The following is a 72,089-nucleotide window of genomic DNA, read 5'->3' on the forward strand; positions in this document are numbered from 1 at the left end:
AGAAACGTGAGAGAGAGGCTAAATTATTAAGTACTGTGTATGAGCTCACCACTTTGAGCAATGTGGTAAATGAATTACGTGCAGACTGTGAAAGTTGGAAAGATGAAGCCCAACGTTTCCAGCAGCAGCTAAAGGAGAAAGAAGCCTGTGTGGCAGAATTACAGTCTCATTCCCACAAACTAGCCAATGAGTAGTGATGTCGCGAACCTAAAATTCGCCGTTCGCGAACGGCGAACGCGAACATCGGCAAATGTTTGCGAACCGGCGAACCGGGCGAACCGCCATAGACTTCAATAGGCAGGCGAATTTTAAAACACACAGGGACTCTTTCTGGCCACAATAGTGATGGAAAAGTTGTTTCAAGGGGACTAACACCTGGACTGTGGCATGCCGGAGGGGGATCCATGGCAAAACTCCCATGGAAAATTACGTAGTTGACGCAGAGTCGGGTTTTGATCCATAAAGGGCATAAATCACCTAACATTCCTAAATTGTTTGGAATAACGTGCTTTAAAACATCCAGTGTGTGAATACGATCAGGTATGATGTTGTATCGGTCAAGTAGTGTAAGGGTTACGCCCGCTTCACAGTGACAGACCAAACTCTGACAGACCAAACTCCCCGTTTAACAGTCAGTCAGTCCATTTGCACAACCGCAAACTCCCCATTTGCACAAGGTTGGATACCAAGCTAGCCATGTCCCGTTCCTTGTCCTCACTGACATCATTGAAGGTCTCTCCTTCCACCCAGCCACGTACAACACCAAGGGTCCCCGAAAGGTGACAACAAGCCCCCTAGGACGCCTGCTGTGGCTGGTATTCCACCTCCTCAAAGCCACCTTCCTCCTCTGACTTCTCTTCTTCAGACTCCTCTCTCTGCGTTGCCACAGGTCCAGCAATTGACAACGACAAGGCTGCTTCTGGTGGTGATGGGGACCACAACTCTTCCTCTTCATGCTCATCTACAGCCTGATCCAGTACTCTTCGCAGGGCATGCTCCAGAAAAAACGCATATGGGATGAGGTCGATGATGTTGCCTTGGGTTCGACTGACCACCAGGTTTGTCACCTCCGCAAAAGGACGCATGAGCCTACAGCCATTGTTCATGAGCATTCAGTAACGCGGCCAAAAAATACCCAGCTCCGCAGAAAGAATGAAAAAAAATGAATGTTTTTTCTATGAAAAATTATCCCGCGGATCGCTTTTGGTCTGTTCACAATGAAGCAACGACCTTATCATCTGGGGTGTGCCAACACACTCCTAGAGGTGATCGCTTCATTGTGATACGCAAGCCCCTTCACCACGACAAGGTAACGATCACAAAGGGGAATTGACACATGTATGTGCCTTTTTTTTTTTGTTTTTTTGCAGCCACAGTGTAGCACCAGAGGCCAGAAAAATTAGGCATGTACACAAGCATGAAAAAGTAGGTATTGTTGAGGTTTTCAAGGCAGAAAGTGCACTAAAACATTGCGGCTTGAACCGTAGTTGGTGGCGGAGACGTCACGTAAGTCATCCGGCATGCAGAGAATGATTAAATACAGCAGCGTGTGGACCATTTTTAGCCCAAGGCATCTCAGTCATCACCAGGCCTTTTTTAGTCAAATGCATCCCCCACTGTCAGTCCCTTCGGGATCCATGCCTCATTCATCTTAATAAACGTGAGGTAATCAAGACTTTTTTGACCTAGGCGACTTCTCTTCTCAGTGACAATACCTCCTGCTGCGCTGAAGGTCCTTTCTGACAGCACACTTGAAGCGGGGCAGGCCAGAAGTTCAATGGCAAATTGGGATAGCTCAGGCCACAGGTCAAGCCTGCACACCCAGTAGTCAAGGGGTTCATCGCTCCTCAGAGTGTCGATATCTGCAGTTAAGGCAAGGTAGTCTGCTACCTGTCGGTCGAGTCGTTCTCTGAGGGTGGACCCCGAAGGGCTGTGGCGATGCGTAGGACTAAAAAAGCTCCGCATTTCCTCCATCAACAAGACGTCTGTAAAGCGTCCTGTCCTTGCCGGCGTGGTTGTGGTAGGAGGAGGATTACTTTCACCTCTTCCCCTGTTGGATTCCCGTTGTGCTGTGACTGTGACATCACCCTTATATGCTGTGTAAAGCATACTTTTCAACTTATTTTGTAGCTGCTGCATCCTTTGCGACTGCCGGTAATTGGGTAACATATCAGAGACTTTCTGCTTATACCGGGGGTCTAGTAGCGTGGCCACCCAGTACAGGTCGTTCTCCTTCAGCCTTTTTATATGAGGGTCCCTCAACAGGCATGACAGCATGAAAGACTACATTTGCACAAGGTTGGATGCCGAGCTACTCATGTCCAATTCCTCGTCCTCACTGATGTCATTGAAGGTGTGTTCTTCCCCCCAGCCACGTACAACACCACGGGTACCAGATAGGTGACAACGAGCACCCTGGGATGCCTGCTGTGGTTGGTGTTCCTCCTCCTCAAAGCCACATTCCTCCTCTGACTCCTCTTCCTCAGACTCCTCTTCCAGTGTTGCCGCAGGTCCAGCAAGCGATGGTAAGGCTGTTTCTGGTGGTGATGGTGACCACAACTCTTCCTCTTCCTCTTCACGCTCATCTACGGCCTGATCCGGCACTCTTCGCAGGGCACGCTCCAGGAAGAAAACATATGGGATGATGTCGCTGATGGTGCCTTCGGTGCGACTGACTAGGTTTGTCACCTCCTCAAAAGGACGCATGAGCCTACAGGCATTGCGCATGAGCGTCCAGTAACGTGGCAAAAAAATACCCAGCTCCCCAGAGGCTGTCCTAGCACCCCGTTCATACAAATACTCGTTGACCGCTTTTTCTTGTTGGAGCAGGCGGTCGAACATTAGCAGTGTTGAATTCCAACGTGTCGGGCTGTCGCAAATCAAGCGCCTCACTGGCATGTTGTTTCACCGCTGAATATCTGCAAAGTGCGCCATGGCCATGTAGGAACGCCTGAAATGGCCACACACCTTCCTGGCCTGCTTGAGGACGTCCTGTAAGCCTGGGTACTTCTGCACAAAGCGTTATACAATCAGATTCAACACATGTGCCATGCACGGCACATGTGTCAACTTGCCCAAATTCAATGCCGCCAACAAATTGCTTCCGTTGTCACACACCACTTTGCCGATCTCCAGTTGGTGCGGGGTCAGCCACTGATCCACCTGTGCGTTCAGGGCGGACAGTAGTGCTGGTCCGGTGTGACTCTCTGCTTTCAGGCAAGTCAACCCCAAGACAGCGTGACACTGTCGTATCCGGCATGTGGAATAGCCCCTGGGGAGCTGGGGGGGGTGCAGTTGGTGTGGAGCAAGACGCAACAGCAGAAGAGGAATCAGCCGAGGAGGTTAGCAAAGAGGATGGAGTAGGAGGAGTAGAGGAGGTGGCAGCAGGCCTGCCTGCAAGTCGTGGCTGTGTCACCAACTCCTCTGCAGCAGAGCCACGCATTCCATGCTTGGCATCCGCCAGCAGGTTTACCCAATGCGCAGTGTAAGTGATATACCTGCCCTGACCGTGCTTTGCAGACCAGCTATCAGTGGTCAGATGGACCCTTGCCCCAACACTGTGTGCCAGACGTGACATGATTTCCTTTTCCACAATAGAGTACAGGTTGGGGATTGCCTTTTGTGAAAAATAATTTCGGCCGGGTACCTTCCACTGCGGTGTCCCAATAGCGACAAATTTTTTGAAGGCCTCAGACTCTACCAGCTTGTATGGTAAAAGCTGGCGGGCTAAGAGTTCCGACAAGCCAGCTGTCAGACGCCGGGCAAGGGGGTGACTCTGTGAGATTGGCTTCTTACGCTCAAACATTTCCTTGACAGACACCTGACTGTGGGCAGATGAGCAGGAACTGCTGAAGGTGAGAGGCGGAGGGGCGGGTTGTTGATAGGGGGCATGGAGGACAGCAGTGGTTGACGTGGCTGAAGATGCTGGACCAGGAGGAGGATGGTGGCTTTCAGTTTGTGTGCTGCTTTTACTCATGTGTTGATCCCATAGGCGTTTGTGATGTGGGATCATGTGCCTTCGCAAAGCAGTTGTACCTAGGTGGGTGTTGGACTTCCCACGACTCAGTTTCTTTTGGCACAGGTTACAAATGGCATCGCTGATATCAGAGGCAGACACACAAATAAAATGCCACACTGCTGAGCTTTGCAAGGACGGCATTCTGGTGGTGGCAACAGCTTGCGTTGATTGGCGTGCTGTCTGGCTGACCCCGGGAGCGGAATCTACATGCTGACTGACTGCGCCACTAGCTCCTTGCGATGACCTCCTCCCCCTGCTTCCAACTCGTCTCCTCCTCCTCTCTGTCTCCCCATCTGAACTTTCCCCCTCTTCTTCTGCTCTTCGAGCAGGCACCCAGGTGACATCCACAGACACATCGTCATCATCAGCCGCTTCACTTGACAACTCAGCAAAGGCAGCAGCAGCAGGTACAACATCATCATCATCATCACAATGTACGTCCATGTATATAATGCTGCCTGACTGAGACATATCCCCGTTATCTACATCCTCTGGCACTAATAGTTGCGCATCACTTATTTCTTCCAACTGATGTGAAAATAACTCCTCTGACAGATCAAGTGAAGCGGCTGTGGTGCTAGTGTTGGTGGTGGTGCCGGCGGGCTGGCAAGTGGTAAATTGAGAGGTGCCCGAAGCTGAGCTGGAGGATGGTGCATTAAGATTCTGAGCGGAAGCTGTAGACGATTGGGTGTCCTGTGTAAGCCAGTCAACTATGTCCTCAGAATTTTTTGAGTTCAGGGTCTGTGGTGGCCTCTGAACACTGGGCATTATTCTAGGGCCTAAGGAAATCACAGCACCACGACCACGACGGCCCTTGCGGGGTGGCCTGCCTCTGCCTGTCATTTTTTTTTTTAATGTGTTGTACTATGAGTGCAAGGTGCTGTGCCACCCTATAGGAGTGTTGGGCAGTGGGTACAGCACACTCTGTGGACCTGACAGTCACTGGCAGCCCAGGCAACTGCAATTATAAAAAAAATATATATATTTTTAATTTGCAAGCTGCTGTGCCACCGTATATATCAGTGGTGGGTGGGCAGTGGCACAGTACACTCTCTGTGGACCTGACAGTCACTGGCAGCCCAGGCAACTGCAATTATAAAAAAATATATATATTTTTAATTTGCAAGCTGCTGTGCAACCGTATATATCAGTGGTGGGTGGGCACGCAGTGGCACTGCAGTGGGCACAGTACACTCTGTGGACCTGACAGTCACTGGCACCCAGGCAACTGCAATTATAAAACAAATATATATTTTTTTACTTTGCAAGCTGCTGTGCCACCGTATATATCAGTGGTGGGTGGGCAGTGGCACAGTACACTCTCTGTGGACCTGACAGTCACTGGCAGCCCAGGCAACTGCAATTATAAAAAAATATATATATTTTTAATTTGCAAGCTGCTGTGCCACCGTATATATCAGTGGTGGGTGGGCACGCAGTGGCACTGCAGTGGGCACAGTACACTCTGTGGACCTGACAGTCACTGGCACCCAGGCAACTGCAATTATAAAAAAATATATATTTTTTTACTTTGCAAGCTGCTGTGCCACCTTATATATATCAGTGGTGGGTGGGCACGCAGTGGCACTACAGTGGGCACAGTACACTCTGTGGACCTGACAGTCACTGGCAGCCCAGGCAACTGCAATAATAAAAAATATATATTTTTTTCAATTTGCAACAAGATGCTGTGCCACCGTATATATATCAGTGGTGGGCAGTGCACTGCAGTGGGTACAGTGCACCCTGTGGACCTGACACAGCACTCACTGCAATTATGACAGAGGAAAAAAAAAAATATTTTTTAAAATGCAAGGTACTGTGCCTGTGCCACCCGAAATGAGTGTGGTGTGCACACAGTACAGTCTGTGATGGGTCTGTGGCCTCTCACACACAGCGGGCAGGCAACTGCAGTGTACAATAGATATATAAAAATACTCAAAAAAATACTCAATTACCAGCCCTAAAAAGGGCTTTTGGGGACACTAGATATATATATATATATATATATATATATAAAAATTACACAAATACGAGCCCTTAGAAGGGCTTTTTGGGGTGCTGTCAGGATGCTGTCCTTACAGCAGTAGTGGACCAAGAACACTGACTAGCAAGACCAGGAACACTGACTAACAACTGTCCCTAGCTATTAACAGCAGCAGCAGCTCTCCCTGCTCTCACTAACACACTGCTTCAGAATGATCTAAATGGATGCTGCCCTTGCTTATTTATAGGAGGTGGGAGGGTGTGGGAGGGAGGTATGCTGATTGGCTGGAAATGTGCCTGCTGACTGTGAAGTTCAGGGTCAAAGTTTGCCTCAATGATGTATTATAGGGGGCGGACCGAACATCGCATATGTTCGCCCGCAGCGGCGAACGCGAACATGCTAAGTTCGCCGGGAACTGTCCGCCGGCGAACAGTCCGGTACACCTCTACCAATGAGGTGAAGGCTCTTATGCAGGGAAAAGGAGATTCGGAACACAAGAAAAAAAAGTAGAGGCACAGCTGCAGGAATCGCAAGTCAAGGTGTCAGAAGGTGACCGAGTGTGTGCTAAGCTGTCAGAGAAGGCAAACCGATTGCAGGTTGAGTTGGACAGTGTCACAAATCAGCTTTCTCAAGCAGATAGCAAATCTAGAGAAATTGCGGAAGATTTTTCTATCTTGGAATCGCAGCTGCAAGACACGCAGGAACTCTTACAGGAAGAGAGGTGTCAAAGGCTGAGTTTGAGCACAAAACTCAAACAAATGGAAGATGTGAAAAATGGCTTCCTGGAACAATTAAAAGAGGAGGAGGAAGCAAAGAAAAACCTATCAGAGCAACATTGCAAGCTCAGATAGCGGATATGAAAAAACGCATGGAAGAAAGCGTTGGTTCATTAGAGTGTGTTGAAGATGTGAAAAAGAGGTTTGATCAGATGCTTGGTGAGGAGAAGACTGTGTCTGCAAAATATGCAGAAGAACGCGACCGTGCAAAAACGGAGGCACGTGATAACGAGAGCAAAGCCCTGTTCTTGGCTCGCTCCTTGGAGGAAGCTCTAGAGTGTAAGGTTGAACTAGAAAGAGTTAACCAACAGCTGTGTACAGAAATGGAAGATTTGGTCAGCTCCAAGGATGATGTTGTGAAAAGCGTTCAGGAGCTAGAAAAGTCTAAGCGAGCCTTAGAACAGCAAGTAGAAGAGATGAAGATTCCGTTGCAGGAACTGGAAGAGGAATTACAGGCAACAGAGGATCTGTCCCAAAGAGGGGATAGTGTGCCTGATGCAGTTTTTAAAAGGATCAGAGTTTTGGGGTCTGTCCTGAGTGAGCCTCAGAAATGTGATGACATGTGGCTTGAATCACCCCTTTGGAATAAACCGTTCCTTCAAAAACTTCAAGCATTGGAAAAAGTATCATTAGAACTTCAGCAAACGGAGGAGCTGTGTAAGAAATGTGATGATTTCTCAGTTCAGGCTGAAAACCTAGTGGAGAAAACTAAAGCGGAGAAAACTAAAGCAAGTGATATAAATCTGGGAGAAAAAAAGCAAACGCCACCTAGTGGAGAAAACTAAGGCTGTTGGTGAAAACGTGAAGCAAATGAATTTCAAGTGCCTTTCAGGGAATATTTCCAAAATGGAACTGGTGAAAGACAGGTGGCAGAAGTTTGATCATGATCTTGAGATGCATTCCATGTGGAATTCAGATAGAGAAAAGGAATGGTGACCTTGAGCGGTCAAATAGTTCAGCAGAAAGTGCATTGAAGAAGCCTGTAAAAGAATGTGTTGCAGTTCCATGCTTCTTCACTGAGGCAGAGAGGAGGTCTATAATGGATACCACCCAGATCGCTGGGTTCAACTGTATTGTTGCCTTTGACCCATATGATGATGGAAGGAAAGTTGATAAAGTACAGACATTTCTTGGAACAAAGCTAAGTGAAGCAGAGGTTCTCAAAGTGTTGTGGAAATCATTTGTTGATTGCAGAGAGAGGCGTCTTAAGAATGTTGAAGACTTTAAGACTAGCAAAATTGAGTTGCCTATGGATCACGGTCCTCCATGGTGGATTGGACAGACGGTTATGAGGGACAAGCTGTCTGACATTTATGAGAAATCTGTCAATGAAGATGACAGAAACGAGAAGGAGCAAAATGATGCCAAAAATGCAGTTGAAGAATGTGTATATGAGATGAGAGACAAACTGTGTGGCATTTATGAGAAATCTGTCAATGAAGATGACAGAAACAGTTTCATCCGGAAGCTTGAGGATACTAGGAGGCTTATCAGTGAGAGTCAGCAGTGCTTGACACATGCGTGCCTGGAAATCTGTGTCCCAACCCTAGGGTTGAAACAAGAGGGGGGGGGGGGTATGTGACAGGAAGTCAGGTAAATCTGTGAATGTAGTCACAGACAGGAGCTACACTTCCAATCACCAATTACTATAGGGTGTCGGCTGCAGAGGTAGCCAGAACTGTCTAAGGAAGTTGAAAGGCCTTCAGCTGTTCAGAATGAGGAAATGAAGGCCTCTATAATTTGTCCAAAGGAAGTCTAATGGATTGCTGCCTCCTGTCGCCGTGTGGGCTGGGAGAAGGAGGACAGTCAGATGAGTGCCTACCGACAAGCTGGTGAGCATGGGAGAAGACCCCCTGAAGTGATGTGCGCTAAGGAGGGTAACCAGTTGTGAAGACTTCTCAAGGTAAATAAACAAACTATTTCTATGTGGAAGAAATAAAGGAATGTTTGCCAAGCAAAGAGAAAAATAAAGGGACAGCTTAAATGAACATGTGCTGTGGTGGAGAGATAAAACATGGACTATTGAGAGTCTGCTGTATGACCAGCCAAGTCTGCCCAACAGTAGATAGGTTCCAGTGTGTGAGAAGGTAGCTGCCCACAGTGGTAAGGATTTATTTTGTTTTATTTTATTTTGGCTGTTTTAAGGCTTGCAATTGTGTGAAGTAAATTGCATGAATAAATCAGTGTTGTTTGCAACCACTGCTCGGCTATCTCTCTGTGAAAACGCACCCCCAAAGGGGTCATCCACGCCTACCACCGAGCTAATCCCTTACACTCCCCAGACCATCACTAAACCGGTCATGCTGAATGATGTTACAGGCAGCAAAATATTCTCCACGGCTTCTCCAGACCGTTTCACGTCTGTCACATGTGCTCAGGGTGAACCTGCACTCATCAGTGAAAAGCACAGGGCGCCAGTGGCAGACCTGCCAATTCTGGTGTTCAATGACAAATGCCATTCGAGCTCTACAGGGCCAGGCAGTGAGCACAGGGCGCACTAGAGGACGTCGGGCCCTCAGGCCACCCTCATGAAGTCTGTTTCTGATTGTTTGGTTAGACATTTACACCAGTGGCCTGCTGGAGGTAATTTTGTAGGGCTCTGTTCCTCCTTGCACAAAGGAGCAAATACCGGTCCTGCTGATGGGTTAGGGACCTTCTATTGCCCTGTCCAGCTCTCCTAGAGTAACTGCCTGTCTCCTGGAATGTCCTCTGTGCTCTTGAGACTGTGCTGGGAGACACAGCAACCCTTCTGGCAATGGCACGTATTAATGTACAACCTCTATAGGGTCCCTATATCCCAGGAGTTAAATTGACTTGATTCTGTACTCTGATTAAAAAGTGTTTCTTTAAATTTTTTGAGCAGTGTATATAATTGATTCATGTATAAGATCTATAAGAAAGCATATTGCAGAAAATAGATAAAAAATGAATCAGGTCTAGGGAAAGCAAAATAACTTAAAACGGAGTAAAAATTTATATATATATAAAAAAAAAAAACCTTCAAAATTGCATCTATAACAAAAAGTTTGTGTGTAGGTGACAAATATCTAAGAAGGGAATACGTCTCACTTTGGTGAAACTGGACAGGAAAAGGGCAGGAATTTATAGGGAAATCTTGCAAAACATACATAGACATGAAAAAAAAAAAATATATATATATATATACTGACAGGGATTTCAGCCTTCTGTACTGTATCCAAAGCTAAAGGAAGTTTTGGCAATAGATATTGTTTAGGCTTAGCATAAGAAATGATACACCAATAGCATGTTAACATTATTTGCAATTGAGCTTTTACAGATTTTCACAAACTATCTAATTCATCTGAAAAGATGGTAAAATATAATATTAAAATTAAGGGTAACATTGCAGTTTCATTCAAAGCAGTCATACCACATATCATTATTAAAATCCATTTAATAGGCACCAATCAAGATGACATACTTTCCAGCATAGTAGATAAATGTGTATGCAATTTATTCCAAGGTATTAGAGAATATGGAATTTTCCATCCTCTGAGAGCTTCATTAGGAGAGAAGATGGAGTTCATCATCAAGGATCTTCATTAAGGACAATGATAGTTTTGAAAGCCATTATTGCTTAAAGTTCTACAAGGAGGGGGCATGAACTATTTAAGTAATAAAAATACATTTGTTTGAAAGAGCCAACATTTTTTCTGTTTGGTGGTAAGTGTTAATGTAGAAATAAAACTTATTAGTGCGAGTTCACACTGGAATGCAGTTTGATAAACCCACGTTCTGTGTGTGATTCCCGCTCTGTGCTCAAAGCGCGCTGTGTCTGAGATCTGCAGCGGGTGTCAGTGTAAAGTTAATGACACCCCAAATACAGATAGCAAAGGCAGTGCATTTGCCTGTATCGAATCCCATGGTACCAAAATACTATGCAATCTGGTTGCAGTGCATTTTTAAAAGTAGGGCATGCACTTCTTTTGGTGTGTTGCAATGCAATTTCAGCCCCTTTAAAATAAACGGGCTAAAAATGACTGCACTCAAATTGCACAGGAATGGCAACGGAAAGTGAGCTCATGCTTGTGCGATTCCTGGTGTGAACTGGCCCTTAAGTATGAAAATGCATATCTTTCAGATATATATTATATAAAAGCTTATTGCTGTGTACTGTTTATTGTTCTAATTCCTGACCCACAATTTGTCTTAGGATAACTTATTCAGAGTTGAACTTATGAAACAGAATAATGATGGGCCTGCCTAATACATTTAAGAAAGTGGGTTAAGCTTGACAGATTTAATTACTATAATGATTTTCTAGGCCAGGGGTATTGAATTAAAACTCACAGAGGTCTGGTAAGTAAAGTTTTTGTCCAGTAGAGGTCCGGATCTCATGTTTGTGCTATTGGTCAGACCCCTTTACATCACAGTCTACCCATTTACATCACAGCGCAATCTTATTACATCACAGCCCCCCCCCCTTTACATCACAGCCCCCTTTACGTCACATTACCCCCATTTGCATCACAGTCCACCCCTTTACATTGCTGTTCCCCATTTTTACATAACAGTCCTCCTCTATGCAACTCTGTTCCCCAATTTTACTTCGCAGTCCCCTATCTTTACATCACAGTCTCACCCCCCCTTTACATCTTAGTCCCCCATCTTTACTTTGCAGTCATCCCTTTACATTGCAGTCCCCATCTTTACATCGCAGCCCCCCTTTTACATTACAGCCCCCTTCACATAAAGGTATTGCCCTTTTACAATGCAGTCCCACTTTACATCAAAGCCCCCCCCCTTTACCTTGCAGTCCCAAATCTTTATGTTGCATGTACAATGCAGTCCCACATTTTCACATAACAGTCCTCCCCTTTGCAACCCTGTTCCCCACTTTTACTTTGTAGTCCCTTATCTTTTGCATCACAGTCTCACTTCCCTTACATTGCAGTCCCCCAACTTTACATTGCAGCCCCACTTTACTTTACAGCCCCATTCACATAAAAGTATCCCTCTTTTACAATGCAGTCCACCTTTACATCAGAGACCCCCTTTACAATGCAGCCCCCTTTCCAGCCCCCTTTTATATAACAGCCACCCCTCACAGTACAACCCACTTTTATGAGTCAGTGTCGTCATTTACATAGCAGTCCACTGTTTATTTGGCAGCCAGCATCCCCTTCCTTTACATCAGTGTGCTCATCTCCCCCTCCCCTTCCAGTCCTACCTTTCACAGCAAAGCGGGAGATACGATCGGCCTGAATGGAGAGCGGAATCTTACAAACTTCTTATGTTAAAACAAGTGGGTGATTGGTTCCTAGAACCACCACATGTAATGGCAACCAAATGGCAGCTTGTTAACTTGAAAGCAGGGCAGCTCCTGCCCTTCATCCAGACCGATCGCACCTCCCGCCCTCTGCCGTGCTATGAAGATGACAGCAGCATCAGCAGTGGGAAGAAGAAAAGACACACAGGCAGCTAAATGGCAAGGTCAGGGCGGTCCAGACAGAACTGACACTGAGTCTGGGTCAAGACCACGGTCCACCATTTAGTGATGCCTGCTCTAGGTAGAGATATGGACATTCTGGGGAGTTCTACAAATAGTTCTCCATAAACGGGGTCTGAATTGGTTTCCCTTCACAAAATAAATTATTCAACTTGGCCATTTGTAGGTAAACTAGGAAAAAGAATAGGGGATTTGAACAGGTCTGACTGCATCTTGCAATAATCCATGAGTTCTCCAACAGTAGAAACAAGCTAGTTATTGCCTGTATGGAAAGGTTTGCACACACCAAATTTTGTCCAGGACACTGTCCTAACTGAAGTATGATAAGAGAGTTTTCTTGTTGAGTGTATGAAATGTTGGTAGCACCAAAAAAAGATGATATTGTGTTTAGGTACAATAACAGATAAAATGCTGTGAATGCTTGGAAATGTGTATTTTTTATTTTTAGATTAAAAAAAGAAAATTTATTCTTTGGTCTCCTATAAAAAGTTTTAATGTGAATTTATTAAAAAAGACAAAAAGCCTGCTCATTTTGCAAGGGGATTTTCCCTTAGCTTAATGAATGAGGTAAAGCTCTGCTGACTTCCACCGTCCATTCATATGCAAGTAAAAATACAATTTTTCTTCCTTTTAAAAGATTTTGGAAATCCCACAAAGAAAAAATATTTTACATGGACTTTCTAGGCGCCCCTAAGAGTAACACACAGAAACACATGATTATAAAATTTAACAGGGAGGGTAACATCTAATTCTTTATTGATACAAGACTTAAAAATGAATGAAAGTTCAGCTAAAAAGTGTTCAGTACACATACATCAAGAGAGCATCACCCATTGTCAGGGCATTGGGGTGGTTGAGTCCTACCTGCGTGAGCAAAATCAAGCTACTTGGCCACACAGATCTTCTTCTTCATTAATTTTGACTCACAACTATTTTCACTTTTCTAAATACCCACTACCTTCAAATACAAGGGGTTGCAATGGGGACATGCTGCGCACCCTCATATGTCAACCTCTATCTGGGGGGGTGGGAGTGAGAAGTTTTCACATGCGACCGGTTAGCCCAATACATAACATCCACCCTGGGGTGATTTTGGTATATTGATAATAAACTGATAATTTGGAGTGCAATAACTGACACACTACAGGAATTAATGAAACTGATAGCTGATAATCAATATAACCTCAAATTTACCATGCAATTTGATCCTTAGCAAATCTCCTTTCTGGATATGGAAATCTACATCTAAAAGGATAGATTGCTAGCAAAAACATAGTTTCATAAGCCCTCTGCGGGCAATACAATTCTTCATGCCCATAGATTGCACCCAAGGGCTTTGGTCCGAAGTATTCCGTCTAGTCAAAACATCCGTAGGAATTGTTCCACCAATAAGGACTTTATAGCTCAGGCCGCCAATTTGAGAGATAGACTACTAGCCAGAGGCTATAGTAAAATCTGTCTCAAAAAGGCATATCAGACACAAAAAGGACAGACTAACATCACTTTTGTATACTTCCAATAAAACTGCAGCATGTGACACAACTAAGTTAACTACTTCAAGTGCTAGCTTTCAGTGCAGTCGCACTTTGAATGACAATTGCACAGACATGCAACACTGTACTCAAATTAATTTTATATAATTTTCTTCACACAAATAGAGCTTTCTTTTGGTGGTATTTAATCACCAATGGGTTTTTCATTTTTTTTGCTTAAATAAAAGCGAAAAAAGAACAAACATTTAGAAAAAAAACAAGTTTTCTTAATTTCTGTCAGCAAATTTTTAAATAAGTAATTTTTCTCCTACACTGACATTTACTGATGAAGCTGCACTGATGGGCACTGATGAGGTGGCACTGATGGTGTGGCACTGATGAGGCGGCACTGAAGGTCACTGATGGGCTAGGCACTGATGAGGAGGCACTAATATGCAGCACTGATGGGCGCTGAGAGGTGGCACTGATATGCAGCACTGATAGGCAATGATATGCAGCTCTGATAGCCACTGATAGGTGGCACTGATGGGCAGCACTGATGGGTGACACTGATGGGAGCTGATGGGTGGCACTGATAGAAACTGATGGGCGGCACTGATGGGCAGGCACTTAAAGGCAGCACTGATTGGCATAACTTATAAGCACAGATAGGTGGCACTGATGGGCATTGATAGGTGGCCCTTATGGGCAATAATAGGTGGTACTGATGGGCAATGATAGGTGGCACTGATGGGCAGAGAGTGGCATCCAAGATGGGCACTGTTGGGGCTGCATTGAAATTACCATTACACAGCTTGCCTGTGAGGAGATGCTGCTCATCAGTTCTCCTCACCTCACACTGTCAGTGTGAGAGAGGAAAAGCCAATAAATGGAACACCATTGTTTACATGAGATCGACTGTGTTTGGACACAGCCGCACACATGGGTAAAGAGTCATGGCCGCAGCTCTATGCTTTGATCAGGGTCGCTACGTGTCCCAGGAACACAGCACCCGCGATTGGCGATCACAGCTAAACTGGGCACCGCCATATAACATTGTCCCAGAATAAGAGCCACACCACACCCCCGACATTGGACGGCGGACGGGCGGGAAGTAGTTAATCTTATCAAATTCAATACAGCACCAAAACATCTATTAGGTGGTGCAAAAATATTGGTACCTCCTCACAGAAGATGAGGCTATGTCAAGCCACACCCGGCAGCTGTCTACAGGTGATCTAAGTTTATGAGGGATAGGCTAGCACAGTGTTTTTCAACCTTTTTTCAGTCAAGGCACCCTTTAAAATTATAAACAGTCTTGGGGCACCCCATTCTAAAATGTAAAATCTTTTCTGATAGTGTTACATAATGCAGCAACATCTACACATTAGAGGTGATTTATTCTACCAAATCCAATACACTTTTGGTACTGACTAGTATGCCAATGTTTCTCTTCTCCCTCATTTTCTCTCCATCAGTCAGCTTATGTGACCCCAGTGCTGAGGAAGAGAGGTGCAGGAGGATCAAACAAGGATGCTGGGGAGGCGACAGATCTCCTCCTTATCAGCTGATGACATCATTGGTTGTTAGGATGCCAGTGTCTAGAAAGTCATAATGGTGCATAAAGAAAACCTATGTCTTTGTGTATCTAAAAGGCAGGCTTCATCCACATGCTGGTTTGTATACAATTTTTGATACATTTTTAGGCATTTTGCCAAGGTACCCCATGAAGAAACCTCAAGGCTTGGCTAGCCACTAGAGATGGGCTGAATGACCCATTGCTCAGTGACCCGAACTGGAAAGAAATAAAAGTGCCCATTTTGAAGGCCTTTTTGCACATAACTGGGCTTACAATGGTTAAAGGGGGTCCAGATATTGCCCTGGGGGACATGTATCAATGAAAAAAAATGTCTGTAAAAAATCTGGCACATCTGTACTGTGTATAGAACCTGCTGCAGCAATAATGGCATCTATAATGCCAAAAAAATACATTTTTCCTGCAAGCTTTCTTTTTTTATAAACAACAGCTTGGGGAGCCAGTCTGTATGATGAAGCCACGATTTAGTGCACTCGGAACAAGATTAGAGTTTTTTGGATAAATTCTGGTGTCTCTTTCCCAGACTTTGGATAGAAGTAACATGTGTGGAAAAATTGGGTTTTGGGTGTTGGTGGTGCCTTCACACAGTAACCCTATAGAGGTACTCTTGGTTTAAGCAAGAAATGGACTTGCTGTTAAAAATTTAATCCAAAGAAACATTACTCCAATGGTCCCCCCAGCATATACCTCACGAAGAGTAGTGTTCCCTTAACCACTTTAAGACCAGAAGGATTTTCCCCCCTTCCTGACCAGGCCCTATTTTGCAATTCGGCACCGCGTTACTTTAACGGACACAATATTTTTCACATTCTGCTATATAACATTCCCCAAAAAAAATATGTAAAAATCAAAATTTTCGAACATTTTCGGCCAATTTGTTTTCTGCTACATACTTTTGGTAAAAAAAAAAAAAAAATCGCAATAAGCGTATTTTGATTGGTTTGTGCAAAAGTTATTGCGTCTACTAACTACGGGAAAGATTTGTGTAATTTTTATTGTTTTTTTTTTTTATTAGTAATGGCGGCGATCTGCGTTTTTTTTGTGGAACTGTGGCATTGCGGCAGACAGATTGAACTCCTAACTGACATTTGTTACACTTTTGGGGTACCAGTGACATTACTACAGTAATCAGTGCTAAAAATATGCACTGTTACTGTAATAATGCCATTGGCAGGGAAGGGGTTAACCCTGTGGGTGATCAAGGGGTTAAATGTGAGCCTAGGGGAATGATTCTAACTGTGGGGGGGGGGGGGGCGTTGCTTCTGAAATGACCATAGAGACATGTGATCCTATATAGCAAGATCACATGAACTCTATGATCATCCCAGGGAGAAGGACAATCGACTGTGCTTACAACAGCCGACCTTCCTCTCTCAGCGGGGAACGATCGCGGATGTCAGGTGGCATTTGGAGCCGCCTGCCTGCTGCATCGGCTTCCCCGCTGACAATCGCTCGCCCCCTAGCTGCCACCAGGTGACTGACGTATTTCTACGTCGGTTTGGCTGGGAGAGCCACACTGCCGCAGTATATATGCGGGAAGCAGTCAGCAAGTGGTTAAAAGCCAGGGCCCATAGTCAGTAGGCTAGAGGCTAGCCTGCAGTACCCTCCAAAAGCCTCTGTCCCGGGTGAGTCTATCACATTTCTCCCCCATCGAAAGTCGACTAATAAGGCCAAGACCCCTCCCTGGTCTGGACATGCGTTATTCAGGCAGAGTGAACTCACATAGTCAGTCCGCATGATTACCATTCTTGGCTGTAAGGAATAGTTGTCCTCTGGAGGTGTGGGACAGAGGTCATTGACTCTCTGTCCGGCTGCCAGTGCTTCAGCTGAGTGATTTTTACCATTCTGGGGCTTAGTGTGCTGCTGGGGAAAGGGGTTAATAGCCCCAGTTCCCTAAAGCTGTGGAGACACTGTAGATGCTAGGCAGAGGCTGGTGGTGCTCTGCCCCGTTGCCAGTGATTCAGCTGGTAGTAGACGCTTCTCAAAATCAATCTCAGCCTGTATCCATAATTAATAATGTATTTTAGGGTTTTATTATAATGCTTTTCTTTTTAAAACAAAAATGTTTGATTTTTTTTATATTATATATAATTTTTCATTTTTCTCATTCTTTTTTTTTTTATACTTCTATTTCTATCTTTATTTTAATTTCATTTTTTTTAAATATTTTTTTTACACTTTTTTATATATATTTTTTTTACACTTTTTTATATATATTTTTTGTTATTTTATTATATGTCTTTTACATATTTTTTTAAATCATACTGCTGCCCCTATTGGCTACATCGGATTGTGACCCCCACAGCATCTTGGGTAATGTAGTAATATGATTGTGACCCCACAGCATCTTAGGTAACGTAGTCTCTAGCTCCCATGTGAGCAGCATAAATACAACCCTACACCAGCATGGCATGCTCACTGCTTGAAGGAGGAGCATGCATGCTTCGAACACATGCTTGAAGGTCCTTCGTACCCCTGCCCACTGACGTCACAGCTGACAAGGATGCCACCAAAGCAGATGAGCCTGCACCAGCGCCCAAACCCGCCAGTTACCAGGATCAGGATCATACAGAGAGGCAAACCCATGTGACATGCCTTTATACATTTACACTTCTTGTGAGTTGCCATTTTTTAATTGCATTAAATGTTGAACTTTACAAATCATACTACACTCACCGCTTGAAAATTACTTCACCATTGGTTTTAATGAAGCACAGATTTTTTCCTTTATAAGCACTTTATGGACTGTGTTTGGACTTATTTGCTATTTATTTAACAATTTTGGTGACTTCACTGGACATTAACACAGCAGCACTCTGTCATTGTCACTTTATTGATTGCACATATCACTTTATATTCACCATTCATTATTTTATATATCAACGTGCAGATTAATTTTCTACCACGATTTTATATAGTTGTATTTATTGTTTTCAATACGCATTACTAGTATATACAAAATTTTCACTATCCCTTCCATATATCTTTATCCCTCCCATTTTTAATATTTTATATACCCTTCCATATTAGTGTATTTCCTACTTTGTAACAGGCAGCGCCATTTTACCTCGTTTCACTCTTACATTGTTTGATATAGCCATCTGGACTATATTTTGGGGTAGGCTGCAGCCTTATCTATATCCATCAGCGCGGAAACTTACCTCTTTTATCCTCCATGATGACGTCACGAAGCTGGTTGATGTTAGAGACCTTACGCTCCTCTAACTTCCATTTGCCCCACAGATGCTCAATAGGGTTTAGATCTGGAGACATGCTTGGCCAGTCCATCACCTTTACTCTTAGCTTCTTTAGCAAGGCAGTGGTCATCTTGGAGGTGTGTTTGGGGTCATTATTGTGACGGGAGTCACTTTTACCTTAGAGAGGTTGAGAAATCCCTCTCTCAGCTCCCTAGGCCCCTCTTATGTGTAAGTCACCCTGTATCTATTAGGGGCACAGGGTGACCACGGAAATTATAAGCTTAATGGACACTGACAATATGGTTTGAATTACTCAAATGGGAAAGTAATATTTATCAACAATATCTCTCAAGAAATATATGAAGACTTTGGGACTCTAGGCCTAGGACCATGTTAAAGGCCTAGCTGCCTATTGCCAATAAGAGACACAGTCAGACTCATAGCATATGCCGATATCATCAGCTCAACCACCTATCTTCCGCACATTGTTGATTATGATGATTTAGTCACCTATTGTCTACTGTGGGTTCTGTGTTTATACTTAGGATAATGTGTATTGCACTTTGTTTTAGCCTTGTTGCAGTGCTGAGTTAATTACCATGTATTTTTTATTTTTTTTATAATATAATAACAAAAAACATAACAACAACACATAACACATGCTGAGCATATCATATCAATAAGAAAACACACTGAGTTACATTAGTACAGAACCATACATATAGTCAAATACCAGCTACATCATACCGAATATATTTCAATTCAATGAAATCAAGACATCATCCACTCTTAGGTAGCATCCTCCAAAAAATAAAATTCCTATGAGTTTGGATGTGTGGGGGTGCTCCAGGCCGTGGAGGGCTCCGTCAACCATTTAGACCAAATCTTATTAAACTTAGGAGGGCATCCCCTATTGGCATAGGTATCCCTATATAATGCAAAAGAGAAACACATTACCAGTCCCTGCACAGATCCTGGAGATTAATTCTCAAGCTGGGGAACCTTGTATTATGGCCAGTGGTGAAACACATGAGAAAAAGCGTGGCAGCTCTCTTAACCCTCCATGGGATGTGAGGCAGAGAAACTAGGCAGAAAACAAAAGAAAGAGAGCGCACACCGCCCTAGTGTAATGTTACACTAGGGCGGTGTGCGCTCTCTTTCTTTTGTTTTCTGCCTAGTATCCCTATATAATGACAGACTATTATTTATCAATTGTTTCCAAAATGCAAGTGGCGGAAGAATAGTTTTTTTTCCAATAGAGATCAATGGTCTTTCTAGCTTAAAAATAACGCAACAGTCACAAACAAACGCTCCGCCCTTGTGGCCAAGATAGAATCCACAAACCCCAATATGCATTTAGACATTGAAACCTGCAAGGGGTGTACACAAAGGGGTTTAAAAGTATTCATTAACATGTTAATGATAACATTGTCTGGGTCTGCATTGCCATTCACATATTATTTCTGTCCAGATGGCTAGGTATTTAGTTCAGGTTAATAATATTTCTGTACCTAATTTCATCTGCATAGGATAATGTAATCAGGCACCTGACCTGGTGGGGTACTCTGATCAGGAGGGGGATGTCCTCCTGTGTGGTATATCCTCAGTGTGAATTTGTTCAATCAAGGTCTGCAGGATCTATACAAGCTAAGTTCTTGACTTGTTTTGTATGGGGGGAGGGGGGCTGCAATATCTGATATCTATGTTCAGACTGAAGGAAGCAGTATTCTGATGGAAACCCACAGGCACAGAGTGGGTCACAGTTCCGTTACAATTATCATGTTGGAATACTGCTCTGCAGCCCAGTCTCCAAAGGGAGGGGATCATGCTCTGCTTCAGTATGTCACAATACATGTTGGCATTCATGGTTCCCTCAATGAACTGTAGCTCCCCAGTGCCGGAAGCACTCATGCAGCCCAAGACCATGACACTCCCACCACCATGCTTGACTGTGGACAAGACACACTTGTCTTTGTACTCCTCACCTGGTTGCCAGCACATGCGCTTGACACCATCTGAACCAAAAAAGTTTATCTTGGTCTCATCAGACCACAGGACATAGTTCCAGTAATCCATGTCCTTAGTCTGCTTGTCTTTAGCAAACTGTTTGCGGACTTTCTTGTGCATCCTCTTTAGAAGAGGCTTCCTTCTGGGACAACAGCCATGCAGACCAATTTGATGCAGTGTGCGGCGTATGGTCTGAGCACTGAACGTTGACCTCCCACCCCTTCAACCTCTGCAGCAATGCTGGCAGCACTCATACATCTATTCTCCAAAGACAGCCTCTGGATATGACGCTGAGCAAGTGCACTCATGGCGAGGCCTGTTCTGAGTGGAACCTGTCCTATTTAACCACTGTATGGTCTTGGCCACCATGCTGCAGCTCAGTTTCAGGGTCTTGGCAATTTTCTTATAGCCTAGGCCATCTTTATGTAGAACAACAATTCTTTTTTTCAGATCTCACAGAGTTCTTTGTCATGAGGTGCCATGTTGAACTTCCAGTGACCAGTATGAAAGAGCGATAACACCAAATTTAACACACCTGCTCCCCATTCACACCTGAGACCTTGTACCACTAACGAGTCACATGACACCGGGGAAGGAAAATGGCTAATTGGGCCCAATTTGGACATTGTCACTTAGGGGTGTACTCACTTTGTTGCCAGGAGTTTAGACATTAATGGCTGTATGTTGAGTTATTGTGGGGGGGGGGGGGGCAGCAAATGTACACTGTTATACAAGCTGTACATTCACTACTTTACATTGTAGCAAAGTGTAATTTCTTCAGTGTCGTCACATGAAAAGATTTAATAATATATTTACAAAAATGTGAGGGGTGTACTCACTTTTGTGAGATACTGTAATGAATCAGTTTTTCGTTCATTTTGTCACATATGTCTAGTGCAAAGAAATCAGACGAGAAACACATTAACCTTTCAATTTATTGTTCGTTTGGCAGAATTTTCCAAACTGTTCCTTTGATTTTCCAGCTCTGAAAAGTTAAAACCGATTTTCTATTTGTGCCCATTAACTGGATGAAAAATAAACAAATGGACCAAATGACAGATTTTGAATGATTTTTCGGCTAGTGTATGGCCAGCATTAGACTCAGAATGAAGTTTGAAGTCATGTGACAGGCACTGGATACTGCAAAATAAAGGTAGATTTCATTTCATTTTGAGACATACGGCTGAACTTACATTAATGATTGCAGGGGAGAATGTAAGTACAGTTAAACCTTCGATTGCGAGCATAATTCGTTCCGGAAGCATGCTTGTAATCCAAAGCACTCTTATATCAAAGCGAATTTCCCCATAAGAAATAATGGAAACTCAGATGATTCGTTCCACAACCATTTATTCATAAGTCCTTCAATTTATAGTCCATATAAAAAGATTATAGCATTGCGATAGGTTATATAACCATAAAATGTCCATCCACAAATAGCCGCTTCCACAAGGGGATTAGAAGCAAAATCCAGCAGGAGCTACAGAGTATCAAATAGAAGAGTGGCACCTCTAAGTGTAGCAATATGGTTCCATTTAATGAAGGTGCAATATTTAGCAACTCACAAGGTTGACGAATAAAACAGGCACATCTAAGTACGCAGGCATCCGGGGTAAAGCTGTCCACATAGACTATCTTCTGCACCGCCGGCTGCCAGTCTGTAATCCTGACCGGGAAGACCACCCTGCAGTAAAGCGATCTGAAAGCGAGGGGCAGCATGGAAGGGATGACGTAGATGTCGGTGCGGAGGATGTCCTATGTGGACAGCTTTACCCCTGATGCCTGCATCCTTAGATGTGCCTGTTCCAATCATCAACCATGTGAGTTGCTAAATGTTGTACCTTCATTAAATGTAACCATATTGCTACACTTAGAGGCGCCTCTCTTCTCTTTTATACTCAGCTGTGACTTGAGGCTACTTGTATATCAAGACATCGCTTGTATATCAAGTCAAAATTTATTTGAAAATTTTGCTTGTCTTGCAAAGCACTCTTAAACCAAGTTACTCTCAAACCAAGGTTTTACTGTATTAGGCTTTTCTTCAACTTTAACAAAAACTGTGAAATGTATGTTACAGGTAAACCACAATGGGTGGCTTGCTATTTGGGACAGCAAAACAAAGTTTGCAACCTAGTTACTTTTATTTTCAAACATATGTTTCATGCATATTTATGACTGATAATTATGAAACCACTCCCATTAGACCCATTCAGGAACAAACAGGGATTTCTCCAGAATAAAAAAAGGTAAGAATCTGCAACAAAGGTTGTTATAATCCTTGTAATATATATAGATCACCCAGAGGGGAATGTTTTTTTTCTCAACAAAAGTGGAGTTATGCTTTAATCTGACATAGAATCTACTTTTAGCTACAACATACTGTAGGTCCATTAGGTTTGACCACATTGGCCAGAGGTCTTGTCTCCCCAACAAAGAATATTTTACATATATGTCATCTTTGGTATATTAAGAACTATTATTTTTTCCTACCAGTTAGATTGAATTTAACCACTTTAGGACCGCTCACGTTGCTGCTACTGCGGCAATGTGGCACGATCCCGTCCCCCTGTAGGCGGCGCTCGCGCGCCACCGGAGGCGCGCTCCCGCTGTTTTCAGTCACAGTGGGAGTCAGGCCAGGGGAGGAGCGGCGGCGATCGCCGCTGCTCTTCCCCGATCGTCGGGGGGAATCTGGTTTGGAGATCCGCCCGCTTGTGTAAACAGAGCGGGCGGATCTCCTCAGTGACAAGGAGTGACAGATTGCAGTGTTCAGTCCCCTCCCCCCCCCCCACACGTTAGTAAGCACGAGGCATTCATTAATTCCTCCCTCTCCAATAAAATTAACCCCTTCCCTGCCAGTGTAATTTTTACAGTAACCGTGCATATTTATAGCATTTATAGCACTGATTACTGTAGTAATGTCACTGGTAACCCCAAAAGTGTCAAAAATGTCAGTCAAGGGTCCGATCTGTCCGCCGCAATGTCGCAGTCCCTCAAAAAAAAAAAAAAATCGTAGATCGCCGCCATTACTCTTTAAAAAAAAAACACCAAAAATTACAGAAATCTTTCCCTTAGATAGTAAACGCAATAACTTTTGCGCAAACCAATCAAAATACGCTTATTGTGATTTTTTTTTACCAAACATATGTAGCAGAAAACAAATTGGCCAAAAATTTTAAAAAAATTTGATTTTTACATTTTTTGGGGGGGGGAATTTCATATAAAAAAAATGTTAAAAATATTGCTGTTTTTTCAAAATAAACGCTCTTTTTTTGTTTATAGCGCAAAAAGTAAAAATCGCACAGGTGATCAAATACCACCAAAAGAAAGCTCTGTTTGTGGGAAAAAAAGGACGTAAATTTCATTTGGGTATGGCGTCGTACAACCGCGCAATTGTCAGTTAAATTTGCACAGTGCCGAATCGCAAAAAGTGGCCTGGACGTAAGACAGCAAAATCCTCCGGTGGTTAAGTGGTTAAAGGATATGAGATGTAAATGTACTTTGTAAAACATATTGCGATTACTTCTGGTACTTGGACAGAAATTCATCTACTCCAAAAAGCTTTTGCTGTTTCCCAAACTGGAACAGATAATTGCCAGTGTTCTAAGCCGTGATTCAGAAAATTTGCACAATACAGTTGGAGAAATGTTGCTTTTCAACAAATAATGGACAATTCTGTTTTCTGCAGCAGGGCTACATTTCAAATCCAGTGGGTTGTCTATTTGTGAAAATTATATTTGAAACAGATACTGTCTATTAGAAGCATCCTTTTTTAATATTATTATATTATAAAATGTGTAGAATTTATTCACTGTATGTTTTATCAAAAATTTAGTTTTCTTTTAATGCTTAGCTAGTTTTTTCATACAGAAACTTATCTGCAATTTTAGACTTCCATCCCTCCTCCCCTGTGTAAAAAGTGGCAGAAAGGCACATGGCAATTTTTAGAAAAATGCCAGTTGGCTACAGAAATAAATTACTTTGAAAATGCCTTGTTTTCTTGTGTCCTTTAGAGTCTCTTGTTCAGCAAGCACTTGACAAATGTTGCTATGTAATATTTTGTTGAATCTGGCATTTGTCTTGCAGAGGTAAATGTTTAATATGTGCTGTCCTCCCTTTACCTGATGTTTTATGTGTTTTTCAAGATTATGCCTAATTCCTTTGATTACTTTTACACTTCCTTTTCAGTGTCATCATGCTCTGTTAGTTTTCCTCCCTGTAAATAGATAGCTTGACTTATTTATTATAACAGTATGTGAAACCACATAAAAAAAATGATATGTGTAAGTGAGTGAAATAATATGTTATTTTGCTCAAATCACTTTGAAGTCCAAATAGAATCTTTTATACTCAAAACTCTGCTGTATGTGCTTTAAAACTACCTCTAGACATTACATAAATGTATATACAATATATACATTGTGTGTGTATATGTGTGTATATATATATATATATATATATATATATATATATATACACACATACACTATATTGTCAAAAGAATTAGAACGCCTGCTTTTACTCGTTCATGCACTTTAATGGAATCCTGGTCTTAGTCCGTAGGGTTCAATATTGAGCTGCCCCACCCTTTGCAGCTATAACAGATTCAACTCTTCTGGGAAGGCTGTCCACAAGGTTTAGGAGTGTGTCTATGGGAATGTTTGACCATTCTTCCAGAAGCTCATTTGTGAGGTCAGGCACTGATTTGGACGAGAGGACCTGGCTCGCAGTCACTGCTCTAATTCATCCCAAATTTGTTCTATCAGGTTAAGGTCAGGACTCTGTGTAGGTCAGTCAAGTACCTCCACCCCAAACTCGCTCATCCATGTCAAATAGAGATTTATTTTGATGGTATTTAATCACCATGTGGGTTTTTATTTTTTGCTAAACAAACAAAAAAGACTGAACATTTTGAAAACAAAAACAGTATTCATAGAGGCTGCACTGATGGGCACTGGTAGGCTGCACTGATGGGAACTGATAGGCTGCACTGATAGGCTCCTCTGATGGGCAATGATAAGGCAGCATTGATGGGCACTGATGAGGCTGCACTGATAGGTGGCACTGATGGGCACTGATAGGCGGCACTGATAGGCGGCACTGATAGGCAGCACTGAAGGGCACTGGAATATGGCACTGATAGGCACTAAAAGGCACTGGTAGGTGACACTGATAGGCAGCACTGATTAGTGGCACTGATGATGAGGCACTGGTGGGCATTGATAGGTGACACTGCTGTGCACAACTTAGCAGTGCTGATTTTCACTGGTAGGTGGCACTGGTGGGTGTGGAGTGTGCGGGACCGATGTCCTGTTTACACAAGCTGGTAATGGCAATCGGTAATCGGAAAAAAAAGCAGATTACCAGCTTCTGTTTACATCACGTGATCAGCTGTCATTGGCTGACAGCTGATCATGTGCTAAGGGGCCAGGATCGGCCCTTTACTCCAATCTGTAATCAGCCAAGTCTCATGGACTCGGTGATCACAGCTCATGTGCCACCCGCACCCCGCAGGGGACGAACAAGCAGCACATGCATGGGAAAATGTACACAGATTCCCTCCCAGCAATTTTAGGCCCACGCTGTAGCCGTCTTTCTGAAGAGGTTATGCTAGTCAAAATAAAAAATTCAAAAGTCTAAACCAATTAATTTCATTGTGGCCTGAGACCAGTTGCCAAATCACCTAAAGTGTATCTACTTTCATGGGGGAAAAAATAACAAATAACAAAAAAAACAAATATAGTGTAGGCAATTGAGACAGAAGCCATTTTGTAATTGAATGTTATTAAAAATTACCTTTTCTTTTCAATATGAAGTGCAGTAATTGTACAATGCAATGCAACATGGTTCTGTACACAGATGGTGTACAGAATGTCCCCAGAAATGTAGAATGTCCTCTATACATACATTGTGGATTTATGACAGCTGCATGTTTTCTGGGTATCTTTACTTGTATTACTTGTTTGAAGGACCTGCTCTTTAACAACTATAGTAGAAAATACTTTTGTTTCTTATGTATTATTGACAGATGTCCTGCTACTTATGCAAAGTACAGTAAGCAGAAGTTATTTTATTTTCATTATTTCAAATGGAACAACAGACAACAGACCCACATAATTTTGTATGTGCAGCAGACAAAAGATGATATCAGTGAAATTAGTCTAGCATGAAGTGTGCAGCAACCATGGTGGTTCACATCTGAAATCTAAGATGATTTATAGGAGAGGAAATGAGCAGGGTTATATAGATCAAACACAAACCAAGGTCAGAATGTGAAAACAGCAGATAAAGGATCTCCTGTCCTCTTTAGAAAAACACATGCCTTAAATAGGATATCAGTCTCAAAGTTATCTGTCTGAAGGGTATTTGGGTGGTATGTACATGACTGGTTAGAGTTTCAAAAACTTGTTTTTTCAAAATATGGCCATAGAGCACATGGAAATTAAACAGCAAAACAGCAAACACTTGCTAGAATTCAAATAAAATACATTGGTAAATTCAAAATGAGCTGAGTATAGTCTATATGCATTTCAAGCAACTGAGTTTCAACATAAGTCCCTCACACAGAATGGGCTCCCCCAAGTTAGTACACTTTTAAAATTTTCATATAACAGAAACGTAGCAGAAAACATATTCACTGTTAGGCTGGCTTATGCAAAACTTGCTCATAGGTTATTACAAAGCCCAACATACTGTATGCTGAAAGATATACAATGCAAAATTGATGTTTTACTCAATAAGATATATCCAAAACCAAAACTTTTTTCCACTTTGGATAGAGTGGGGAATAATTGGATCATAATTTACAAGGAGATAGACAAATGACATGTGCTTCAGGGTAAAGGAGGCAAAACTGTGATGTTTCACTTGTGGTGTGAAAATATATTACAATGTATAGTCATGGTTAATGTTCCTATAACTCTGAACTGAGAATTTCCATTACATTTACAATAATTTACTATGCCATTGTTTGTTTGGCCTTCGTATAGTTTAGGGGTCTTCAAATTATGGCCCTCCAGTTGTTCAGGAACTACAATTCCCATCATGGCTAGTCATGTCTGTGAATGTCAGAGTTTTACAATGCCTCATGGAACGTGTAGTTCCGCAACAGCTGGAGGGCCGTAGTTTGAGGATCCCTGGTATAGTTGGTTAACATACTGTCATCTTGTGGTTATGTTGGTTATCACACCATCCTTTTTTTTGCTCCCCCCCACATTGTCTTTATTGGAAAGAAGATGGCCGCTTGTCTCTAGGCCACATGTAATCTGCTCACATTTTGGAACGCATTACCATGTTTTGACCTGCAAATACCATCTTTTTAATCATCTGCCACCTCCTGTTGTCTGCTGTAATCTGCGCATTCATTAAAGATCTTTGTGTATGATAGGTATTTGGTGAGTTCAACTATCTGATAAAGACTGTCCACGGTGATTGTATCTGCTTATACAAGCCAGGCTTAGAGGCCTAGAGTAAGTGATAAGTCACTATTACAACAGTTGGAGTCAGAATAAAAACCTTTGTAGACAACATTGTCTTGAACATATTACACTTCTGTGCATTTGAGATTGATCTCTACCGTTGTTGTATTCATATTTCCCCGGAATGTTCCATTCACATTAATACACTGTACTTTATATTGTTATGCTTTTGGTAATCTTCCATATCACACACTGTGCTAGGAAGTCTTTTTGTTACTAAGCAGTCAGATATTTCCAATATAGAAGCAAATTTCTCTGACCACTACACTATGTAAGATTTGAAAAGGTTTTAGTAATTTAAATATGCATGTTACATTTTGTTTACTGAAGCGCAAGTAGTTTGATTATTTCCAATGGTTTTATTTATAATATAATTATAAGGCTCTGTGTGTACCCCTATAGGAGAAAAGGGAAATGTGTGAGTGCATTAGCAACTAGAATCCCTTTTCCATTATGTCTTTTAGTTTGATATGAATACTGATTAGAACCCTCTGCCAGTTTTTCTGCCTTCTGTGTCCTACTGTAGACACAACAGAAAGTGAGAAAAGAAACAATCCAAAGAGAAGGAAAATGCCTGTTGTTTTTACTGGAACAAATGTCGCCAATGGAAGATTTCCTATTCTCATCACAATTTAAAATTTAGAATTTTCCCTCACCTTTTGTCTTGATGGCAGCAATTGCAAAGAGAAATAGAGAAAGCATATCTCTGTAACATGGACATAGGCAGTAATAAAAACCTGACAGGGATTCTAAATTCTCACCACTCTTCCTATGATTAAAAAAAATGTATGGCTTTAGATACACTTTTTTTACTCAGTAACCTTTATTATGAAGTGTCTGTTGTATGATCTTGATATGTTATAAGATCCAAATTAGTTTTCCAATATTTTATTGATGTAATGGTGCTAGATCAAATTCTCCCAGAGCTGCTTTGCAGTTCAGTAAACAAAGGGATTGATTAACATGATATCAAAACCAATTTTTTTTTTTTTTCAAATTTCAACTGGGATAATGAGATACTGGGACTTGGTGCATGTGGGTACCTGTACGCATAAGTAGGCCTCATTCACACGGGCTCATACTTAAGCGAACATCTGTGCAATGGGCTGTGTTTGCCCACATTGAATGCACAGGTGTTTTGCGCATCCCCATGCAGGCAATCACATTCATGTCTATAGGGACACAGTGACTGCTCCCAATTTATATCTGAGCAGGTGCATGTCACCCAGTATAGACAGTGTACATTTGGGGACATCAGGGCCGGAGTGGGACTCATTTTCAGCCCTGGAGTTTCATGCCTTAGACCGGCCCACTTTAGTTCACCTGACTGAAAAACTCCCACACATGGCATCATCCCATCCTACCTTGTCACTAGGACTTTTCTAAAACACTCCCAGCTGTTCACCTCCACCATCATAATGGTGAGCTCCGTCTCCATTCTTTTTCTCCCCTAGTGCAGTAGGTGTGAGCTAAAAAGTCACTCATGTGATGCTGGAAGTGAACAGTAACATCTAGGCGTGTCTTACCAACAAGGCGGGATGGGATACCATCTCTGGGAGTTTTTTTTGTCAGGTTTCAGGAGGTATATAAATGGCCTTTACCTATAACAAGGGCTTTATTCATCTTTAGTCAGAGCTTTACAATTTAATTTTATCTACTACCCCCCCCCCCCTCCTTTATTTGTATTGGCAGTTTTTGGAAAAGGTGAACTAATCCTTTCATGTTCACCAAAACATGCAGTTTGGCTCAGGGGCGGACTGACAACTCATGGGGTCCCCGGGCAATAGGGGATCATGGGGCCCCCTGTGTCCCCGTCCATGTGTCCTGGCCCACACTCAAGCAGCTTATCAGTACCCATCAAATGCAGCTTATCAGTGCCCATTAATGAAACCTCACCAGTGCTCATCAAATGTAGCTTATCAGTGCCCATAAAATGCAGCTTATCAGTGCCCATCAAATGCAGCCTAATCAGTACCCATCAAATGCAGCCCCATCAGTGCCCATCAAATGAAGCCTCACCAGTGCCCACTAAATGAAGCTTATTAGTGCCCATCAATGCAACTTCACCAGTGCCCATCAATGCAGCATCAATAGTGCCTATCAAATGCAGCCTCACCAGTGCCCATCAAATGCAGCTTATTAGTGCTCATCAATGCAACCTCACCAGTACCAACAAATGCAGCCTTATTAGTGCCCATCAGATGCAGTTTATCAGTGCCAATCAAATTAAGCTTATCAGTGCCCATCAAATGCAGCCTTACCAGTGCCATCAAATGCAGCTTATCAGTGCCCATCAAATGCAGCTTATGAGTGGATTCAAATGCAGCTTATCAGTGCCCATCAAATGCAGCTTATCAGTGCCCATCAAATGCAGTTTATTAGTGCCCATCAAATGCAGCTTATTAGTGCTCATCAATGCAACCTTACCAGTGCCATCAAATGCAGCCTTATTAGTGCCCATCAATGCAACCTCACCAGTGCCATCAAATGCAGTCTTATTAATGCCCATCAAATGCAGCCTTATCAGTGCCCATCAAATGCAGTTTATCAGTGCCTATCAAGTGCAGCTTATCAGTGCCCATCAAATGCAGTCTGTTAGTGCTCGTCAATGCAACCTCACCAGTGACAACAAATGCAGCCTTATTAATGCCCATCAAATGCAGCCTTATCAGTGACTGGATCACACAGAGCAGCAATCTCTCGCTGTGTCACGGAGCTTGAATTTAAATTGCCCGGCGGCCGCTGTCAACAAAGTCCCACCTCCTAGACTGGCTCCTATGATACACGTCACACTGATTCAATTTCCCAGCATTGGATCAGTGTGCCGTCTATCATAGGAGCTGGTCTAGGATGCGGGACTTTGTTACAGCGCTGCGGAACTATTTAGATCCAAGTTCCGTGACACAGCAGGAGATTGCCGCTCTGTGCGACATACACAAGGAGAGGAGGAGGAAGGGGAGCACTCTGACAGGGGCGCCCCAGAATGACGTCATTGATGCAATTGTGATTCAGTTGTTCCCTGCATTGATGGAGAATCGTTTAAGGCTGAATCGCAATGCATCGATTATACGATTATTTTCAACACCCCTACTTGACCACCAATGTTAGTCCCGGTTCACATTAGTGCAATGACAGACATTGCATGTGATTTGCAGCGCACTGCTATGAAAATCACATGATGTCTGTGCGATGCGAATTAAGCCATACAGATTGTATGGCTAAATTCACATCACATTTGGACACAACTTGCACAGAACCCTTTTTTGGGTCCGCAGCCGAATTTGATTGCATGGGTGTTCACATCTATGCGATCTGATTCATGTCTGAACTGTCAGTTCCCACTGCGATATGTGAACTGATCTGAGGATGTCGGTAGCTTTGTATTGACACCCCCAGTGATTTGCATATGGCAGTGTGAACTGCCTGAGATTTGAATGCGATTCGGGAACCCGCAGTGAATTCGTAGGTTTCTCGCATCGCATATGTGTGAACTGGGATTAGGAGACATTCTTCCAGCTGAAGTGTACAGATGTCAGTGTTAGGGAAAAACCCTTAGTGTACAGATATCTATAGGGAATAACTCATTAAGTCCTATTCCCAATAGATAACACTGATATCTGAACACTGAGTGGCACTCACTATACTGGGGAATAGCAGCTGCTAGAAGAGTACTGGGAAAGAAGGAATGAACACTCAGTCAGTCTGGCTGGTGAAGTGGTGATTATAGCACACACAACACATTAAACTTCTGTAATTATTACACACTGACCTGCTGCTACACACACGGCAGGTCAGGCTGCTTAGCTCTGAGGTGACTCTGCTCGGCTCTGCACTCTATAGCCTCCATCTCCTTCACCCGAGGCAGTGATGCGTAGCCCCGCCCCTCAGCTGAATTCCCCAGAGGGAGGGGTGGCCAGAGCTCCTGTCCCTGCCATCATCTCCACACGGCTGACGGCACGACTCTCTGATCCATCCTGTGATAGGGTGCCATCTATTCTTCCACGCCTCCCACAAGAATTGTATCACTTGCGAGCCAATTATCGGCAGCGCTGGGCGGCCCGGGGGCGTGTTTTTGGAGTGGGACCGAGGCATGGAACGCAGCATGTCCTGGAAGTGAGTTTAGTGAGCATCCTGGGACTGATTGACTCTGCTAGCGTTTCCTCTTCACCATGAAATGACAACGGCCCTTGACCAATCTGGCCCAGCGGGAATTCTCCCGGTGCTCCCGATTAGCCAATCCGGACCTGGGGGACATGCACCAGCATGGATGTCAAATTGGGAGCTGCAACTATGCCTACGCAGAGGCTGTGTCCAAAAAGACATGAATAGGGCTGCCTGCACTTGGATGCCTGGAACATCTCATCTTTACGGCCAATCATTGCCCTTCACATGGGTGTGCACTTAAGTACGCCTATGTGAACGAGGCCTAAGTAAAGTTAAAGCACAGCAGCTGTACTTCTATGTGAGATAACCTTGACTCCTTTTATATTTCTATTTTTGACTCTTTACTCTTTACTTTATTTCCTGTTAAACATATTCTTCTCACTTTTCAAACTGCATTTTTCTGCCTTGCCGTTTTCTAACTTAAGAGAATGGTTAAAGTTATATTAAAGCCTACATTTATTTTAAATATTTTCTGCTGAAAAAACTGGAACTAACAAAGTATGCCACTTTCTATTTTTTTCAAAACCTTTTTCTTTTCCTCCTGATACTGCTGATGTCCCGAGCATTGGCCCCACTTGCTATTTTTAGAGTGGCTGAGTTGGGTAAAGATGTGTGGATGGCAAACCCTGGGGTGAAAGCACTAGATGTCACTGCTAACCCTAACAGCTGAGAGAGCAGCCCATCTAGTAGGAGTGGTGAGGGTAATGCAGAAAGGTCTTGATAATTAGTGGTAGTAGTCAAAAAGACTGAAAGAATAATTGGTTGTGCAAATTGCCTTAACTGAATGACTGCTGTCTCCCTGGTGCCAGGATCGGTGCACTGGGTTGACAAATTACTGGGGTTGACTGAGCATAACCCAGCTGTCTTGGTCCATGTTGGGACCAATTACAGAATACACGGATGCAGGATCCTTAAGAATAATTTTAGAGAACTAAGCTGCAACGTAAAGAGCAGGACTTCCACGGATATATTCTCCATAATGTTTCCTGTGTCATGCACAACACAGGAAAAACAGTGGTAAAGATGAAGGTGTGTTCCCGCTGTGTTCCTCAGTGTGAGTGCCACATCCCAGGAAAATTTGAACCAATTGTATGATCCCCTAGGGGTGGGACTTTGTAGGCAACTCAAAATTCAAAAAACTTTTTACAAGTAAATATAAATTTTATTGATACATACAAAAAAAAAAAGGGAACATACCAAAAAAGTACAATAGATACACAGTAAAATGGCAAAACTATTGGATAAAAATATGCAAATGCACTCAACCAACTACTCCAGGTTGAATCCAACGTTTCAAGGTAATAAACCTCTTCCTCAGGGATTGTGCTGGAGATTTGTTAATTATGATTGATTTAGCATATGAACATATGTGATAGTTTTGCCGCTAGGTAAAAGCAGGGAAATTGTAGAACACCCACAGAGACCGATGGTTTTTGCAAATGAGGTCTATACGCATATAGAGCATTATAGTGCTGGAGAAGATGCAACAGGAGAGATTGCGCGCCCTGGAAACAGATGTCGCAACTGGAGTCCAAAATGTGCTTAGCCGGTCGGGTAGAGGCCAATCACATCCGACTTGAATGGTGCCTTTTGAGCAGCCTTCTCCCAGCAGTGGATGTCACTGTTCCATCTTCTCCAGCACTATACTGCTCTATATGCGTATAGACCTCATTTGCAAAAACTATCGGTCTCTGTGGGTGTTCTACAATTTCCCTGCTTTTACCTAGCGGCAAAACTATCACATATGTTCATATGCTAAATCAATCATAATTAACAAATCTCCAGCACAATCCCTGAGGAAGAGATTTATTACCTCGAAACGTTGGATTCAACCTGGAGTAGTTGGTTGAGTGCATTTGCATATTTTTATCCAATAGTTTTGCCATTTTACTGTGTATCTATTGTACTTCTTTCGTATGTTCCCTTTTTTTTTTTTTGTAAGTATCAATAAAATGTATATTTACTTGTAAAAAGTTTTTTGAATTTTGAGTTGCCTACAAAGTCCCACCCCTAGGGGATCATACAAGTGGTAAAGATGAATGCATGTCTAAAGATCTGAGGTAAGAGAGAAGCATTTGGGTTTCTACTGCACTGGGCTGACCTTTAATTGGGGTACAAGCTGTATGCTAAAAATGGTCCACTGTGCTAAAAGAGAGTTTTATGAGTTTGGAGGAGAATTTAAAGTTGGATTGAGGGAACAGGTGTTAGAATATAATGGGGCAGACAAGTCTAATGGGAGTCAGACACTACCAGAGGGTGGAATGGGGGAAATGGGGAAGGGCTGTTGTGGAAATTTTATTAATATTTGTGTGGACATTTTTCAGGATTCAGGAAGTGTTTTATTTAACTTGCCAGTATGTCTCCCAGTGTCAGTTTACCGGTAATCACAATGCACAGCGAATATGGCTTTAACTGGCATTCAGGAAAGACTGTTAGTTGTGGAAACCTTCCATTAAATTGAGACTGCATACCACTTGCCTGATCTCCCGAACGGCGGGCGCTCTGAGCAGCTACCCCTGGAGAGAACACCAATCCGGATCTATAGCAGTGCGATGCAAACTTCACCACACAAATGTATATCAGCCAGCCGGGGCCCCAGTATTCACTGGCAGAGATATGTTTGTGATGTGGAATTATTATCGTTTTGATAAATATCTGCCCTTTTGTTGGAATAATGGCTGGTGGCTTTCTATTATGTTTGATCTGCATGATTGAAATACTGCTGCTATTTTCCTTTGCAAATATAGTCTCATTTACTGGAATAGTAGCATAATCACTATCAAATATGTTTTTTATGAACTATATTATATAGAATTTACTCTAACAGGTTATGACGGGAGTTCATTCGTATGTACTGGCATGGCGGTGTTCATGAGAATCAATGCTAGTTCCATTGTATAAGTGTTTGGTAGCCATTTTAGCAATAGTGCATGGTCCCTTTTTCACAGAACAGCTGGAAACTCCTGCATACAGTTTGAATTGGTTCATTTACATGCACTCCCATTTCTATTGTACATTTGAATGTATACAAGTTCCTCTCCTATAAATCATCTTAGATTTCAGTTGTGAACCATTGGCTGATGTGGTGTAGCCATAACTTCCTGTCTCTGTTCTTTTGTTGCCCAATAAATAAATAAGGCCCATTGTTTATCACAGGACAACTTGGGAACATCCAAACTGAACCAGCCTGTGCGTCTGTGTCTCTGGGAATGGTGAGCATGCTCCAATGCCTTATACAAAAGAGCTGAAAACTGTGCTTTTTAGCACAATGGGATTAATTCTGCTTGGCGTATATTAATATTCAATTAAAGTACTACATGTACTATTCTAAACTGGACTGTAGCTGATATCTGCTGCAGAACGTCTTTCTTTGTTACTACTGTATTATCCTTCTGCAGTGTGGATAGGGTTTAACTGCAGAAGTTCAGCAGATATCTTTAAGAAGACAATATAGGCTATTTGGGACTTTAAGTGAGACACCAGCAGGTAATGCCCAGTGTCTCCATCCCTGTATCAGAAAAACTGAAAATTGAAAGGATTAAAAGAGGTGCATGGAAGCCAGCCAGCCCCCAGTCTGATGTAATCACCTTCCAGTCTGCCACCAACCAAGTAGACCTATCTCACGATATAAATAAAGAACAGGGGTTTACTTGACACGCATTCGCAAACGCATGTGTAAGCTGCAAGGCCTCTACACGCCACCCTGTGTTACTTGCAGTCCTAACACTATCTATTTTGAGTGTCTCCACAATGGAAGCACTTGGCTGCTAATGGATAGATGAGAGGCCGGTGAGGGGGAAACAGCCCAAGCCTCCCCCAACCCGCTACCATCTATGACTGGTCTAATATCTCAAAGCTCTAATAGAGATGTTGTAGTGATGGTACAAATCTAAAAAGGACTAGCTGAGAAGCATACACCTCCATCCCCTTGGTGGATACAGTATAAAACACAAATTGGGACTTTATATGAGGCATTTGCCTGTAAAGCACAGCGCTTCCATCCCTAATTTCATAAAATATTTGGGACTTTAAATGAGACACAAGCAGGTCATGTTATTGGTCTCCATCCCTGTATATGAAAAAACTGAGGTCAAATCAGACTGCATCCACCAAAAATGCATGAAAATCGCACGGTGGGACTTTAAATGAGGCACCAGCCTGTAGGCACAGCGTCCCCATCCCTGGTTACATGAACAATATAGGCTATTTGGGGACTTTAAATGAGACACCAGGAGGTAATGCCCAGCGTCTCCATCCCTGTTTAAAAAAAAAATTAAAATTGAAAGGATTAAAAGAGGTGCATGGAAGCCAGCCAGCCCCCAGTCTGATGTACTCACCTTCCAGTCTGCCACCAACCAAGTAGACCTATCTCACGATATAAATAAAGAACAGTGGTTTACTTGACACGCATTCGCAAACGCATGTGTAAGCTGCAAGGCCTCTACACGGCACCCTGTGTTACTTGCAGTCCTAACACTATCTATTTTGAGTGTCTCCACAATGGAAGCACTTGGCTGCTAATGGATAGATGAGAGACCGGTGAGGGGGAAACAGCCCAAGCCTCCCCCAACCCGCTACCATCTATGACCGGTCTAATATCTCACAGCTCTAATAGCTATGTTGACCTCAGTTTTTTCATATACAGGTATGGAGACCAATAGCATGACCTGCTTGTGTCTCATTTAAAGTCCCAAATATTTTATTAAATTAGGGATGGAAGCACTGTGCTTTACAGGCCAATGTAGAAGGAGGGTAGTAACCGCGCTGAAGGTGAAAATAAATGTAGAGCAGCGACTTCAAGTGTGACCACACCCTTAAACAATAATAATACAATAAGTCGCTCTGAGTGATAAAGAACAAATAAATGTCCAACATAAATAAATGTCCCAATAGTGAACGTGAATAAATAAATATGTGGAAAACGTTGAAAATCTTGAACAGTCTCCAAGGTCCCTTAGGAAATGTGCTTACCAGAAGGACAATTTGAATCTGCACGATACAAATGCTGAGGTAAGATTCACAAGCCAAGGACATTGCGTGAAGTTCATACGATGGATACTCGATGTGTAATGTATTGAACCATATAAAAAAGAAAACATTCCATAGCGTGATACCGTACAGAAAAAAATAAATAAATTATTTTCAAATCTTATTTCACCACATAGTGTGTGAGTATCCTTCACCGATTGTGAGGCAGCTTACCAGACATTAAACACAACGTGAATATCGTGAATAACTGTCCCAGTGATAAATTAGAAGGGGAAACCACCACCAACGTATAGCCTCTTACCAGATTGAAAAAGAAAACAGCAGAGTTCAGGTATTCAAACCACCTAAGCCAGCGAGACACCCAAAGACACTTAAGCCTCTTACCAGACCACAGATGAATAGTGCAGTATGGTCACTGGATGCACTCCCCCAGCGTATAAGTAGGCAGCCTCAGGGACCCGATGACACCAATAGGTAAACCACAATAGGTACTCAGTGGCCAGGATGTAACAGCAGACCAGCCCATATAAAAAGAAAGCCGCCAATAGTGTAAAATCCTTGACACACTTTATTATTAAAAGAAAGGCACTTACAGACAAGCAATAGATGTATCATTAAAAGGAATGTGAAGCCGCCGGCCGGCGGCTTCACATCCCTTTCGTGATACATCTATTGCTTGTCTGTAAGTGCCTTTCTTTTAATAATAAAGTGTGTCAAGGATTTTACACTATTGGCGGCTTTCTTTTTATATGGGCTGGTCTGCTGTTACATCCTGGCCACTGAGTACCTATTGTGGTTTACCTATTGGTGTCATCGGGTCCCTGAGGCTGCCTGCTTATACGCTGGGGGAGTGCATCCAGTGACCATACTGCACTATTCATCTGTGGTCTGGTAAGAGGCTTAAGTGTCTTTGGGTGTCTCGCTGGCTTAGGTGGTTTGAATACCTGAACTCTGCTGTTTTCTTTTTCAATCTGGTAAGAGGCTATACGTTGGTGGTGGTTTACAGGCCAATGCCTCATATAAAGTCCCAATCTGTGTATTATACTGTATCCACCAAGGGGATGGAGGTGCATGCTTCTCAGCTAGTCCTTTTTAGTTTTGTACCATCGCTACAACATAGTTATTAGAGCTGTGAGATATTAGACCAGTCATAATATGGAAACATTTTTATCATTCACCAGCCATTGTGGTAAAAAAGGGAATATTACAGCATACAGCAAGTTAGAACTGTCTTTATATACTGTTGCTAGGTACATGTAGATTAGTTCTGTTAATTACTGTTAGAATACTGCAGGTGTTTAACCATAACTCTCAGATCAATGTCCTATTGATTGTTTGCATAAATACATTTGTTAATTCTCTCTTCTTTTAGGCTACACTTGGCCTCTAAATTATTTTTAATATTTTAAGGTGTGTTGGCAAGTGATGGGTGAGTTAGTGGTGGGTGAGTTAGTGGTGGGTGTGTCTTTTCAGGTGTGTAGAGAAATCACCAGGGCTTTTTTTCCTCAGACAATAGGTACTCCCCTGTAGAGTAACCCCTTGTCTCCGCCCTCTACCTACCTCAGAGCATATTGTATGGAATATGATAAGAAAAAAGTAAAATAGATCCTCTGCAGCCAGCAGCAATAGACCCCGCAAACAATAGATCCCCCTGGCAACAACCCCCCCCCCTCCCACCCACACACACATACACATACGCACGCACACTCAGCAACAATATAGCCCTCCCAGCAACAATAGATCCCCTAGCAGACTGCATCAATAGACTTTCCAGCACCCCTTGCCATTACATTGATTTAGTGCTAGAGGTTCCAGAAATGCATTCCCCCACGTTCCTGCTGAGAAAAAGCCCTGGAAATCACAAGACAAGGGGTAGCACTACACTAGATAAAGTAAATACAAGTACAAAATGTGACAATAAATGAAAATGTTTGTTCACCAATATCAGAGGTTTGCCAAGAAAAATAGGAGAGTTGGAAGTTGCTGAATCTTAGCTTCATGCATTAAAATTATTGGGCTATTATTATTCCTTCCTATGTTCACTTTCAGAGAAATGCGATAAAATGAAAAGGTTGCTGTCTCTGAGAAGTGATGTAAAAGTGAGTGTGAAAGAGGACCATTTTGATGGAGTAGGTGATAGTGCTGAGGGATCATGGGTAGAATTACATATAGCTGTGTTCATTGCAGAGCTAATTATGGTAGTTTGTTACAGCCCCCGGTGTTATTGAGGAGCAGTGATGAGCCGAAGACCTCCTGGTTCAGTTCGCACCAGAACACTGCGAACAGAGGATAAGTTAGTTTGAACAAACTAACCCCATTGAAGTCTATGGGACTCGAACCTCGAAAATCAAACGGCCTCATTTTGCAGGCTTAAATGCAAGTTATTGCCCCAAAAGTGTATGGGGGTCCGGGTCCTGACCTGGGGAACATGTAGCAATGAGAAAAAAATTTTTAAAGGCTTAAAGTGAAACTATAAAAATTAAAAATTCCTTCAAATATCATGCCTGGGGGGCCCCCTGAATGTGCCTGTAAAGTAGTGCATCTCTACGATGTATGTAGCAATACTGACATTTCTAAAGCAAAAAATGTCATGTACAAATATACTGTACATACAAATTTAAAATTGCATGTTCTTCTCATACGGGTGCAGAAAAATTGAGCCTTGTTTGTTGGTGGTGCCTGAACACCGTAACCATTCGCAGTTACTCTTGCTTGGCGCAGGAACGATCCCTACTGTTAAAAAATCCATACAAATTTGAAATCGTATGTACTTGTCATACAGGTGCCAAAAATTGGGCCTTTGCGGTAGGTGGTGCCTGAACACCGTAACCAAGGCCTCCCAGTTACTCTTGCTGGGTGCAGGAACAGGACCTTCTGGTAAGAATTCCATGCAAATTTGAAATCGCACGTGCTATACAAGTGCCAAAAATTGGGCCTTTGCGGTAGGTGGTGCCTGAACACCGTAACGAAGGCCTCACAGTTACTCTTGCTGGGTGCAGGAACGGGATCTGCTGGGAACAATTCCATACAAATTTGAAATTGCATGTGCTATGCAAGTGCCAATAATTGGGCCTTTGCGGTAGGTGGAGTCTGAACACTGTAACCAAGGCCTCGCATTTACTCTTGCTGGGTGCAGGAACAGAACCTGCTGGTAAGAATTCCATGCAAATTTGAAATTGTATTTGCTATACAAGTGCAAAAAATTGGAACTTTGCGGTAGGTGGTGCCTGAACACCTGAACACCATGACCAAGGCCTCGCATTTACTCTTGCTGGGTGCAGGAACGGAACCTGCTGGTAAGTATTCCATGCAGATTTGAAATTGCATGTGCTATACAAGTGCCAAAAATTGGGCATTTGCGGTAGGTGGTGCCTGAACACCGTAACCAAGGGCTTGCAGTTACTCTTGCTGGGTGCAGGAACGGGACCTGCTGGTAAGAATTGGATACAGATTTGAAATTGCATGTGTTATACAAGTGCCAAAAATTGGGCCTTTGCGGTAGGTGGTGCCTGAACACTGTAACCAAGGCCTCGCTTTTACTCTTGCTGAGTGCAGGAACGGGACCTGCTGGTAAGAATTCCATGCACATTTGAAATTGCATGTGCTATACAAGTGCCAAAAATTGGGCCTTTGCGGTAGGTGGTGCCTGAACACCGTAACCAAGGCCTCGCAGTTACTCTTGCTGGGTGCAGAAACGGGACCTGCTGGTAAGAATTCCATGCAAATTTGAAATTGCATGAGCTATACAGGTGCCAAAAATTGGGCCTTTGGGGTAGGTGGTGCCTGAACACTGTAACCCCCTCACAGTTAGCAGGGGGCAGGGCCAGGGCCTGCTGTTAAAAATGACATACGACATTTCAATTGTATGCACCTGTCACACAAGTGCAGAAAAATTAGGCGTTGGGGGTTGGTAGTGACCTAAACCAAAAACATTGTTGGAAGCTAGCAGAATAAAGGTAGAGGAATAGGATAGGGAGCATATGCAGTCTTCAAGGTATGGCAGACCCCTAGCAAATTCAATCAGTTACATCAGCATCAGGGTCTAAAAAAGGAACGGACAGAGGGCGCACCAGCCTAGTGTATTATCTTTAAAAAAATTATTAAAATAAAATAGCATACACATTGTACTCACAAAAAAGTTGGAACACGGGCAAACATGTGCAATCAAGGACCACCAAGACTCTCCACTGGGCTTCCTCTGCTGATGCAGGCCGTGGTGGGATGTGGACCTCCAAAGAACCGCTTAAGCGTTTCGGGGTGAACCCCCTTCGTCAGATCTAATTGGAGGTATGAGTAGTAGGGCTTTTTATATATTCTATGTCGGTCACATGATTGACTGCATAAGCCCCACCTCTTGGTGGGCAGGTCAAACCAAATGGATGACAATATCACAAACAGATAGTAAAAACATCATGACCTCATGACAGAAAAATACATAGCAAAATTAGTAAAATCAATAAATAATATAACATTAATATTATAATAATATATAGTAATATATTGATTGATCAGACTGTATTAGATGGCAAAGCTGACCACACTTTTTTACCCATTCAGGGATGGCCCATCCGGAATGCAATAAAAAAGTTGATTAATTAATAAATAAATAAATGGAAAAAAAAAAAAAAATATATATATATATGTATAATTAATATGTAATCGAGCCACCACCTTTAGGTGTCAGAGAACATAAAACGACATGCATAAAATAACGTTAAAATTAACGCTAAAAAAGAAATAGTTCATTTGGAGAGGTCAAAAGTCCTATATGATCCAATATATAAAAATTGCTGACTATATGGACTGGCACTAAATACAATAAGAAAAATTGCACTGAAAAGGAGAGATCTGAGGAATGGTGCATGTGTGTGTATTCTAAATATATATATATGTTCATGCAATATATTCTTTTAGCTCCTGCATAATTAGCTGGTAATTTGGAATGTGAAAGCACTCATATTCTAAAAAAAAAAGGGGGGTGTATTATAATGTGCTAGTATGTAGATTATAAATCTTACATGGGACAACAATATTAACTACTTAAGCCCCGGAAGATTTTACCCCCTTCCTGACCAGGGCCTATTTTGGGATTCGGCACTGCGTGAATTTAACGGACAATTGCGCGGTCGTGCAACGCTGTTCCTAAACGAATTTGACGTCCTTTTTTTCCCACAAACAGAGCTTTCTTTTGGTGGTATTTGATCACCTGTGCGATTTTTTGATCATGCGCTATAAACAAAAAAAGTGCGTAATTTTTTTTCAAAAATAACAATATTTTTCAAATTTTTTTATATGAAATTCCCCAAAAAAATTTAAAAATCTAAATTTTTTAACATTTTAGCCCAATTTGTTTTATGCTACATATTTTTGGTAAAAAAAAAAAAAATCGCAAAAAGCGTATTTTGATTGGTTCGCGCAAAAGTTATTGCGTTTACTAAGGGAAAGATTTTTTTTGTTTTTTTTAACGCATAATGGCGGCGATCTGCGATTTTTTATGCGGGACTGCGACATTGTGGCGGACAGATCGGACCCTTGACTGACATTTTTGACACTTTTGGGGTTACCAGTGACATTACTACAGTAATCAGTGCTATACATATGCACTGTTACTGTAAAATGACACTGGCAGTGAAGGGGTTAACTTTTATTGAGAGGGAGGGGTTAAGTGTGTCCCTAGGGGCATGCTTCTAACTGTGATTGGCTGTCTCTTGAGGTGTAAGAACAGTGATCAACGGTCAAACATAGCAGAACCGTATGATCACTATTCTTACACAGGGGAGAATGACAGGCGGCTTGTTTACATTAGCCGCCTGCCTTTCTCCATCGGGCATCGGACATCGGGTACGCCGGGCACACGCGCAGGGGGTCCGTGACCAAGCGGGAGCGCGCATCCGGCGGCGCGCGCTCGCTCCCCAGAGCCTCACAGGCTAGTGACGTACCCCTACGTCACTTTGCCTGTGAGGGGCTGACTGCCGCCGTATATAGTCGGGCGGCAGTCGGCAAGTGGTTAAATGCAAAGAGACTAAAGAAGAGGGAGTTGTGCACACGTATGCACAAATATTCTGCATAAAAAAGGTGGGGGGGGAAGGGAGAGGAATGGGACAATGTGTTCAAACCTGGACTACTGAACAGAGTTATGAACCTCAATGTCCTCATTCAGCCCTTTGGGTGCCAGACTGCCCAGGGTGAAGATCCAGAAGTTTTCACGCTTGCAAAGCTTCTGGTATCTTCTACCCTTGTCCAGTTTGTCAGTAATGGCCTCAATGCCAAAAACTATCATGCCTGTGGGGTCCTGATTATGTCTGGCCTTGAAGTGTTGAGGAACTGAGTATTTATCTTTCCCATGGGTAATATTACATTTATGTTCCCCAATATAAACTCTCAAAGGGCATGTTGTTCGGCCAACATATAATAAACCGCAAGGATACAGGATCCCATAGATGAGAAAAGCTGTCCCACAATTGAAAAACTGCTTGATTTTGTGTTGTGCTGTCAGAACCTACAGTGTCCTGTTTGCGATGCCACATGAACTGGCATGTGCCACAATTTCTAACCCCACACTTGTAGTTGCCTTTTTGGTCAAAAGGCAATGGTTGCTTAAACCTAACAGCCCGGGGTGCTGCTGAGGAAAAAAGAACTGTTTAAATGCATCGGTCAGCCGGCCGACTTCTCCACTGCTCCTCCTTTGGCTGAACGATGCCTCAGAAACACATCTGGAGAATGTTGACCTCCCAGTGTCTGGAAAGGCGGTAAACACATTTTTTTTCAAGGCCTCCTCAATATGTTTCATCCGCTGCTCCCTTTGTGAAGGCAGGATGAGCTCTGCAACTTCACCCTTGTAACATGGATCATCAAGAAGGGTTGCCAACCAGTAATTATCCCTCTCCTTGATAGCACAAATTCTAGGGTCCTTTAGCAGGCTTTGCAGAATCAAGGAGCCCATGCAACATAAGTTGGAAGAGGCATGAGTTTTTCAGTCCTCTGGGTCACTAAGGATGACATTGTCAGCAGGAGCAACCTCTCCCCAACCACGTACAACTCCTGAGGTTTCTGGGGAATCAAAACCATCCCTTGAAGACTGCTGTATGCTACCCTCTTCCTCTACATCCATGCTGCTGAAATACTCATCCTCCTCCTCCTCTTCCTCCTGTGTGTTTTGTGGCCCTGCAGGAATGATATCTGCATAAAGGGAGCCTTGTGAGGAAAGGAAGTCCTCCTCTTCCTGCTGCTGTTCTGCCTCAAGTGCCCTGTCCATGATTCCAGCAGGTAGACTAGCGGGATAGTGTCACTGATGCATGCATCGTCCCGGCTCATCATCCTTATGGCCTCCTCAAATAGTGACAGAATGATGCATGCATCCTTAATCAAAAGCCACTGGCGTGGCGAAAAAAAGCCAAGCTCCCCTGACCCTGTCCTTGTGCCATACTCACACAGGTACTCATTGATGGCCCTCTGCTGCGTGTGCTGCAGCTTTGCCAATGTTGAGTTCCACCTGGTGGGCATGTCACAAATGAGGCGGTTCGTGGGCAGGTTGAATTCCTGTTGAATGTCAGATAAGCAAGCACTGGCATTGAACGAATGGCGGAAATGGCCACAGATTTTCCTGGCCTGCCTCAGGAGATCTTGTAAGCCTGGGTATCTGCTCAAGAAATGCTGCACCACCAGATTCAGAACATGTGCCAAGCTTGGAACATGGGCCAAGTGCCCCTGTCGGAGGGCGGAGAGAAGGTTGATGTCATTATCGTATACAACCATTCCTGGCTCAAGCTGTCGTGGCATCAACCATCTCTGAGCCTACCCTTGCAGAGCTGACAGAATCTCTGCACCGGTGTGACTCCTTTCCCCTAGACAGACCAACTGAAGCACAGCATGGCATCTTTTAGCCTGATTGCTTGCGTAGCCCCTTGAACACTTAGGGAGCACTGATGCTGCAGAGGAGAATTGCGCAGAAGAGTACATGGAGGAAGAGGAGGATGAAGAGGAGGAGGTGGTGGAGTAGCCAGATGTGGCAGAACCAGCACCAGCTTTTTGGAGGCGTGGTGGCAAAACAAGCTCCAGCACTGAACCCTGTCCTTCATCCTTCCCAGCTGCCAGCAGAGTTACCCAGTGCGCAGTGAAAGAAATATAATGTCCCTGTCCATGCCTGCTGGACCAAGAGTCAGCAGTAATGTGCACCTTCCTGCTGACCGCTTTGTCCAGCTAGGCCAAAACACTACCTTCCACATGACGGTAGAGAGCCAGAATGGCCTTATGTGAAAAGAAATGCCTTTTTTGGGACCTGCCACTGTGGTGCAGCACATTCCACAAATTTGCGAAAAGGGAGCTGAGTCTACCATCTGAAAAGGCAGCAACTGTAATACTAGCAATTTGGCCAAGCTAGCATTAAGACGCTGAGCATGTGGATGGCTGGGACAGTATTTCTTTCTATGGTTCAGCAACTGGGGTAGTGAAATTTGCCTGCTGGTGAAATCAAGCAGTGGTGTACTGTTAGCAGATTGGGTTTAAGTCTCTGTGCCACTCATTGCTATACCATCATCCCTCTCAATGCTGGTATTTTGAGAAGGCATGAGGTAAAGCAGGGTTAGAGATCGTAGATGAGGAACAAGGTGATGTATGCTTGTTTTGATCTGGTGCCTCTTTCAGGTGCTGTTGCCAAGGGACTGCATGGCAGGTTGTCAAATGCCTTGTCAAACATGTGGTGCCAAAGCGGCTGGTGTTCTGGCCACGCTTGATCAGCTTTAGACAGATGTTGCAAACAGCAACGCTGCGGTCTACTGCACAGGTGCTGAAAAAAGCCCACACTAATGAACTCTTCGTAGTCCCCAGGGATTTTGTAGCACCCTGCACCTGTGCAGCTCTGTGCTGTGACGCAATAGGTTGGCCCCTGGAGCACATCCTGCTTCATTGGAGTTGTGCATCCTCCTCTCCCTCCCCCTCCCCCTCCCACTTCCCCTCCTCTTCCTCCTCTGACCTGTGAGGCACCCAAGTACAGTCAGTGACCTCATCATCCCCTCCCTCCTTGTCACTGGAGCAAACTTGGAAATATGCTTCAGCTGTGGCAACATGACTACTGGTCTCTTGTCCGTCATTGTCACCCCCTCTCTCTAGGCTCACGTTATTCCCTTTATAAACCTGGGAAACAACATTACAGCTTTCAAATTGCTGTGCATCCTCCAGGAACATGTCACTGACACTATGATCAAATATTTCAGGTGACTCCTCCGTGCATGGTGCTGGGGTGACTGAGGGAGTAGATGTGGAGAAGGAGCCTGTGGAACGGGCCGCTTTGGCAACTGCGGTGGAAGGGAAACTACTGGGAGCGTGGGTGTCAGACAAAGAGGAGGATGAGGACAGCTTTTTGATCCACTCAACCAACTCTTCCACATGTTGCAACTGAATAACATGGGCAACACTGGACATAAAGGATGGGCGTGCCCCGCCTGGAGAAGATGCACTATATTGACTGTGACCGCCACTTTTCACAATGGACACAGAGGCTGCTTGCCCTCTTTTCGTGGCCTGTGAGCTTCGGCCTCTCCTTGTCGGCCTTTCGGACATGATGTGGATACAGATCAATATAGGGTACATGCAACTGACCAATAGATACTCAATGACCTGATATGATGTAATTGATAGCCCTATAGATGAGCTGTGGTGGTTATAGATGTACGCAAGTGACCGATTATCAATACTATAGAAAAAAATTACCGTGCAAAGAGGCCCCTACCCCTAATATTGCAAAAACACATGGAAAGAAAAGATGGGGCTTTTTAGGCTAATTGGGAGAAGGACGATCAAAACAACCATTAATTTATATAAAAAACCTTTATTATGACAAACATTAAAAAAATATATGATATTAGGGTAAATGACCCGACATATGTACAACACAAAATTAAAAAGGTACATTAGTGCAGAAATACTTTCCCAGAGAGATGTTATAGGGTCTCTGGTGGAATAACGGTCTAGGGGTCCCAGCAAGGCAACGCATTTCGCATAGGGCTTCCTCAGGGCCAGAGAGACCAGAGAAGACCGGTATTTCCCACTTTATTATCGACCATGGATGGGCAGGACCAACGGACCACCAATGATCAGAAAGACCCTCGGATCAAACAGCAATTGTCTCTTTTGTATAGTCTTTTTATGGAAGTTGTTCCCTATTGTGCTAGTGGGAGTATACAGTTGATTGGTCTGCAATATGTGCAGCATGCATTAACCGCAACAAGGGTTCCTGTCAATCAGGTAAGCAAGTCCCAAGGTCTAGGTACAAAAATATAGCAGGATATCCCAAATATAAGGGAAAGAGGAACCATCCCATAGGAGTCCAAAATTGGTCCTGAGGCAGGTATGTTTAGTGTATAATCTATATATCCTATCGTGGTATGTGGTAGCTCCCATACTCCATAATAGAGTGAGGCTGGTCAGAGGTGTCCTATTATTCCGCCTGCCTAGGAAGGCCTGCCTAGGTCTGTGATGCCTATAGAATGTTCCACGACGGAGCTATGATTACTCTGGCTGATATCTGAAGTTATCTCTATTCCTAGAGGTCTGTGATGCCTATAGAATGTTCCACAACTGAGCAATGATTACTCTGGCTGATATCTGAAGTGATCTCTATTCCTAGAGGTCTGTGATGCCTATAAAATGTTCCACAACTGAGCAATGATTACTCTGGCTGATATCTGAAGTGATCTCTATTCCTAGAGGTCTGTGATGCCTACAGAATGTTCCAGAACTGAGCAATGATTACTCTGGCTGATATCTGAAGTGATCTCTAATCCTATAGGTCTGTAATGCCTATAGAATGGAAATAAAAGGGGGTTCAATAACCCCCTTTTATCTATGGGATAGTGACAGGTATAGCTAAAAGTAAACTAGAGCTAATTTTGGCGGGCTTAGAGTGTGAGGAGACCTTGTTGCTGGGGTAGAAAGGGTCTGTAGCGCTCTGATAGGTGAGAATAAGCCCCAATCAGCTTAAGCTTTCCCCTGTAGCTAGGGAGATTAGTTAGCATACCTGTTTCTTCCTGTACTTCCCGCCTCAAGAGCTCGCCTCAGTGCTATTCAAAGGGAGCTCATCAGCGACTGGACCTCACATCACCTCACAGAAGTCAGCAAGTGCTGTTCCGCTGTTCTGTACCTCAGGAATCCTTTCAAGCTGAGTTTTCTCCAGCACCTCACTACGTGCAGAAGAAGGAAGAGAAGCATGGATGCTACATTGTCTGGCCTTACCGTCTTCTGCGAGTCAAGCGGAGCCGCCGTGAGCTGTGTCTCATGTGTCACCTGCGCTGGAGCCATCTGCCGGACGGAGCCGCGGACCGGATGAAGAGGCCGTCGGAAGAGGAGAGCGTCATGCAATGCCAGAGCCAGACGAGGATTCGTGGTCGTCGGCGGAAGCGCGCAGGAGCGGCGCCCCGGGGCCTTCTACAATCTGCCGGTGCGGTGTAGGAGAGACGCGCACCCCACCGCTGATTCCCCCACCCCGCAAGGGCCCGGTCAACATCCAGGCGGGTAGCAGAAGAGGGAGTGGCAGGTCAAACTCCTCCAGTACTGGACGGCTGGCCCAAGTCTCAGGCAGCCTCTGTTCAAACCCCAAGACACCGGAGCATCCCTCCCACCGCAGGACAGGTGAGGAAGCAAACCCCCTTCATGTCATTTGCAGGGTTTCTTTCCTTTAGCTCCTGCCAGCTGGTCTCCCCACAGAGGTTTTGCAGCAGCTGGGACTGACAGGAACGGTGAGTCTTCAGCTTTGTCCTCCCCGGTTGTAATTTCCAAGCTTTTGCAAGGTTTTCTGAATGAATTTAAGTCTTGTGATTGTTACACTGCCTAGTGCAGCATTTAAAAAAAAAAAAAAAAATATTTCTCCTATTGACACCTGGGCGCCATCTAGTGGCCCTTGGGCAATAGGTACATTGACGCATGATTTAATTTAAATATGTACATATAGAGCCTTGTAAAAAAAAAAAAAAAAAAAATTTTAATTAATTCTTTATTAGGTTTGTTAAATACGGAACAATTTTTGTTTAACACATTGAGAGCGAGGTACTTTACATAGATTTACACCGTAAAAAAAAAAAAAAAAATAATAATAAATATAAAAATAATAATAAATAATATATAAATAATAATAATAAAATAATAAATAATAATAAATAATAATAAAAATAAATAAATACAAATTATAATAAATACATTTAAATAAATAAATAATTCAACAAATATGCATGTCTATGGGCCCCTTCCCTGTTCATTACACATGGCAAGGGGTGTTTTCCTATAGCGGTTTATATTGCCTGTGCTTTATTGTTCCTCTCTCAATGGCAATAAATCAACTCAGCTAACCAAATAACAGATTCTGGAGTGACTCGAGGACAGACTTTAAAAAAAAAAAAAGTAGACTACTAAAAAAAAAAAAAAAATTGTTACTACAACACGTAAGTACTCTAGTTTGTGTCATGAGTATATTAGTATTGTGGTCAGTATCCCCGCCTGTCATGCGGGAGACCAGGTTTCGGTTCCCCGATGGGGAGGCATACATTAGGCCAAAAAAAAAAAAAACGACGATGATAACACAATGATGACACCCTGTGTGCTCTCTGTTGTGTGTCATTATTTTAGGCTGATTTCCCATTTTAATAAAATACATAAATTAAATGAACCTTTTATTGTGGGAACGCCAGTGAGTCTCGACAGGGGAAGGCCACCTTAATAACCGTGGCTTTGGTGTAGGGTTCACTTTGCCAATGAAATAATTTTCAGGTTATGGTTGTAAACTTCTTAGAAACCTAACATCTGTTTAAGATCATAGCTGTTGATAAAATCATTAATGAATCTCCTGTCGGGAGCATTTTTGCCGGTCCTTTTGTTCATCCCACAGAAAAGGAACCATATACATACAGGCTTGTTTCACCATTGTTATCCCCCTTTGGGGAATCTTTCAATGATGTAATAAGCAAGGATTTAGCATCTAGCCAATACTCCACTTTTATGCTTTGGTTGATAGCAGAAACGGTCGTCAAGTCTGCTCTCTTTTTCCGCCAGCTCATCTTGATTTATTTTACTCCTTTGGTTTTTCTTTATGACCGTTATTAATCATCATTTACTATAAGTCCAGATTTATGACTTTGTACATTATTTCGTTGATTTTCTTTCAGGTCAAGGGGGTTATTCGAACTGTTTGCATCTATTTTTCGATCTGCGCGAGCAGTTCGGCATTCCTATGGCACATGAGAAGACGGTATGGTTTTCTACATGCATCCAGTTTTTGGATATTAACACCGATTTCTTGCTGATTGAGTTCAGACTTCCTCAGGCTGATGATGATCCATAGGCGCTAGGTATTGTTTGAGGAAGTACAATCGTTGTTAGGTTTGTTAGCTTTTGTATGCAGGACAATCCCTTCGGAGTACATCGTATTCTGCCGTCTCTGGTTTTAAATCTTCCACAGCTCATGTCAGATGTCTCTGTTGGTATGGTTTCGGTTTCTGATTTATTTAAGGAAGGTCTATTTGGCAGGAGGAATTTATCCTTTTACAAGAATTTGCTTTGTGGTTTCGCTACTATCTGGCGCACCTACTGGTGTGCTGAATCTTGGAACAGATGGGTGTATTTGGGTTGCGCTCGCAACAGTGTTCTCCTAGAGTTTTTTCCCATAGTGGTTGCCCTGGAAATTTGGGGAAAACATTACTTTACGAATAGACGCGTTATGGTTCGGACCGTTAATAGGGGATTTATTTTAGCATTAATTATTTGCCCTCCAAATCGCCCCCGTAATCAAATTTTTCAAGTGTCTTGTATCCGGATGTCTGTTTTTAAATATCTGGAGTAAGGCTACTTTTGCCGCGTCAGACCCCTTGTCTAGTCCACAGATGAAAATATCTTTCAGCTGTTTCCCCATGCAAATCGGACGAGTTTTCGGTACCCTACCCATTATGCGGAACTTAGTTCGAGTCGTTTACAGCAATATATCTAAATTTCTAACCCCGGCTAATATGGCCGGATATCAATTGGCATGGTCAGTTTGATTGTCTCATCTACATTTCATGGGGAGCCGCAGGAACGTTTCTTTCTGCACTTTTGGTCTTGCCAATTTGAATTTTATTTTGAAACAATACTCTTGGTCTCACATCGATAAGACAATAGCTGGTGTTTCCTTTTTTGGCCAATTGACGTAATTACCCACCCCCCCTGTTCATCATTCTTCTCGGTCCGGCAGGTTTTAAAAGGCTACCGTAGTTTTTATTGGCGTCAGGATTCTAAGACACCCGGTACACCTGAATTTTTTAGAAATGCTGTGTACAGCTTTGGTGACTGTCTGTTATTCATTCTATAAGTCGACTCTGTTTAAGGCGGCCTTTTTTCCGCTAACATTTTTTTGCTGCCTGGGGATTTTGGAGCTTGTGCCTGATGGGAGGTATAAGGATTCGGTTTTATTACTATCGGCTGTTTTGCTTTCTTTGACTCAATCAGTAGACTATTAAGTGATTTTTAAACCGACCGATTGGTTGTGGGTAAGTGGATACATCTACATTATTTCAATGATTCTATAATTTGCCCTGTATTGCAAAAAAAAAAAAAAAAAAAAGAAAAAAAAAAAGAAAAATAAAATAGAAAATAAATAAATGAATAAATTTCTGTTGATTAGGTTCCCCAGCTCTGGATGTTTTCATTTATCACCTAGTTTAACATTTCTCCAAGTTTCAATTTTATGCTGTGCAAAAAAAAAAAAAAAAAAGGGTTTTAATAATTTTTTAAGTTTGACCATCTAAAGCTGCCATACATTCATTGGATTGGCGCAGCTAATGCAGCTGCCAGGTTGGACGTGATGATGAAGTTTTCATAAAAATTAGTAGATGAGAGTCGAGTGCTTACCTTTTCTTACATTCGCACTAATTCTCTTTATTGATATTTTAGGACACAGGTTTTCAGTTTGGCTCGTTGGCCATTCATTCGTGCATTGGACCCGGTCGAGAGCTAAAAGGAAGATTTATACTGAAAATGTTGGTCTGGATTCTCCAGATTTCAAGGTTCAATGGTTGCAATAAGCGGGCGTGCACTAGTCTGAATTCATTTTAAAGTTTGTATGTTGTTGCTATTCATTACCCTCCGGACGTTCTTATGGTTCATCCGGGGGGGGGGGGGGGTATTACCGTTACAAGCTAAGTTAAATCCTTAGACTTAATTTTCTGAATTAGTGATGTTTCAAATTTCTTGAGTTGTCCAGTCCTCGGATGGTTTTATTTTCTCTGAAAGAGTACCTAGGTTAGCATGGTTCAAGGACTCCCATTTGAAACCATTGGAAAAGATCAGGAAGCAATTAACAAGGGCTTAGAAAATTGTTAGGTAGCGCTGGGATTTTTTCTTTTAGCCATATTGAGCTAGAGGAAGGAATTAGCAGACTGTTCAGAAGTGATGACACTCACTTATAATAGCTATAGGTCCACATACTGTATCTTTAATGCTCATCGTGGCACTTGTGCCGAACGGGCCGCGCTGTGGGGTGGTGACAGGCGGGCGTGTGCCGCCTGTCTGGTGGATAATTTATTTATGGATTATTTATTTGTTTTAACCTGGGCCGTAGTGGCCGGGTTATATTGAATGCTTTGAATTGATGTTTCAAGTTACAAGTGTTTTTAAAATCAAATAATAAACGGCCGCGGCCTTTTTTATCCAACAGTAAATGTGCAGTGTCATCATTTTTAGTATAAGCTTTAGAGTATAAGAAATCCTGTCTACTATCCCATGGAAATAAAAGGGGGTTCAATAACCCCCTTTTATCTATGGGATAGTGACAGGTATAGCTAAAAGTAAACTAGAGCTAATTTTGGCGGGCTTAGAGTGTGAGGAGACCTTGTTGCTGGGGTAGAAAGGGTCTGTAGCGCTCTGATAGGTGAGAATAAGCCCCAATCAGCTTAAGCTTTCCCCTGTAGCTAGGGAGATTAGTTAGCATACCTGTTTCTTCCTGTACTTCCCGCCTCAAGAGCTCGCCTCAGTGCTATTCAAAGGGAGCTCATCAGCGACTGGACCTCACATCACCTCACAGAAGTCAGCAAGTGCTGTTCCCCTCCCCCCCTCCCCTTTTGTTTTGTCGCGGCCAGTTTTATTATTTGTGGGTCACCTTTGCATGCTGCAGAGGGGGACGATATTCTATTGGTTTTGTTCAATGATATGTTTTGATTTAAGTTTGGATAATTTATTTATGGATTATTTATTTGTTTTAACCTGGGCCGTAGTGGCCGGGTTATATTGAATGCTTTGAATTGATGTTTCAAGTTACAAGTGTTTTTAAAATCAAATAATAAACGGCCGCTGCCTTTTTTATCCAACAGTAAATGTGCAGTGTCATCATTTTTAGTATAAGCTTTAGAGTATAAAAAATCCTGTCTACTATCCCATTTTCTACAACTAAGCAATGATTACTCTGGCTGATATCTGAAGTGATCTCTATTCTTATAGGTCTGTGATGCCTATATAATGTTCTACAACTGAGCAATGAATACTCTGGCTGATATCTGAAGTGATCTCTATTCCTAGAGGTCTGTGATGCCTATAGAATGTTCCAGAACTGAGAAATGATTACTTTGGCTGATATCTGAAGTGATATCTATTCCTAGAGGTGTGTGATGCCTACAGAATGTTCTACAACTGAGCAATGATTACTCTGGCTGATATCTAAAGTGATCTCTATTCCTAGAGGTCTGTGATACCTATAGAATGTTCCAGAACTGAGCGATGATTACTCTGGCTGATATCTGAAGTGATCTCTATTCCTTTAGGTCTGTGATTCCTATAGAATGTTCCACAACTGAGCAATGATTCCTCTGGCTTATATCTGAATTTATCTATATTCCTAGAGGTCTGTGATGCCTATAGAATGTTCTATAACTAAGCAATGATTATTCTGGCTGATGTCTGAAGTGATCTCTATTCATATAGGTCTGTGATGCCTACAGAATGTTCCAGAGCTGAGCAATGATTACTTTAGCTGATACCTGAAGTGATCTCTATTCCTAGAGGTCTGTGATGCCTATAGAATGTTCCACAACTGAGCAATGATTACTCTGGCTGAAATCTGAAGTAATCTCTATTCCTAGAGGTCTGTGATGCCTATATAATGTTCTACAACTGAGCAATGATTACTCTGGCTGATATCTGAAGTGATCTCTATTCCTAGAGGTTTGTGATGCCTATAGAATGTTCCAGAACTAAGCAATGATTACTCTGGCTTATATCTGAAGTGATCTCTATTCCTATAGGTCTGTGATGCCTATAGAATGTTCCACAACGGAGCTATGATTACTCTGGCTGATATCTGAAGTGATCTCTTATTCCTAGAGGTCTGTAATGCCTGTAGAATGTTCCACAACTGAGCAACGATTACTCTGGCTGATACCTGAAGTGATCTCTATTCCTAGAGGTCTGTGATGCCTATAGAATGTTCCACAACTGAGCTATGATTACTCTGGCTGATATCTGAAGTGATCTCTATTCCTAGAGGTCTGTGATGTCTATAGAATGTTCCACAACTGAGCAATGATTACTCTGGCTGATATCTGAAGTGATCTCTATTCCTAGAGGTCTGTGATTCCTATAGAATGTTCCACAACTGAGCAATGATTACTCTGGCTGATATCTGAAGTGATCTCTATTCCTAGAGGTCTGTGATGCCTATAGAATGTTCCACAACTGAGCAATGAATACTTTAGCTGATATCTGAAGTGATCTCTATTCCTAGAGGTCTGTGATGCCTATAGAATGTTCCACAACTGAGCAATGAATACTTTAGCTGATATCTGAAGTGATCTCTATTCCTATAGGTCTGTGATGCCTATAGAATGTTCTACAACTGAGCAATGATTACTCTGGCTGATATCTGAAGTGATCTCTATTCCTAGAGGTTTGTGATGCCTATAGAATGTTCCACAAATGAGCAATGAATACTCTCTGTCTGCCTGAATCGCGTGCCTGTCCCTGTCTCATCCCTCGCACAATGACACTACACGCTGCATCTGCGTGAGCAGCCTTTATGTAGTGTGGGGCATGTACTTTGCCCCCGAGCCATGATTGGCTAAGGGAAGCCTGCCTTTAGTTAAAATAATGGCAGAGATCATTTAAATGGCCAAAGCATGAGGTCAGGGTGCATGCTTTGGCCAATCACATAACGCGCTGCACACGAGGCATGCGTGCAGTGCATTATGGGAAATTCGAATTTCCCATGAAGAAGCACATTTGTTCGTCATTCGATGAATGATCAAATGACCGATGTTCGAGTCAAATGTAGCCTCGACTCGAACTCGAAGCTCATCCCTATTAAGGAGATAGAGAGTCTGCTCTTTACAGAGCTGCAAGGGCTGGCTAATTTTAACTACCCCGAAGTTGACTAGTGTAATGACACTGCTGGAACAGTAAAATACATAAATTTATAGGGAGGCAATTCTACAGTTTACAGAAACCAAACCTAGAAATGATGCTCTGCTGGACCGGTTAAGCTGAAACAACTATGAAAAGAAAATCAAAAAGAAAGTAAGGCAATATTCTTGTGTACAAAAAAATTTGTGTAAACTATGCCATGTGATCTATATTTGTATTAAACCCCCATTCAATCCATGCTCAAAATCTCAGTATTAAGCATACGTATTGTGCATAGATTGAATGGGGGTTTAATACAATGATAGAACACATGGCATAGTTTACACAAATTTTGTTGTACACGAGAATAGTGCCTTACTTTACTTTTTGATTTATATTTTAGTGTTATTTTTCAGTTAAAGGGACATCTGTCACATATATACAGAGGCACACATGGTTGGCGCCCTCTACAATAGGATTTCAATATTGAAATAAAACCCCCCAAAAAAGCAGCGCTTAATAAAGGAAATACAACACCCATGCAGAGTAAGAATGTCCAAATGAATACATAATTAAACAAATGAGTGGATAATAACAAGTAATTAATAGTGGTCTGAAAGTTCATTAATATGGTGATCCGAGGGATAGAGATGTCGCGAACATAAAATTTTCCGTTCGCGAACGGCGAACGCGAATTTCCGCAAATATTCGCAAACGGGCGAACCGCCATAGACTTCAATAGGCAGGCAAATTTTAAAACCCACAGGGACTCTTTCTGGCCACAATAGTGATGGAAAAGTTGTTTCAAGGGGACTAACACCTGGACTGTGGCATGCCGGAGTGGGATCCATGGCAAAACTCCCATGGAAAATTATGTAGTTGTAGCAGAGTCGGGTTTTAATCCATAAAGGGCATAAATCACCTAACATTCCTAAATTGTTTGGAATAACGTGCTTTAAAACATCCAGTGTGTGTATACGATCAGGTATGATGTTGGATCGATCAGGTTGTGTAAGGGTTACGCCCGCTTCAAAGTGACAGACCAAACTCTGACAGACCAAACTCCCAGTTTAATGCACCGCAAACAACCGCAAACAGTCCATTTGCACAACCGCAAATTCCCCATTTGCAAAAGGTTGGATACCAAGCTAGCCATGTCCCGTTCCTTGTCCTCACTGACGTCATTGAAGGTCTCTTCCTCCAACCAGCCACGTACAACACCAAGGGTCCCCGAAAGGTGACAACAAGCCCCCTGGGATGCCTGCCGTGGTTGGTCTTCCACCTCCTCAAAGCCACCTTCCTCCTTTGACTCCTCTTCTTCAGGCTCCTCTCTCTGCGTTACCGCAGTTCCAGCAATCAACGACGACAAGGCTGCTTATGGTGGTGATGGTGACCACAACTCTTCCTCTTCATGCTCATCTACGGCCTGATCCAGCACTCTTCGCAGGGCACGCTCCAGAAAAAACGCATATGGGATGAGGTCGATGATGTTGCCTTGGGTTTGACTGACCAGGTATGTCTCTGCAAAAGGACGCATGAGCCTACAGCCACTGTGCATGAGCGTTTAGTAACACAGCCAAAAAATACCCAGCTCCGCAGAGGCTGTCCTCTTTTTTTTTCCAATTAAAAAAATTTGTTCTTACCAGTTTAATCTCTGTTTTGTCCCCTATCAGGGGCCAGTGTATGGAATAGATTTTAATAGAGTCCTCTTCCAATTTCGGGCACTGTGCGTGCGCCGTGTGATGTGCTGTGCCACCCTATATGAGTGGTGTGTTAAGTAGTACTATTCTTATCAGTTTAATCCCTGTTACGTCCCCTATCAGGGGCCAGTGTATGGAATAGATTTTAGGAACCGGGAGATGGAAAAAGATGGTTGGTCGGTCCTCTTACTTCCAATTTGGGGCGCTGCGTGTGCGCTGTGCAATGTACTGTGCCACCCTATATGAGTGGTGTGTTAAGTAGTACTATTCTTATCAGTTTAATCCCTGTTACGTCCCCTATCAGGGGATGGTTTATGGAATAGATTTTAGGAACCGGGAGATGGAAAAAGATGGTTGGTCGGTCCTCTTCCAATTTCGGGCACTGCGCATGCGCCGTGCGATGTGCTGTGCCACCCTATATGAGTGATGTGCACACAGTACATTCTGTGGGCCTGTGGCCTCTCACACATGGGCAGGTAACTGCAATATATATATATATATATATATATATATATATATATATATATATATATATATATATATATAAAAAGCAGACTGATGTACCAGCCCTAAAAAGGGCTTTTTGGGGTGCTGTCAGGACGCTGTCCTTACAGCAGATGAGTCTTTGAGGACTGGAGTGGACACAGAACACTGGCCTAGCTATTAATTCAGCGGCGGCAGCACACTTCCTGCTCTAACTAACACTGCAGCTTCAGAATTTTAGTGATACTATGCGTGCAAGGTACTGTGCCATCCTATATGAGTGGTGTGCAAACAGTACAGTCTGTGGGCCTGTGGCCTCTCTCACACACAGGCAGGCAACTGTAATATATATATTTATAGAAAAAAAAAAAGCAGACTGATGTACCGGCCCTAAAAAGGGCTTTTTGGGGTGCTGTCAGGACGCTGTCCTAACAGCAGATGAGTCTTTGAGGACTCGAGTGGACACACAACACTGGCCTAGCTATTAATTCAGCAGCAGCAGCAGCACTCTCCCTGCTCTAACTAACACTGCAGCTTCAGAATGAATCTAAGATGGATGCTGTCCTTGCTTTTTTATAGGAGGTGGGAGGGTCTGGGAGGGAGGGTATGCTGATTGGCTGGAATGTGTCTGCTGACTGTAAGGTACAGGGTCAAAGTTTGCTCAATGATGACGTATAGGGGGCGGGGCCTCTGGGAGGAATCCTCGGCGTCGGCGGAGCTCCAGTGGGCGGGGCCATTCTCGTACAGGGCCTCCGGCCCCGCCCGCTTGTCCGGATGCAGGAAGTGCAGCGGCTGCCCGTGGCGGTGATGACCGGCCACCCGGGTCGGCTCGGCGGGGGAGAGGAACCAGCAGTCGCCCTGGCCAGTCGGGTGGAGCGGCCGGCACTGCTACACCGCGCATGTCCGGTGCGTCGGTGGCCCCGGAAGTGGATGCGGATGCTGGTCCCGGCAGAAAACGTCAGCGGAAGTCGGTGGGAGATGTCAGTTCCGGTCATCGGCGGGGGGGGAGGCGGAGCGGAGTGCCCCCCCTGCGCTTGCTGTTTCCAGGTCGGTCCTGGTGGAGGAAGATCCGGAGGTCCGGTCGGAGGGCGAGCTGTCCAGTTCCGAGGAGGGAAGTGCTCCTGGTCCGTCATCTGCTGTGGCTGCGGGACCCGCGGCCGCGGGGTCCCAGTCAGGTGAGCCTTTATCTTTGCACCCTTTGTCTGTCCGGTCTGCTTTGTCTGCGTTGGTGGGGGCGTTGGGGGTGGAGCAGAACCGGGGGGGCCCGCGGTGGTGGGGGGGGGCTCCAGGGGGGATGGGCTCTCCGCAGGTCGCGGAGGGGAGGGTCCCGGGGCCTGCTGCGCCGGTTGCGGCGGGGGGCCTGGGGGACTTGCTGGCGGGCCTGCGGTCCTTGGTCCAGCGTTTTGATGGGAGTGTGGGGAGTTCGGCGCCGGTGGCGGCGTGGGGCTCGGTGGGGGCTCCGGTCACGGCGGCGTCTGGCACGGGACCTGCAGGGGCTGGGTCGGCCCCGGCGGCTTCGGGGGACAGGGTGGTGGCGCCGGTGGAATCGCCTCCTGCGGTGCCGGCGGTGGACAAGGTTGCGGAGCCCAAGGCGTCAGGTAAGGATGATGCGATTCGCTTGGCGGATTCCGCAAAGTGTGAGGTGTACGTCTGTTTTGAGGGCCCCTTGGGGGCGCACCTCAAGGCGGAGGTACGGGAGAAGATCTGGAAGGATGAGTACCTCGAGATATTCACGTTGCTTCCGTTGGAGAAGTTTAACCTGGATAGGGTGAAGCCGGAGGAGTCGAAGAAGGAAGATGAGGAACGGCGGCGTTTTCGTTTAATTCCGCGCACGTTTAGCAATTGGCTGCAGGCGTTTGCTATTTTTGCGAGTGTGGTGGGCGAGAAGCATCCGGAGCATTGCTCCGCTTTGTTTTGCTATCTGGATGCGATCGGGGAGGCCCACAGGGTGTATGGGGGGGTGGCGTGGCTCCGGTATGACGAGCAGTTCCGTCAACGGAAGGCGGTCCGCCCGTCGTTGAGGTGGGATCATAAGGACATTAGTTTGTGGATGCGCCTCATGACTTCTGCACGGGCGGTGCCGTCTTCCTTTCCGAGCGGGGTCGGCGGTCCCTCTTCCCCAGGACAGCCGGCCGCGAAACGCCGGGGTTTCTGTTGGCAGTATAACGAAGGGACGTGCCGCTTTGGAACTGCCTGCAAGTTCAAGCATGAGTGCTCCGGTTGTGGGGGCGCTCACCCCTTCTCCCGTTGTTTTAAGCAGGGTAAGCCCCGTACCGGGGACGCTCAGCACAAGAGGGACGACGCCGGTGATGGTGGAAAGGATGCGGCCTTTCCTAAGTAGGTATCCGGACCGGGCGGCGGCCCGCTTGCTGGAGGAGGGTTTTTCGGTCGGTTTCCGCATCCCTTGTTCTCTTGATGGTGTTCCCCCTTTGGCGGATAATTTGCGTTCGACTCGGCTGAACCCCGGGGTGGTGTCCGATAAGTTGGCGAAGGAGGTGGCCTTGGGCCGCATGGCGGGTCCTTTTGATGCGCCGCCCTTGGCTGATTTGGTGGTTTCCCCGTTGGGTTAGGTGCCGAAGAAGGAGCCGAACAAGTTTCGGATGATCCACCATCTGTCCTTTCCGAAAGGGGGTTCGGTCAATGATGGGATTGATCCGGGTGCTTGTGCGGTGTCGTACACGTCTTTTGACGCTGCCATTTGTTGGGTTCGCCGTTATGGGCGGGGTGCGTTGCTGGCCAAAACGGATGTTGAGGCTGCGTTTCGTTTGTTGCCGGTGCATCCGAGCAGCTTTCGGTTGTTGGGTTGCAGGTGGTTGGATGCTTTTTATGTCGATCGCTGCTTGCCCATGGGCTGCTCTATCTCTTGTGCGTTTTTTGAGACCTTCAGTTCATTCGTGGAGTGGGTGGTACGGGAAGTGTCGGGGGTCAATTCGGTTATCCATTACCTGGATGATTTTCTGTTTATTGGCCCCCCGTCTTCTCCCTTGTGTGGTGTCTTGTTGGCTTCCATGCAACATGTGGCGGAGCGTTTCGGTATTCCTTTGGCGGCTGATAAAACGGAAGGTCCAAAGACCACGATCAGTTTTTTGGGCATTGTCATTGACTCGTTGGCAATGGAATGTCGCTTGCCAGATGACAAGTTGCGGGACATAAAAGCGGAGATCTGCCTGTTGGTAGGGAAACGGAAAGTGCAACTTCGGCGGTTGCAGTCGCTTCTCGTTGGCGTTTGCATGTCGGATCATGCCTATGGGTCGGGTCTTCAGTCGTCGTTTGTCGGCCGCTACGGCGGGGATCCGCTCTCCGCATCATTTTGTTACGCTATCGGCGGACCTGGTTGACGACTTACGGGTCTGGCACGTTTTTCTGTCAGCCTACAACGGTCGTTCGCTTTGGCTGCGGGGTCCGGTCAGCAATTGGGACATTGATTTGTTCACGGATGCTGCGGGATCCGCTGGGTATGGTGCCTACTTGGGGGGCCGTTGGAGCGCCGAGCGCTGGCCGGCGACTTGGCGGGAGGAAGGTTTCTTGCGGAACTTGGTTCTGTTGGAACTGTTCCCCGTGGTGGTCGCGGTGGAGTTGTGGGGGGAGGTCTTCTGTGACAAAAAGGTGCGTTTGCACTGCGATAACTTGGGGGTGGTGCAGGTCATTAACAGCTTTCGGGTGCTTCCCCGCCGGTGATTCGGCTGTTGCGCCATCTTGTCTTGCGTTGCTTGCAGTTAAATGTTTACTTGTACGCCGTGCATGTCCCAGGTGTTACCAACTTGGTGGCGGATTCTTTGTCTCGTTTTCAGATGGACAGGTTTCGGGAGTTGGCGCCGGCTGCGGAGCAACGGGGGGAGCCTTGTCCATCGGAGCTCTGGATGATTGCTTTGGGATCGCCACCGACTTGATCAGACGGTCCTTGAGCGCCGGCACTTGGGCGGCGTATTCAAAGGTATGGGGGGAGTGGCGGGCCTTGTTGACTCGGACAGGAGTGGAGGGGGTGAGTATGGGCTCTCGTTCTCTTTTATTGTATTTCGTTTGCTTGAATTTTGAACAAGGGGTGTCAGCGGCGGCCATCACTCGGAAGTTGGCTGGCTTGGCGTTCTTGTTCAAAATGTCTGGGTTGGAAGATTTTACAAAGGATTTTGCGGTACGGCAGGCGTTGAAGGGGTACAGGAGGGGTGTGAGGCGCCCGGATGGGCGTAGGCCGGTCTCCTTTCACCTGCTGGGGGAGTTGGTGGGCAGGTTGGGGAGCACCTGCTCCTCGGTATATGAGTCGCTTTTGTTTACAGCGGCTTTTGTTTTGGCTTTTTACGGGGCGTTTCGCATTGGGGAATTGGTTAGCCCTTCTAGGAATGTGCATGGCGGACTGCAGGATGGGGAGGTGAGTTGTTCTGCCTCGGCTGTGGTGATTTTTCTGAGACGTTCCAAGACGGACCAGGATGGCAGAGGTGTGTATGTGCGCCTGTATCGGGTGGGGGGTTCCTCTCTTTGCCCGGTTGCGGTGGTGGAGGAGTTCAGGCGGGTGCGTCCGTCGGTGGCGGGTTCCTTTTTGATGCACAGGGATGGTTCGGCTCTGTCGAGGTTCCAATTTGTGGCTGTGTTTCGGAGGTGCTTGTCCGAGCTGGGTCGTGATGCCGGTAGTTACGCTTCTCACTCCTTCCGCATCGGGGCGGCTACGGAGGCGGCCAGGTGGGGTGTGGATGAAGCGACGTTGAGGCGGATAGGCAGGTGGGAATCTTCTCGTTTTCGTTTGTATGTTCGTCCTCATTTGGTTTAGGTACTTGTGTGGTTTGGGGGGTGGCTGGTTGTTTTGCTGTTTCATTGCCGTGGTGCTGTTTTTTTTCTTTACAGGGGGAGCTGCATGCCTCGTGTGGATCTTAGGACACTCGTATGTGTATTGGGGGGCCAGGAGGGCTGAGGTGAGGCATGACGGGAGGCAGTTGGGTTTTACAAAAGAGGAGGCCACCGTCCGGTGGATTGGCGTCCCGGGGTTGCTTTGGTGCAGGGTCCTGCCGGAGATCAATCGTTTTGTACAGTTGGACAGAGCCCCTGGGATTTTGGTGTTGCATGGGGGGGGCAATGATTTGGGGGTCAGGTCCATGCGCCACCTCATCCGGGACATAAAATACGATTTTCTTCGTTTGCGATTGGCATTTCCTGACACGGTGGTGATCTGGTCGGAGATTGTCGGCCGCACGGTTTGGCGTTTTGCCAGGTCGGTCGCCAAATTGAACAAGGCCCGCATCAAGGTTAATGCGGCGGTTAGCCGTTTGGTCATTAGGAACGGGGGGTTGGTGGTCAGGCATCGGGAGTTGGAGGTGGATACCTGGCGGTATCTGCGGGGGGATGGGGTTCACCTGAATGCTGTGGGCACGGATTTGTGGTTACTCGGCATTCAGGTGGGTGTCCAGCGTGCCTTGCGTTTGTGGAGGGGCTCGCAGTTGTAAGGTGTCACGCCTGCGAGCGGTGGCGGTTGGGGGTCTTTGGAGGCGGTATAAAACAGTGTTGGTATAAAAGTGTTTAGGGTGACCCATCTAGGTATGGAGCCCTCTGGTATCCCGGTTAAGAGTGGATATTAACCGGAAGTGTAGGAGGTATCAGTGGTCAAGTGGGTTGTCCCTGAGCTGGTGTTGCGCGGCTGGGGACCGTTTAACGGATTACGCTGATACCAGGTTAATTGGAATCTTGTGCCTCCCAAGACCAACAACTTATTTATGGTACTGGAATATTTATGGTTATGTTAAAATGTGTTTTTGGTTATTTTGGTTATTTGTTAATAAATTGCCCACCGGGCCAATTTTTCTCCAAAACTGGCGTCACTGGTATTTTGTTTAGTTTAAGTATATGGTTGGGGCTAACAGGGAGTAAGCCTTAGGAATACCCTAATCAAGTAGTATGAAAACTCTCCCACAATAGAAATTTTTGAAAACTGTTTTTAAAAACTTTAAAAACCTAAGCCACTGGTGTCAATTACATATGGTGCTGCCAGTCTAGATTAGAGTGGCTGCAGGACCTTAGGCATTGTACGAATAAACTTGACTGCTTGTTACGCTCAGCGCTCCGGGCCCCCTGCTGGCCTCGAAGCGCTCACAGCGCACCGGGACTCTTAGATCTAAAGGACCAGTGCACAGGTGATTGGTACCTGGCCCAGACTGGTTATTAAGGGTTAAGGTTTGTGAAAGGCAGTGCTGACTTAATTAGGCTTCACCTGTGCACTGCTCATTAATACCTTCTCCTCACACAGCTTCCTGCCGGATCTTTGTGCCTTGTGCCTCTGTGAAAGCGTTCCCTTCTGTGTTTGTTTGCTTTGCCTGTTGCCGAATCCTTGCTTCCGACATCTCGCCTTTGAACCTCTGCCGCCTGCCCTGACCTCTGCTACGTCCGACTACGCTCTTGCCTACTCCCTGTGTACCACGCCATATCAGCTGCCAGAGAGATCGAGTTGTTACTAGGGGACACGACCTGGTAGTTACCGCCGCAGCAAATCCATCCCGCCTTGCGGCGGGCTCTGGTGAAGACCAGTAACTGCTTAGAACCGGTCCTCTAGTACAACCCGCGCCATCGTCTCTCTGGTCCAGAGGATCCACTACCAGTCCTGCCGGTTCGTGACAGTAAGATCCGGCCATGGATCCCGCTGATGTTCCGTTGCCAAGCCTAGCGGACCTCACCACCGTTGTGGCCCAGCAAGGTCAACAGTTGGCTCAGCTGACCGCTATGTTTCAGCAGTTCCTGCCAACTCAGCAACAGCCAGCTCCTCCGTCAGTATCTGCTGCACCTCCCACACAAGCAGTTGCCACCAGGTCCAGAATCCGCTTGTCTCTGCCGGACAAGTACGACGGAGATCCTAAATTATGCCGAGGGTTCCTGTCTCAGTGCTCTCTTCACCTCGAGCTACTGTCTGACCAGTTTCCGTCTGAGCGAGCCAAGGTAGCCTTCATCCTCAGTCTGCTTTCCGGGAGGGCCCTGGCCTGGGCTACACCATTTTGGGACCGCGCTGATCCAGTCACCGCATCTGTCCAGAATTTTTGTCAGGAGTTTCGTAACGTATTCGAGGAACCTGCCCGAGTTACCTCGGCAGAGACTGCCTTGCTAAACTTGTCCCAAGGAACTTCTACCGTGGGTGATTATGCCATCCAGTTCCGTACCCTTGCCTCCGAGCTGAACTGGAACAATGAAGCTCTTTGTGCCACTTTTAAGAAGGGACTCAATAGTGACATTAAGGACGTCCTTGCTGCACGTGACCTGCCTACTACACTGAGTAACCTCATCTTGCTGGCCACCAGGATCGATAAACGTTTCTCCGAGAGACAAGAGGAACTCCATCTTGAAAAGGAAAGAGCTCGTCCTAAACGCTACCCTCGTCTGGCCCCTGTGTTCCAGCGTCCACCTCAACCTGTCTCTGGGTCTTCCATTGTGGAGGCCATGCAGGTGGACCGGTCTCGCCTGACCCCGCAAGAACGAAGCCGTCGTAGAGACGAGAACCTGTGTTTATACTGCGCTAGTACCGAGCACTTCCTTAAGGACTGTCCTCTTCGTCCCCAACGTTCGGGAAACGCTCGCACCTAGTGAATGTGGGAGAGGCATTACTAGGTGTGGATTCTTCCTCTCCACATCTCATCATACCCGTGCAGTTGTTCCTGTCGTCCAAGTCCTTTTTTTCTGCTGCAGCCTTCTTGGACTCCGGCTCAGCCGGCAACTTCATTCACGCCTCCTTGGTCGACAAGTACCGAATTCCTATAATTCGTCTTCCCAAGCCGATCCTCATTTCTACGGTCAACGGGGAGAGACTCTCTGCTACGGTACAATACTGCACCCAGCCTCTGCGGATGGACATTGGGGTGTTTCACACAGAGACTCTGGAATTTTTTGTTCTTCCCTTTTGCTCTTCCGAACTCCTGCTGGGTCTACCGTGGTTGCAACGCCATTGTCCTGTCCTGAATTGGTCCACCGGTGAGATTTTGCGTTGGGGTTCATCCTGCTCTGACCGGTGTCTCAAGCCTGTTCCTATCAAACGGGACCCACTAATTCCTCCGCCACCAGGTCTCCCCAAGACTTACCACCGTTTTGCGGATGTCTTCTGTAAAAAGCAAGCTGAGACTCTTCCTCCTCACAGGCCTTATGATTGTCCTATTGACCTATTACCTGGCTCTACTCCACCTCAAGGCAGAATTTATCCTCTCTCACCTCCAGAGACTCAGGCCATGTCAGACTATGTACGTGAGAACTTACAGAGAGGGTTTATTAGGAAGTCTTCTTCCCCTGCTGGAGCCGGTTTTTTCTTTGTGTCTAAAAAGGATGGTTCGCTCCGCCCCTGCATTGACTATAGAGGATTCAATAAAATTACCATTAAAAAACGTTACCCACTGCCTCTAATCTCTGAGTTGTTTAACCGTCTCCGAGGAGCCAAGATTTTCACCAAGCTGGATCTCCGCGGGGCCTACAACCTGATCCGCATTCGAAAGGGAGACGAGTGGAAGACTGCTTTTAACACCAGGGACGGTCATTTTGAATACTTAGTGATGCCCTTTGGGCTCTGTAACGCCCCTGCAGTCTTCCAGGAGTTCGTGAACGACATCTTCCGGGACCTTCTTTACACTTGTGTAGTAGTTTACCTGGATGACATCCTTATTTTTTCCTCTAATTTGGAGCAACACCGAGTCCATGTCCAACAAGTTCTCACCCGTCTCAGGAGTAATCGCCTCTATGCCAAGATTGAGAAGTGTCTGTTTGAGCGTTCCTCCTTGCCCTTCCTGGGATATATCATCTCTGCCCAAGGACTTCAAATGGATCCTGCCAAGCTCTCAGCGATTCTGGACTGGCCACGCCCCTCTGGCCTCCGAGCCATACAGAGGTTCCTGGGTTTCGCCAACTACTACAGACAATTTATTCCTCATTATTCCACCCTGGTGGCCCCCATCGTGGCCTTGACTAGAAAAGGTGCAAATCCCAAAACCTGGCCTCCTCACGCTGAAGAGGCCTTCCAGTCCCTGAAAGCCGCCTTTGCTTCTGCACCTGTTCTGTCCCGGCCAGATTCTTCCAAGCCATTCTATCTGGAAGTGGATGCATCCTCAGTGGGAGCCGGAGCTGTGCTAACTCAGAAGTCATCCAGAGGCAAGACCATAACTTGTGGCTTCTTCTCTAAAACCTTTTCCTCCGCCGAGAAGAATTACTCTATTGGGGACAGAGAACTACTGGCAATTAAATTAGCCTTGGAGGAATGGAGACATCTTCTCGAGGGTGCTCCTCACCCTGTGATCATCTTTACGGACCACAAGAACCTAGCCTACCTCCAGTCAGCTCAAAGACGAAATCCCCGCCAAGCCCGTTGGTCCATCTTCTTCGCCCGCTTCAATTTCCAGATTCATTTCTGCCCAGCTGCTAAGAACATCAGGGCGGATGCCCTTTCTCGCTCTTCAGATGTGGTGGGTGACATACCCACTCCTCAACACATTATCCCTCCAGAATGTCTCATCTCGGTTGCTCCTGTGGACCTGCGTCTTCTTCCCCCCGGCAAGACCTACGTTCCTCCTCGTCAGCGGTTACAGATTCTCAAGTGGGGCCACGCTTCCCTTTTTGCCGGTCATCCTGGAATTAAAAAATCTCTTCAATTAATTTCCCAAAGATATTGGTGGTCCACTCTGGAGAGAGACGTCACAGAATTCGTCCAATCCTGTGTGATCTGCGTTTGTGACAAAACTCCTCGTCAGAAACCTGCGGGTCTTCTTCTGCCTCTTCCTGTTCCTGAGACCCCTTGGTCGCACATCGCCATGGACTTTATCACTGATCTTCCCTCCTCCCATGGTAAGACGGTCATCTGGGTCGTGGTGGACCGATTTTCAAAGATGGCTCACTTTGTGTCCCTGCCTGGTCTCCCGTCCGCGCCTCAGTTGGCCAAACAGTTTTTTCTACACATCTTCCGCCTCCACGGCCTTCCCAGACACATCGTCTCGGACCGTGGGGTGCAGTTTGTTTCCAGATTTTGGAGGGCTCTCTGTGGTCAGCTCGGAGTCAAGTTGGACTTTTCTTCCTCGTATCACCCTCAGTCCAATGGCCAAGTGGAACGGGTGAACCAGATTCTGGGAGATTATCTACGCCATTTTGTGTCCTCCCGTCAAGATGATTGGTCGGATTTACTCCCTTGGGCAGAGTTTTCTTAAAATTTCAAGCAATCTTCTGCCTCCAATAAATCCCCATTTTTTGTGGTCTATGGTCGTCATCCTCTGCCACCTCTGCCTCGGACCTCTGCTCCCTCTTCTGTACCAGCTGTAGAGGACCTCCTTCAGGACTTCTCTTCTATTTGGCGAGAGACCCACTCGGCCCTCCTCAAGGCCTCGGCCCGTATGAAGTTCCAGGCCGATAAAAGTCGCAGAGCTCCTCCGGAATTCAGTCCCGGTGACAAAGTGTGGCTCTCCTCGAAATTCATCAGATTTAAGGTCCCAAGTTACAAGTTGGGCCCTCGTTACTTGGGTCCCTTTAAAATCAAGAGCCGCATTAACCAGGTGTCCTACCAGCTCCATCTTCCACCCTCTCTCCGAATCCATAACTCTTTCCATGTCTCCCTTCTCAAACCTGCTATCTTTAACCGCTTCTCTCCTAAACTTCTTTCTCCCACCCCTGTCGCTGGTACCTCTGATATTTTTTCGGTCAAAGAAGTCCTAGCGACCAAAGTCATCCGGGGGAAAAGATTTTTTTTGGTTGATTGGGAGGGCTGCGGCCCTGAGGAGAGATCTTGGGAGCCGGAGGAGAACATCCTGGACCGCAGCCTCATTCGCAAGTTCTTGGGTTCCAAAAAGAGGGGGAGACCAAAGGGGGGGGGGTACTGTTACGTTCAGCGCTCCGGGCCCCCTGCTGGCCTCGAAGCGCTCACAGCGCACCGGGACTCTTAGATCTAAAGGACCAGTGCACAGGTGATTGGTACCTGGCCCAGACTGGTTATTAAGGGTTAAGGTTTGTGAAAGGCAGTGCTGACTTAATTAGGCTTCACCTGTGCACTGCTCATTAATACCTTCTCCTCACACAGCTTCCTGCCGGATCTTTGTGCCTTGTGCCTCTGTGAAAGCGTTCCCTTCTGTGTTTGTTTGCTTTGCCTGTTGCCGAATCCTTGCTTCCGACATCTCGCCTTTGAACCTCTGCTGCCTGCCCTGACCTCTGCTACGTCCGACTACGCTCTTGCCTACTCCCTGTGTACCACGCCATATCAGCTGCCAGAGAGATCGAGTTGTTACTAGGGGACACGACCTGGTAGTTACCGCCGCAGCAAATCCATCCCGCCTTGCGGCGGGCTCTGGTGAAGACCAGTAACTGCTTAGAACCGGTCCTCTAGTACAACCCGCGCCATCGTCTCTCTGGTCCAGAGGATCCACTACCAGTCCTGCCGGTTCGTGACACTGCCGTTTTGTGTTGATGGGGATATGGTCCTCTTCCCGACAACCCTGGGCTGTGGTGGTGGGGGGCTGATCAGAATCTGGAAGCCCCTTTTACCAAGGGGGCCCCCAGAACCCAGCCCTCCATGTGAATGGGTATCGGGTACATCATACCCCTACCCATTCAGCCAGTGTAAAAAAAAAATAAACACATAGTTACATAGTTAGTGAGGTTGAAAAAAGACATCAGTCCATCCAGTTCAACCTATGATGTGTGTGTGTTTGCTTTTAACCGTACATTGTATACCCCTGTATGTTGTGGTCTTTAAGGTGTCCATCTAATAGTTTTTTGAAACTATCAATGCTCCCTGCTGATACGACTGCTTGTGGAAGAGAATTCCACATCCTTACCTCTCTTACAGTGAAGAACCCCTTACGCACTTTAAGGTTAAACCGCCTTTCCTCTAGTTTTAGTGAGTGGCCACGTGTCTTATTGTATCTCCTTTCTCTGAATAGTTTGTTCCTTATGCTCGGGTCACCAGTACAGTATTTGTACATTGATATCATATCCCCCCTCAATCGTCTTTTCTCCAGAGAGAAAAGGTTCAGTGCTTGTAGTCTTTCCTCATAGCTGATGTCCTCCATTCCCCTAATTATTTTTGTTGCCCTTCTCTGGACTTTCTCCAGTTCCAGCACATCCTTCCTGAGGACCGGTGCCCAGAACTGGACAGCATACTCCAGATGTTGCCGTACCAGAGTCTTGTAGAGTGGGAGAATAATCTCTTTATTTCTGGAGTGAATCCCCTTTTTTATACATCCCAGTATTCTGTTGGCTTTGATTGCGGCGGCTTGGCATTGCATGCCACTGCCAAGCTTGTTGTCTACCAGTACCCCCGAGTCCTTTTCCATCCTAGACTCACCCAGAGGTTCCCCCCTAGTGAGTAGCTTGCTTTCTGGTTTCTGGCCCCAAGTGCATTACTTTACATTTTTCAACATTAAACCTCATCTGCCATGTAGTTGCCCACCCCGTTATTTTGTTCAGGTCTGCTTGCAAGGTTTCCACATCCTGCATAGAAGATATTGGCATGCCTAGTTTAGTATCATCAGCAAATACTGAGATTGTACTAGATATCCCCTCCTCTAGATCATTTATGAATAAATTAAACAGGATTGGTCCCAGGACAGAACCCTGGGGGACCCCACTTTCCACACCCGCCCAATCTGAGTACTCCCCATTAATCACCACCCTCTGTACTCTCCCCTGGAGCCAGTTCTCTATCCAGATACTCACCTTATGGTCCATACCTACCTTCCTTAGTTTGTACAGTAATCGTTTGTGGGGAACGGTGTCAAAGGCCTTTGCAAAGTCCAGATACACCACATCCACAGGCTTTCCTTTATCTAGGTGGCAGCTCACTTCATCGTAGAAGGTTAATAGATTGGTTTGGCACGAACGATTTTTCACGAATCCATGCTGATTACTACTTATAATACCGTTTTCATTACTAAAGTCTTGTATGTGGTCCCTTAACATCCCCTCCAAAATTTTGCAGACTACTGATGTTAGGCTGACCGGCCTATAGTTACCCGGGATATATCTCGGCCCCTTTTTAAATATTGGTACCACGTTGGCTTTTTTCCAATCAGCTGGCACCATACCCGTCTGTAAACTATCCTTAAAGATCAAGAATAATGGTCTGGCAATCACCTGGCTGAGCTCATTAAGAACCCTCGGGTGCAAGCCATCCGGTCCCGGGGATTTATTTATGTTAAGTTTCTCTAGTTTAGCTCTAAGTCTATCTTCTGTTAGCCATGGCGGCACTTCCTGAGGTGTATTATTTAGTTCGGCCTTACAAGCTGGGTTCGTGTAGCCCCCCCGATTCCTTTGTGAAGACTGAAGAGAAGATACATAATACAGTTTTTGACAAGTTCTTTATTGAAAAATAACTGACTGCCTATTAGCACCCTCCCCATGTTGAGGGCAAGCAGTCTGGTATGGCTCAGGAGAGTGGGGGCGCTAGCTCATACCCCCCTCCTTTCCTGGCCTGCCATGCTGCATGCTCAGATAAAGGTCCAGTATGGATTTCGGAGGGGGGCCCACGCCATTTTTTTTTTTACATTTTGGTATGGATTTCCCCTTTAAATCTCTATCAGACCCAAATGGCCTATTTTTTTTCCAATTATATTTTTAAATTCAGCTTTCAGCAGGGAAGCTTTAACAACCTATTGTGTCAGGACCTGGACTTGAACCTGGGACCTCTGCTGCGTCTGGCAATGTCTCTGCTTGCTGAGCCACCTGGAATGCTAGACAGTTCCCTGGATAAATCCTTGAATGATCCTGCCGTTAATCTTAATTGCCTTGGACCTTAACCCTTTGCTCCTCCCATAAATTTCCTGATTTAAGCCATGTCTCTGCACTTCATGGTTGCCAGAATATTGTGCATTCACCAGTCAATATTACGCTAAACTCTCCTGCTGCCGTCCGTATCTTCGCTACCATTCATTACTGACATTAGGCTTGCTCCTCGACTACGCTTCTGCTTGATCCCTACCTGTAACTATTCATTACCGTCCTTTGGCTTGTTCCTCAAGTACACTTCAGCTTGATCCCTACCTGCTATATCTGCTACTGGACCCTGGCTTGCTTACCTCCTGGTGTGGCGATGCTAAGGACCGCGACCTGATGCTAACATGCAGAAAGATCAATCTCCACCATCAGGAGATCTGGTGAACACAGGTTAGTACTTAGATTCCGTACCTCAGCCTGCATCATCTGCCAGGGTGATCTGCCTGTGTTCCTATCCTGCTGTTTCCTGTGTGAGCTTCCACTGCTATAGCAACTGGTCTTCGAGCCTGACCCCTGTTCATGAAATATTGACTGTGCGCTCAGCGGGGCAAACATCCTGCTAAGTGCCGAGAAAGTTCAGGTGTTAGGCGAGTACCTGAATGGGCTTTGTTTAGGCCAAACATATGCTTGGCCCAAACCGTTCACCCATCCCTAGTGGTGCCTGAACACTGTAACCCCTCACAATTACTCTTGCTGGGCACAGAAATGGGCCCT

The sequence above is a fragment of the Pelophylax lessonae genome (genome assembly GCF_965119305.1).
Source record: "Pelophylax lessonae genome assembly, chromosome: 5".
NCBI classification, from domain to species: Eukaryota; Metazoa; Chordata; class Amphibia; order Anura; family Ranidae; genus Pelophylax; species Pelophylax lessonae.